At 43.4% G+C, this 72089-nt stretch overlaps 1 long non-coding RNA gene across 1 annotated transcript; it reads left to right on the forward strand.

Moving 5' to 3' along the window:
- The first annotated feature begins 25976 nt into the window (after positions 1 to 25976).
- On the forward strand, positions 25977 to 47491 carry LOC121642949. The gene is made up of 3 exons (XR_006011015.1): positions 25977 to 26070; positions 46567 to 46570; positions 47481 to 47491. It is a non-coding gene; the product is annotated as an uncharacterized LOC121642949 (long non-coding RNA).
- The last annotated feature ends 24598 nt before the right edge of the window (positions 47492 to 72089 follow it).

Genomic DNA, 72089 nt, shown 5'->3' on the forward strand with positions numbered 1-72089 from the left:
ACACAGCCCAGGATCGTGACACTTAACACACTTGCACACGTGCACGACCAGAAAATCACGCCCACAAACACGCATATGTCCGGACACGCGTATCAAGACGTACGTGTGTTTGCGTGCGAGCGAATCTGGGCATGCGAACGTTTGCACGCAAACATGCGTATGTCCAGACATGCATGCATGCAAACATGCGCACACAAACACGTGCGCATCCGGACACGTCTGGACATACACGCAAATTTGCATGTCTGGACATGCATACAAACACTGTTGGAGGGAGTCTTGTTAAAAAACACCTAACTTTAGACATGTTCTGCACCTCAGGGCCTGTTACGACCCAAGGTAGGGGTATGATTGGGCGTAACAAAAGATGACGCTGGGGACAGATGGTAAAGGTAAAATAAAACCATTTTATTAAAACCTGTGAACGATGAGTGAAAACCTGTAACAAAAAAATACACAAAATGAATGAGTGTTGGGGTTAGCGGACCTGCTGAAAGAAATATACCAGAACCTATACCAAAAAACACCGAGTGAAAACTAAAAGACTGTACAGAACTCGGTGAAGCTAAAACCGAACAAAAGAGCAGCAGATCCATAAACTAAAGTGACGGAAGTCACAACCAAAACCAAACACTAATCTAGCCCAACACTGTAACTAAACACAAAGCACCTACTGTGGCAGAACAACTAACAGTGTAGCCAAAGTTTAAACAAAACTTGGTGTAAAACGGTGAATCCAACTTAAACCAAACCATGACTAAGTCCAGGGTGCAAACCACAGGGGAGCTGGGGAAGCTATAGCTCCCCTTAATGAAACATGAGCTCCCCTAGAAACAGGATTTATGAAATGTTGGGGGAGCTATATAATACTGACAATAAAATGTATGCTGATTGCTCACGAATTCACTGTAGCCTAAAGTATGACTATGGATGCTGTAATTATTGTGACCACTGAAGCGTGGCGGCGCTCCAAGTTAAACTTCCTGTAGATCTTTGTTAAATACAAAATAAAAGAAGTAAATGCGTAAAAGGTAAGGTAAGACCTGCTTTAACTATTTACAATATGGGAAACTATCATTGCTCATTATATTGTGTATGGCAAGCATCGCTGTGTACGTGTGTGATATGTGGGGAATATTAACTATGTAAGTTGATCTTCGCAAAAAGAGTGGTAAAAAAATTTTTTGCAAAGGACATTTGCACCTGTTATGTATTATTGTTGCATAAGAGTTGTTAACCATTATGTATTGGTACGCCTATGTTCTGTGGGGCAAGCTGTAATATCAGCTGGCATCATGTTCTTACTTGCCGAAAAAAGATAGGAAATGCAAAAAAGCGGCTCCCCCTAAGCCCACGGTATGGTTCGCACTCTGACTAAGTCCTCCCACAGGACAACACAAAATGGTTGGCAACCAAACAGATCACCCATACGAAGCACAGCGAGCACCCAGTGGCTTTGCTACCTAAAAATTCCACCACAACTCGGAATGAGGCCACCTGCTCTAACCAGCCACATTCCTATAACACACACACATAGTAACTAAGCGAGGGGAAGCAGCCTGTGCCAATCCAGCTCCCCCTCTGACTGGCTTCGGCTGCAGCCTTTTCAGCCTCAGCCTCTAACAAGCTGCAGCCTGACTGGTCCATACTGAAGCCAATCAGAGGGGCGGGGACGGAGGTGTGCCGGCTCCTGCCACTCCAGACAGAGCCTCCAGATCAGGCAATCAGCGGCAAAATGAGCCGCAGCTGCCAGCAATAAGCAGTGGCCGTAACAGGGCCAACAAGAGGAAGTGATGAAAATGTCCTTCCTGTGAGACTGATTTATAAAACATTAAATCCCCCTCATTTTCTGAATCTTTTATTTGTTTACTTGGCTTTAAAACATTATTTCTAATTCAGACTGTTTTCCTCTACAGGACGTCTGAATTGAATTTTACCAGCAGCAGATGGAACTGCATCTCCTGCATTCTTACTGATTTCATTCTGTATATCTCAAATGAATCTCCTCGTTACAGCTGTTAAAATGACTGATGCTGACATTTGTAATGAAGCAGGGTATTTCGCTGCTTTTTATCCTTCCTCCTGTTTAACCTCTTCAATACCACTGGGTTGCCGGCACCATTTATTCCACACTGTCACTGTGGAACGTGGAAGTGAAGGTGCTGCTTCTGCTGATAGCATCATCTGGTTTACATACTTTCTGCTAGCAGAGCAGATGTTGGTAAACCTAAAAACATGATTTGTCTTTGTTTTCCAATTTGATTCTTCTTATTTGACTTTATTCATTGTGCAATTAGATCTTAAAGTTTCAGACATGCTGCATATTAGAGGAGTCAGCTTTGTAATCAGTCACCAGCAGGCAGTAACAGGCCAGGTGGGCCCTGGAGATCTGATGAACTTCTACTTTTTTTATAAGATGATAAATTTTTGTCTAATAATTCAATATTTAGCTTGTATTAAATATGGACTACCATGATTGATCCAGCTGATATCAGCTGTGACCCAATAGATTTGTACATGTTGCTCTTAGGTTCTGTGATATCCCTTTATAATGTCTCGTTCCATCTCTGTATGCAGACGATCTACCAATCTATCTGCTGGTTGCCCAGAACTCCCCAGACACAGTCCATCCAATTATGTCTGCATGACATTTCAGTTTTTCTAACTCGTTAAAACACTAAACCCCGTTCTTTGAACTGGAGCTCATCCAGAATTCTACATCCAGTCTAAGATGAACCATGTAGGAACATCAGTGACTCACCTGCACAGGTACACCTGGTCTGATACTGGTTCACTTTGTCCAACTTACTTCACCTCTGTAGAACACAAAGGAAACATCTGCAGCAGAGAAAAACCTCACAGTTTGAAATACTGCCAGTAAACATGAAATAGTGACTTATTGCACTTTGTAAGGATGAGTTGGATGATGAGGAGGAAGAGGAGGAGGAACACTTTTTTATTTATTTATTTATTTAAAAGAGACAATGCATGTTAATTAAAATAAAAGTGTAAATTTGCCAGAGTTAGCCATTGTCTACTTTCCTTCTGTCGTCCGTAGATCAAGGACACAGTTTTACAGTTTACAACAATAATGACAGAGAGTTAAAAACAAATCCATCATCCACACAATCCAACACTTGAGACATAAGACAAGCAAAAGAAGTCATTGTTGTTTACATGTCTGGTTCCTCACTAGCCAACATTTGAGTTTTGTTTTGAATAAATTGAATGTGGTCCAGTTTCTATTGTCAGCTGGGATGCTGTTCCAGATTTCAGTCCCTGTAATTGGGAGCATCTGTTGACTGGACGCTGAGTGTCTATGAGTTTCCACACAGTCGCCTCTGAGAGAGGCTCTGCTTATTTACCGCTTATACTGGATTTGAACATGCAAGTTTAAATATTTTAAATTTTAAAATATTGTATTTCTGAAGTATTAGAGAATTAAAATTAATCAAATATTTTTAAAGTTTCATTGTAAAAAGATTATTTTTGTTTTAAAATATCCCTGTTTGTCAGTGACCAGTTACTAAAACAATATTCAATTAGTAGAAAAATCATACACTGAAGAAACATTTTAGCAGCATTTAATCATGATCTAACTTTTCTCAAATTACTGAGATCAAAATGTACCATTTTACTCATTTTTTAACATGATTTTTAAAAGATGTCGAGTCCAATGTAACACAAAGAACATCAATCTACAATCTGTAGCTCCTCTCTTTTTAAAAATACATGTGTAAATAAATGGATCAGATTATCAAGAGGAGCCTTACCCATAGGCCTCCCCTTGGCAGAGCAAATTTGTTCAGCATGATACAGCAACCAGATTATCATTTTGCTGCTATGATGCTGGACAGGACAAGTTAAAAAAAAAAAAATACATGTGGGCTTGACTTTGCTGTTGGGCGCTTTGAAAATATCATGCAGACAGTTTTCTTTGAATTTACTAAAAGGCATAACTAACAGAGCCACTCATCAAGTCAGGTCAGTTTTGTTAATCTTCCACATCAGAATTTGCCTTAGTAAAAATGACGGCATCATCTACAAAAAGCTGGGAATTGATGTTGGCAAATATTTGGCAAGTTGTTAATATATTATGAGAATTATTTGGGTCTAAGTATGGAGCCCTGAGGAACTCCAACCTGGCACTCTAAAAAAGGAGATTTGATACCACTGATGGTCACACAATGGGTTCTGTTTGAAACGTAGTATTTCATCCAGAAAATTGTTTGTTCTGAAAAAAAAAAAGAATTTGGTTAGCCTGGCCAATAGGATTTGAGGGTCCACTGTATCAAATGCCTTCTTATATCAAGACAGCCCCAACAACATGAAAACAATTCTAATCCTGTTTTACTTTTTCTAAAAAGAAGTTTATTAATGAGACCAGAACCTGTGGTCTGCTCTATGGTCTCATTACTCACCCAGTCTGCGGGAGCTGGTTGATTCTGGCATGTTCCTGTCTTCAATTCCATTCATTCACTTTTTACTTCTACCCCTTTTACTCATTGTCTTCCTCTCCCTTTTTCTTTCTTCTTCTTGTTTTTCCTGTCTTTTTCTCGCAGTCTTTGTATTTTGCTCTTTTGTCCTTTTCTTTTTTTCCTCTTACCCTTTTACTCATTTCTTTCCCTTGTGTTTTCTCTTCTTATCTTTTTTCTTGTAGTTTTTGTATTTCTCATTTTTTCCTCGTCTTTTATTCTTCTGTCCATTTTACTCACATTCCTCTCCATTTTTCTTGTTGTCTTCCTCTCCTTTTTTCCTTTTGTCCCCTTTTCTCATAGTTTTTATATTTTCTCCATTACCCTCAAAATGATGATTTACTGCTAATATTAGTGATAAACTGAAATCATCTTACTGTCTTGCAAGGGGGGTCATTCTGCTGGTATTTTAGCGAAAGAATTTTAATCAAAATCATAATTAATGTGGGCAAATGAGTAATAACTGAATTAACAATAGGTGTATGAGGAGTTTATGAGTTTTGGGGAACTTGGGGCCCCCAGGCAACCACCTAGTTTTGGTGTATGGTAAGTCCACCCCTGGATGACACACCACTAATTGTTATGGGTGTCACGGTCAGGTTAGGACCCAAGGAAGAGAGCATACGAGAAGCTTCAGTGAGTGATTTATTATGAATCAATGATGTTTGGTAACTAATTCCAGTAAGGAGCAGGGCGAGGAGCAGGCTGGCAGGCGAGGCGAGGAGAGGGCAGACAGGATCTCACGGGTGAGGTAAATCTCCAGAACAGGGAGCTTGGGAGAGAACGGTAACAGGTTAGAACGCTGATAAGACAACTCAGATTTTAGACGTGTGCACGGCTGGTTACCACAAGAAGTAGTACGATCCAGCGAAGACCAGGGATCATCCAGGAGTCTTTATACAGCTGACTGATGACTCAGATTCTCCTCAGCTGTGCTGCCTTAATCCGCGAATCCGCCTCTCATCCTTACAAGGAAAAGAGGCGGAGGAAGCCCTATTGTGTGTAGGCTCATGACAGTTGTAGACATGAACATTCATGTTGGCAAACCACAGCGACTGACTTTCTGGCTCTCATCTACTCTTTCAATCTCAAACTGTTTAATCTCCTCCAACACACAAAGCTGGCAATACTCTTGACATGGTACTGACCAGAGACTGCTCCACAGCAGACCTGTCCGTCACCCCGCTACACCTCTCAGACCACTTCCTGGTTAAATTCTCCGTCTTCCTTCCTCATGTAACTAAAGCGGCTCCAAAAGTGGCGTCCTACCGCAGAAACTTGAGATCCCTCAGACCTACACAGCTGGGTGGTGAGGTTTATCATCAGACAGCTTTCCCTCTGCCTTCAAGCAAGCTCTGTTTACCCACTGCTGAAGAAACCCACACTTAACCCAGCCCAGGTTGGAAACTACCGGCCAGTCTCACTGCTTTCATTCATGTCTAAACTACTAGAGCGTGCTGTTACGACCCCTTCTGCGTTGTGGCTGTGTTTTGTTAATTACGTTTGTGTGCAGGTGCAGCTGGGGATTCGGCGGAGCATATAAAAGACCCGCCTACGATCGGCCTCGCTCTCTTCTTTCATTGCTCCGCTCCCAGGCCGCTGCACCTCATTGTTGTGTTTGGTTTAGTTCTCCATCATACAACATTGCATTCCTTATATTTATACCCACAACCAAGCATGCACTGACATTACTGATATTGCAGACAGTCACACTTCATGGTAATATTATTTTGTCTTAATTTTGGTTTAATAAATAATTATAATTGGACTGGTCAGAGACCATCAACGCCATCCACAAGAAAGGACAGAGCCGGCTGTACTTTCTAAGGAGGCTGAGGTCCTTCAACATCTGCAAGAAACTGCTGCTGATGTTCTACGAGACTGTGGTGGCCAGTGTCCTTTTCTATGCTGTGGTGTGTTGGGGAGGCAGCATAAAGAAAAGGGACGCAGCACGGCTGGACAGAGTGATCCGAAGGGCAGGATCTGTGGTGGGCACAGAGCTGGACTCTTTGGTCTCAGTGGCAGAAAAGAGGACCTTGGACAAGATCCTGACCATCCTGGACTCCTCCTCTCACCCTCTGCACAGAACTCTGAGCAGGCAGAGGAGTGTGTTCAGCCCCAGACTACTGTCCCTGACCTGCTCCACCAACAGACTCAAAAACTCTTTCGTACCCCGGGCCATCCGGCTGTACAACATCTCGCTGAGGGCGCAGGGGTCACAACCACTACCATAGTCTGAATAGTTTTTATGGACATGTGCCTTTTTCTCATTTGGAAGCACACTTGCTCTTATCCCATTCTGTAAACACTGTCTCAGCAGTTTTTGCACATCCTGCACTTTTTCACTCATGCACCTTGTTTGGCTACCACCGTCAAAATATGTACATACTTGATCACCTGTACAGTATATATGTACATAGACCATAATAATGGTCTTCTTTATCTACCGTTGCCTCTATTTAATTTTAAATTAGTCTAGGTATGCTTAAGTACTAACCCCTAATGTCAAGTACTAACCTTTGATATATGTATATGCTACTGGATGCTTGAATTTCCCTCGGGATCAATAAAGTATCTATCTATCTATCTATCTATCTATCTATCTATCTATCTATCTAATTGGTTTTCTGGGTTGTTCAGCGTTGATTTGTTATAACCGTGAGCTGGGTTGTAACAAATGGGGGCTCGTCCTTGTTTTTCCGGGTTTTTGTGACCTCGTTTGGTGCGCCGTGGTTGTTCTTTGTTTGGTGTTTGGTGCGAGCGGCTGTCATTTTTGGCGGAGGGAAGAGCACCGCGGTGACGTCGCTGGTTTGTTAGGAGTGCTGGCTGGGAGTGGAGTTTTAGTTGGCCAAGGTGAGTTAGTTGTTTGCTTTTTGCGGCTTAGCCGGTCGTTTGTAGGCTCGGTGCCCCGGTTAAGTGTAGAGACGTTGCTCCTTTGGGCTTCGTCTGTTTTTTTTTGTTGTTTAGTGTCGCGGAGACGCGGCTAGTGTTCGCTGTGCAAGCAGTGATCTTGGGATCTGTATGAATTGCCTCGTGTTCCCGCTGGTTTTTGGTGGGTAATTTGCGCCTTTTGCCGATGTTTTCGGAGAGTGATCCGGACTCGTTTTTTTTTATTTTCGAGCGTCTGGCCGAGGCGCGTAAGTGGGATAGTTCTGCGTGCACGCTGTTATTGCAGTGTGTCCTTCTGGGCCACGCTCAGGAGGGGTTTTCTGCGTTGTCTGCGGCGGATAGCCAGGATTATGTTAAGGTCAAGGCGGCTGTTTGGAGGGCCTATGAGTTGGTGCCTGAGGCATACCGACAGCGGTTTTGGACATGCAGGAAGGGTTCTGAGCAGAGTTACCTGGAGTTCGCTCGGGATTTGAGGTTACTTTTTACACGATGGTGCTCAGCTGCTAACGTCAAGGATTTTGGCCAGCTTTGTGAATTGGTCCTGGTGGAGCAGCTAAAGAACTCGGTGCCGGACGTGGTGGCTCTTTACATCTGTGAACAAAAGGCCGAGATGGTGGCTGTGGCCGCGGCGCTGGCAGATGATTATGTTTCGACGCATAGGTCTCAGCTTGTGTTTGGCGATGGACTCCCAGGCAGTGGGCGTGGTGAGCGCTGGGCCGCGCCTGTGTGTCGTTGGGATGGGCCGCCTGGCTGGCGTGACGGGGCGGACGTGTGCCACTACTGCCGTGTGAGGGGCCACTGGAAGGGGGATTGTCCTGTGTTGTCCTCTAAGGGGAACACCTCGAATCACAATGTTGAACCGGCCGCGTTTGCAGCTCCGGATGCTTGTTCTGTTGCCGCTGCTGGAGTGTGCTCTTCATTTCCTTTGCATGTCCACGACGCGCTAGCTTCGTATGCCCCTTTTATTCGAAGTGGGTTTGTGTCCTTGCCAGGGGGCACAATGACTCCTATTAAGATTCTGAGAGACACGGGGCGTATGATTCGTATGTCGTATGTTCGGTTCTACCGTTCTCTTCCCGTTTGGCTACAGGTGATTATGTTTTGAGTCGAGGTATGGGCTTGACGACGTTGCCTACTCCGTTGTATAGAATGGTTTTGGACTGTGAGCTGGTGCAGGGGGAAGTGTCTGTGGGCGTGCGGCCTGCGTTGCCCGTAGATGGAATTCATTTCATTTTGGGGAATGGCCTGGCACGCGGCCGTGTTTGGTCTGATGCTCCCTTCTTGCTGCGTGCAGCTGGTTCGCTTGTTGGGGACAATGGTGCCTGTGAGGCAGCCTCCCCTGTGGTTGCGCTGCGTCCGTCTGTTCAGGAGGGTGGGTTGTCTCCGCCTCCTGGGGTGTTTCCAGCGTGTGCCATTACGCGTGCTTCTTTGGATGCAGTCGCTGTGAAGGAGGACGTTGTTTTGTCTGTGGCGGATTTTCCTCTTATGGTGCCTGAGGAGGAGTTGGTCCGGGAACAGCGTGCTGATCCATCTTTGACAGCGGCTTTTGGTCTTACTGTCCCTGGGGCGGAAATAGCAAACGTGGCAAGTGGATACTTTGTGCAGGATGCTTTGTTGTTTCGGAAGTGGACGTTTGTGCGTGATGTTCTGTTTCAGCTTGTGGTTCCGTCTAAATTTCGTACTGTTGTCCTTGGAGTTGCTCATGACGACTCTGGTCATTTTGGTGTACGGAAAACATATTTGAGTCTCCACAAGCATTTTTTCTGGCCGGGGGCAAAAAAAGATGTGTCTGCATTTATTAAAACGTGCCATGTCTGTCAGCTCACCGGGAAACCCATTCAGACCATTACATCAGAGCCGTTCTATCCTCTTCCAGTGGGTGGTGAGCCTTTTGAACATCTGCTCATGGGCTGTGTGAGCCCGCTACCGAGTTCTAAGTCTGGCTGTAGGGACCGGCTGAAGGGGTCTCAAGCGAGACTGAAGAAGGTTTATGACCGTAGAGCTGAGCGCCGTGAGTTTAGTCCAGGTGACCAGGTGCTTGCCTTTACACCGGTGGTTGGTTCCCCTGTTCAGGCACGATTTTCTGGTCCTTACATCGTAACTGAGAAGCTTTCCGATTTGGCTTATTTGATAGCGGTTCCAGGCAGGGAAAATCCTGCTTGACTCTGCCATGTGAATTTTATGAAACCTTATTATGGGCATCCTCCGGTTGGTGATGGGGGGGTTCTCGGGTTATGTGCATCCCGCCTTGGCCGTTTCCCTCGCTGTTGCGCCGGAGGACGGTGTTCCGGAGCCGGATGACGTTTTTTTTTTTTTTCATTTACGAGATTCGGAGTCTTTGAGCGTCCGATCTCGACATCGGCACATTCCGGGGTGTGACAATGTTAGGGCTGATGCATTTTCGAGAGCTCCTGTGGTTAAGTCTGTGGGTTCCCTGGTGTATGGTGGTTGCCCTGTTTCTCACCTTCTCTTCTCCTTTAGGTGGAGGTGCTGGTAAGGGTGAATTTGGTTGGGTGTTTGTACACGTTTGTTTTTTGTTTTGGTGTTTTGTTGATTTTTGTTTCGGAGGTTCATGGGGAGTTTCATCCCCATGAACCCCGTTTTTATGGAGGGGGGTGTTAGGACCCCTTCTGCGTTGTGGCTGTGTTTTGTTAATTATGTTTGTGTGCAGGTGCAGCTGGGGATTCGGCGGGGCGTATAAAAGACCCGCCTACGATCGGCCTCGCTCTCTTCTTTCATTGCTCCGCTCCCAGGCCGCTGCACCTCGTTGTTGTGTTTGGTTTAGTTCTACATCATACAACACTGCATTCCTTATATTTATACACACAACCAAGCATGCCCTGAATTTACTGATATTGCCGACAGTCACACTTCATGGTAATATTATTTTGTCTTAATTTTGGTTTAATAAATAATTATAATTGGTTTTCTGGGTTGTTCAGCGTTGATTTGTTATAACCGTGAGCCGGGTTGTAACAGTGCCGTCTTCAGTCAGGTCTCACAGTTCCTCCAAGACAACAACCTGTTAGATCCATATCAGTCTGGCTATAGGCATGGCTGCTCTACTGAAACTGCTCTCCTGTCAGTTATTGATTCCCTACGGGTTGCCAGATCCGCTGGTCAATCCTCAGTCCTTATACTGCTGGACCTGTCTGCTGCCTTTGACACAGTCAACCATCATATACTGTTCTCCACACTCTTGGAGCTTGGCATCTCAGGATCTGTCCTTTCGTGGTTTATGTCCTACCTCATAGGAAGATCCTTCAGAGTATCTTGGTGAGGGGGCGTGTCTAGATCACATGGGCTGACAACAGGGGTGCCTCAGGGCTCGGTGCTTGGCCCTCTTCTCTTTTCACTGTACACCTCCTCACTCGGTGCATCATTAGCTCTCATGGTTTCACCTTCCACTGCTATGCAGTTGACACTCAGCTTTTTCTTTCTTTCCCACCTGACGACACAACCGTCTCAATGTGAATATCAGCATGTTGCTGATATCTCCGCATGGATGAAGGATCGCCACCTTCAGCTAAATCTGTCCAAGACCAAGCTTATTGTTTTTTCCAGCCAATCCTTCCTTACCGCCACAGATAAGCATGCAGCTTGACTCTATCACGCTTGTGTCTACGTCTTCTACCAGGAATCTTGATGTCATGGTAGACAACCAGCTGACCTTTAAGGACCATGTTGCCTCGGTTACTCGGTCTTGCCGATTTGCTCTCTACAACATCAGGAGGATCAGACCCTACCTGACTGAACACACGACCCAGCTCCTGGTCCAGGCTCTGGTCATTTCACGCATTGACTACTGCAACTCCTTACTGGCTGGCCTGCCTGCATGCTCAGTTAAACCTCTGCAGATGATCCAGAATGCAGCAGCACGTCTGGTCTTCAACCAGCCCAAAAGAGCTCATGTCACTCCCCTGCTAATCGCTCTCCACTGGCTTCCAGTTGCAGCGCATCAGATTCAAAGCTCTGCTTCCGGCTTACAAAACAATAACCCAAACGGCTCCGGTCTACCTCCACTCCTTAATCCAGAGCTACACTCCCTCTCCACAGTTACGCTCTGCCAGTGAAAGACGCCTAGTGCTCCCACCACAAGGTGGCGCCACATCAATAGCTAGACTCTTCTCCTCTGTTGTTCCCCGGTGGTGGAACGATCTACCAAACTCCGTCCAATCCGCAGAGTCCTCATCCACTTTTAAAAGCAAGCTAAAGACTCAGTTGTTTAAGGAGCATTTCCACACTTATCTTAACTCTTCTACTCAGAATGAGGTAGAAAGATTTGTCCAGCTCTTTGGCTCGAACAAGTACTGAATAAGCTGCTTCACTTATGCCCAAGATGATGATGTGGGATGAAATCGTGATCTTGTATTTGAACAAAGGACCGTTGTAGTGAAGGGAAGGGGAAAAAAGCCCTGCCTCTAGCACTACACGACAGCACCTGGACTCCCAGCAGTCTGAGTACCACTTAATTATAATATCCCATCTTGTCTGAATTCTTGGTTGTGTTGTCACTTTGGAGAAAAGCGCCTGCCAAAGACTGTATAATAGAATAGAACAGAATGTTCCTTTCTTAAAGTTACTATTGAACCACTGTCTGATGTCCATTGTCCAATCATATCAGTCTATATTAGTACTTCATCGAAGCTAGCCAATGACCGAGCAGCAAATGTCACTTTAAGAACATCAACACACAACTTGTAAATATCTGGAGAGGTAAATAATCTCAGCTCTGAAAAATCACACAGGAACTGATTCTAATTATCATAATTTAGTTCTAGAATAAATTCATAGTTGAATAATCACCGAGCATTACATTTAGGAATATATAGACTACAATAAAAGCCTAATTTGTGGCTTGGAGGAAATGATTTGTGAGTGGGGGGCCTACATATAGCACTTTAATGTGTTTTACGCTACAGTAACAGCTTTTATTCCAAATAGACATTACTCAGTCCACACAAACTTTACTCAGGTAGAGGATGTGCCATGATTCTCTGTAGAGTCCTTTTCCGCACCTTACAGGCTCTGCAAACTGTTTACAAAATATAGAAATGACTTGATGGTGAAATCAACCGATAATCGCATCATAATATGATCAGCTGGATATTTTCTGTCGTTCTAACAGCCTGCATTTGCAAGCAGTTCCAACAGGATGAGGAATAATCCTGTTTGTGCTCCATTCATCCAGGTCACAAGTTACCAGTAATGAAGGTTTAACAGGTCACATATAAATTTTGCTTTCTTTGAACCACACCAGCATTCATGCCATGGATGTAAAATCCAGATTTCTGTTAAATTTCCATGACTGTTGACTGAATGTAGCAGATACAATCACACCAGATTTACAAAGTTCAGCTGAGACCATTCAGTTCCTTCAGCTTTTTAACATTGCTTAGTGTTAAAGTCAGATGGGGTTGCTGAGGATAATAAGCCTCCACCTCAGCACACCCACACAAACCCATCCAATCATCAGCAGAACATTTCATTCAGTGCTGTTCTGCGTCTTTTGCAGTTCTCATTTTCCACTTTTATACTCTGACATTTGCTGAATATTTTTAGACCCTGCTGATTTCTTCATTTGGTTTTCGGGTTCATTCTCTCTGATGGTGAACATCATATTAAATAAATTATAAAAGCTCTCATGAAAAGTGAAGAAGTGGACTTTGTAATACACACTTCTCACACCTGGTGGAAAACGGTTGTTCCCAGTTTTACTGATAAGCAGCAAATAGAGAATTTCTGTTTGTCCAGACAGACGCTTTAATCCATCTGTCCTGCCTGAAGCTGCACCGGAGAGGACGGACACAACCACCTGCTGCAGATACTGAAGAAGCTGGATGCTGCAGCCTGGATGCTTTACCTCCTGCCTTCCAACTAATCAATACACACCTTTTCATAATAAGCATCATGTTGTGGAAGTTCGACAGACAGAACATACATGTATACATGATGTACACATAAGTACATACTTAAACATGGCGCTGTGCGAGCAGCTGCGTGCTACGGCGGCTCTGCCTTCTCTATTCCTTTTTTTAGTGTTTTATATGGTTTTTAGACGTGGTTTTCTTTTTTCCTTTACAGTAGTCAGTACCAGGTGCAATTCTGCACATGGGAAACCTACTTTTATTGTTTTTCTATTTGGATTTCTGCTTCTTTTGGCACTTTTCCAAACTTCGGCGGGGGACACCTTTGGTTTCAGCCACGGCTCCATTGTTTACACCAGGGACCAGCTGTTAGCTCTGAGCGGCACTGCTCTTCTCTACGCGGAGAAGCCGGAGATTCCCGCGGAGATACGGAGAAAAAGAAGAGGCTGCAGAGCAGGAAGAAAGCTCCAGGAGAGGAAACGGAGGTACAGGCCATATTTACCCTCCGTGATTATGGGAAACGTTCGCTCCCTCTCTAACAAGACCGAGGAGCTCACGGCGCTGACCCGGCTACAGCGGGAGTTCAGGGAATGTAGCCTCATGTGTCTAACGGAGACGTGGCTGAATGGACTTATTCCGGACTCTGTGGTTTCCCTGGATGGATTTAAACTTTCGCGCGCGGACAGGAGTGCGGCGGAGAGTGGTAAGAGGAAAGGCGGGGGACTCGCGGTGTATGTCAACGAGAGATGGTGCAACCCGGCGCACGTCTGTGTAAAGGAACAGCTCTGCACCAGGGACATTGAGTTACTCGCTGTGGGTATGCGGCCGTATTACCTCCCGAGGGAGTTTTCACACGTTATACTGTTTAATGTGTACATCCCTCCCTCGGCTGATGCAGCAGCTGCTTGTGAGCTGCTCCACAGCGCAGTGACTCGGATGCAGACTCGCCACCCGCAGTCCCTCCTGCTGATCAGCGGGGATTTCAATCACACCTCGCTCTCTGCCACTCTCCCTACTTTCGTCCAGTACGTGAAGTGCCACACCAGGGAGAACAAGACGCTGGACTTACTGTATGCTAATGTGAAGGACGCATACACCTCCGCCCCCCTCCCCCCGCTTGGACGCTCTGATCACAACCTTGTACATCTGCTCCCTGAATACACACCCAGGGTGAGAAGACAGCTGGCACAGAAGAAGTCTGTGAAAGTGTGGACCGATGAGGCCAATGAGAGACTGAGAGACTGTTTCCAATCCACAGACTGGGAGACACTCTGCAGCTCTCATGGAGAGGACATTGATGGCCTGACCCACTGCATCACGGACTACATCAGCTTCTGTGTGGAGAACACTGTGCCAACCCGGAGGGTGCGGTGTTTCTCCAACAACAAACCCTGGGTGACCCCTGAGCTTAAAGTCCTGCTGAACCAGAAAAAGAGGGCTTTCATTTCAGGGGACAGAGAGGAGCAGAGGAGAGTTCAGCATGAACTCCAGTACAAGATCAGGCGAGCCAAGGACAGCTACAGGAAGAAGCTGGAGGAGCAGCTGGAGCAGAAGAACACACGGGACGTGTGGAGAGGGCTGAAGGAGATCTCTGGATTTGGACAGAGTGGTGCCAGAGGGACAGCTGATGGAGACCAGCGCTGGGCCAATGATTTAAATCTGTTTTTTAACAGATTTGATTCAAACCCCACTCTCCCTGCCCCCCCCCTCCCCCCTCTTCACACATCCCCAGTCCAGCGTCTACCATCACCTTCCCCCGACCACCTTCATCTTCACCTCCACTTTCACCTACCCCCCATCTCCACTCCACACCAATGGACTCGACCACCAGCCCCCCACTGCCCTCCACCTCCCCCCTCTCCTTTACATCGGCCCAGGTGAGGAGAGAACTGAGGCGGCTGAAGAACAGGAAAGCTGCAGGACCCGACGGCATCAGCCCCAGGCTGCTCAGGACCTGTGCAGACCAGCTCTGTGAGGTGCTCAGGTACATCTTTAACCTGAGCCTCAGCCTGGAGAAGGCCCCTGTCCTGTGGAAGACCTCCTGTGTGGTTCCGGTTCCTAAGATATCACACGCGAAGGAACCGAACCATTACAGACCCATCGCCTTGACCTCCCACCTGATGAAGACCATGGAGAGGCTCATCCTCGGTCACCTCCGCTCCGTGGTGTGCACCGCGATGGACCCGCTGCAGTTTGCCTACAGGCCAAACATCGGGGTGGATGATGCTGTCATCTACCTACTGCACAGGGCGCTGGCTCACCTGGAGACCGCTGGGAGCGTCGTGAGAGTCATGTTTTTTGACTTCTCCAGTGCGTTTAACACCATCCAGCCGGTGCTGCTGCGGGGGAAGCTGGAAGGAGCTGGTGTGGATGGAAAGCTAGCCGCGTGGACCATCGACTACCTCACCAACCGGCCACAGTACGTGCGTCTGCAGAACTGTGTGTCTGAGGTGGTAGTCTGCAGCACGGGGGCCCCTCAGGGAACAGTGCTCTCACCGTTCCTCTTCACCCTTTACACCTCGGACTTCACCTATAACACCAGCAGCTGTCATCTCCAGAAGTTCTCTGACGACTCAGCCATTGTGGGCTGTGTGTCTGAGGGGAACGAGCTGGAGTACCGGTCAGTCATCAGGGACTTTGTGGACTGGTGTGAGCGCAACCACCTGTGCTTAAACACCAGTAAGACCATGGAGATGGTGATTGACTTCCGGAGAAGGACACTACCCCACACACCGGTGAACATCCAGGGGAAGGAGATTGACCGGGTGGACAGTTTCAAGTACCTGGGTGTTCACCTCAACAATAAACTGGACTGGTCACACCACACAGACGCCCTGTACAAGAAGGGCCAGAGTCGCCTCCACCTCCTGAGGAGACTGAGGTCCTTTGGAGTATGCAGGCCTCTGCTAAGGACATTTTATGACTCTGTGGTAGCCTCTGCTGTCCTCTACGCCGTTGTCTGCTGGGGAGCGAGCAGCACCGACCGGGACAGGAAGAGACTGAACAAGCTGGTCAGGAGGGCCAGCTCTGTCCTGGGCTGCGGGCTGGACTCTGTGGAAGAGGTGGGTGAGAGGAGGATGTTGGCCAAGCTCACATCCATCATGGACAACACCTCTCACCCACTGCACCAGACTGTGGGGGGGCTGAGCAGCTCCTTCAGCAGCAGACTGAGACACCCTCAGTGTAGGAGGGAGCGCTACCGCAGGTCCTTCATTCCCACTGCTGTCAGACTGTACAACTTGTCTGTATAGTCATAATACTGTGCAATATTTATTTATATTTTACTGTGCAATACCCCCCCATTATCAATGTCATCATATTCTTCATATCCCACCATCACCATGTAAATATGTATATAGTCTGTGAGGTTGTTGTTATATTTTATTTTATGTATGGATGTAGTGTGTGTATATATATATATATATATATATATATATATATATATATATATATATATATATATATATATATATATATATATAAAATAACGGTACATATTTTTGCTTTTCTTAGACTTGTAAATAATTTCTATTGCACTTTCTTGCTGTGATGCATGTTCACCTTATTTTGCCTCTCTGTACTTTATTCTATAACAAGAGCTGCTGTAACAAGTGAATTTCTCCACTGTGAGATAATAAAGTCTAATCTAATCTAATCTAATCTAAAGAGAAAATGCATCATGTGTTCAGAATAAATACCTCATCAGCTGCTTTAAGCTTTGTGTGCATCATGGAATCATCAGTAGAAGGTGGAGGAGGAATCCGTCACTGGAGGGTTGCTGGTGACGAATTTATGGTTCAGAAGAATTATGAGGACATAGTCACACAGAATTAGCATGTGAGAGTTTATATGTAGAAAGGTGGTGAGATTTTTACAGGTGTGTTTTCCTGCCATCCTGTCCAGTACACCCAGAGACCCTCCATCACAGATCTCTGCTGGCTTCAGTTCTGCCCGTCCAGCCGCTCACTCTGTTAATGGAAGACCTGCAGCATTTTGAAGCTGCATTGCTTTGCCTCTGCTGTTCAGTAACAGCTGGTCCTGCACAGCAGCCAGAAGAGAGTCTGCCCTTTTTCTATTTCTGGAAAAAACAAGGAGGGTGGAGACAGATGCTTAACACACAGCAACTATGATAAAATACTTTGAATTGTAATATAGTGACACTCAACAAGATGCATGTACAATGCAATTTTTTTTTTTTTTTTTTTTTTTTACCAGGTCCACCAGGGTGGCGGAGGGTGGTGGCAGCTGGCCGGTTCATGCTGGGCCAATATTTTCTATCTGCTGGGTCCATGCTGTTCAGATCCTTCTATCATGTGTAGGCAGAGGTGAGGACCCAAATGCAGATAGCCAAGGCAGGAGCCAGAACAGTGCTGGTAACAAAGGTTTATTTCCTCTACTCATGAACAGAAGACCACACATCACAGGAATAAACCATAAAGATCTGGCAGGGAAGAACTGAAACAATCGGGTATTTGTACACAGAGGAACTAATTGAGAACAGGTGAAGTCAATCAAAATCAAACCAGGTGAGCTAATGAGCCAGGGACAGAAAACACAGCACATGACAGAAATTAAAGACTGAAACAAAACCAGAAACCCAAAAGCAAAATCATAACTAAAGACACAAACCAGAACTAATCACTGAAATTAAGAAAATACCAAACACAAGAAAAGAACCTAAACCTGTGATTCATGACAAGATCTGATAGAGTCCATGTTGTGCATGTGTTCCAGAGACTAATAATGTTCCCACTGTATCTGCTTTTTTCCCCATTCATTTATTCAGTAGACAACAAGCCAAATGCCAGGCGCAGTCATCTCCTAATAAGCTGACACTAACAGGGATTTTCAGGGGGAAATAATTGTCTGCTCAAGTGCTTTTTCATAAGTTCTACGTCTAATTTGGCAACTCATGAAGTGTGTCATGAAAAGGATCACAGCTCTCGCCTCCAGTCTGCTCTTCACCCAGAAAAGCCTTTCTTCTTTTGCACTTCCTGCCTTTCTTTGCTTCTCCTTGTCTTTCCTACCCCGAATCTCATGTTTCAAAACTCACCTTCAATCACAGCTTTTACCTCAAACCACCCCCTTCCACGCTCTTCCAAACACTCTTCCTCCTTCGCTGATGTGCCTTTCCACGGCAACTAAAGTCTTTCTTCTTTGACTTTGTTCTGACATGATTTTAGTGCTTCGGTTTGGTGACAGTCGACAGCGTAACGAGCCCTGTATGGTGAGGAACTGGCACCGGTGAGTCGTGCTTTCTCTAAACTGTGAATGATACATAATCATACAGGCACATCAGGAAGAAAGAAAAAAAGCACAATATTTTCACTTGATCATCCTTCACAATCCGCTGTCGCTGTGGCAGGATGCAGGCTGGGAAGTTTAGAGAGGTCAGACGATGCAAATCTGAGGAAATGAAACGGAGGCAGAAGGAGATGGAGGGGAGGTGATGGGAAAAAGTGGAGGGCAGAGTGGCGGGATGATAACATCAGGAGAAAATTTATAACAAATCGGTTTATTTGTGCTTTGTCGGCAGTGAAAAACACCCAAAAAGATTAAATCAGAAATCACAGTGTAGACGCCGTGAAAACACGAGCTCGGGGAGCTGAATGCATTAGCAGCGTTGAGACAGGATGAAAAGAGATGCCAGAGTAAGCTGACACACGTGATGCCAACGGCGGTGTAATATTGCCACCCATGTGGAGCATTCCCACACTGAGCAGCACTGACTGGAGGATGTGGGTGCACGGCGGGTGCATGCTGAACAGGACTGATTAGACTTTTTTAAAAACATGTCTGATGACTCATTGATTGTATGAAACAGCAGGGTAAAGCATACATGCAACAGAACGAAACAAGTACAGAACTTTTAATTATTGCAGATTGACTCTTTACTGACAACATGTATGTTGTGGTGTATTATGGGGTAAATGTGGAGTTGTGTGAAGCATCATGAGCAGTCAGTGTGTTGCCTGCAGGACACAGAAGTCAGATCATTCTGAAAATCAAGACAAAGAAAAGCTGAGAGCTATTCAGGGTCGCACAACAAAAACTAGAACTTACAACATGTTGCAGCAATTCCAGCCAGCACATGTAGGAAAATGAAATATTGCATCAGTTTGGCTTTAGACAGATTATTTTAGCAGTATATTTATTTGTAAAATTGGAGAGTGACTGTGTTGCATCATGCCATGCTGAAAGTAATCTGCTGCGTATCAGCTCCGAGTCATGAGTCTTCCTGTTGCCAAATACCAACACAAGGAGTAGAAACAAGAACAAATCCAGGAGTACCACGAGCAGCTTTAACACTTTTATACAAGTGTAACTCAACAATTACCCAGAGGGTTTATTTTTATTTATTATTTGGTTTTATTTGTATTTTGATTTTACTTGTGTGTGGGACTTTGTTCAGCTGTGGTTGTTTAAAGTGCATTATAAATAAAGTTTGTATAGTATGTTAAAGGGTGCAACTAAACAACATGCTGTGGTTTAGCAGCTGCAGAGGACAGAAGAAACCTCCAGGGGGTGGTGAGAAGGGCAGGGAGAGTGATTGGGACCATTTTGCCCCCCCCCCCCCCAAGGACATCTATGCCGACGGACTGGAGTCAGAAACTGTCCCTGCAATTTCTGACCATCTGCTGGAATCATATACACTTCTTACCTTGTACTCATTCATTCATTTTTTCTATACCACTTATTCCAATTCAGGATCGCTGGGACAGCTGCAGTCCACCTCAGCAGTTTGCAGGTCTGAGGCAGGGTACATCTGGACAGGTCGCCACTCCATCCCAGAACCTCTGTTCTAACAGAGATGCCAAAGTAACAATGTAAAACAGAGTCTAGAAAATTAAATAAACCCTCACCAATCCCCACGCTCCCTGGCTTGTCATCATAGTTAATCCTCAGTCACCAGTCTTTGCAAGGGACCTGGTGAGGTCATTGGCACCACTGTTAGTCGCTGTATGATTTGGTTGTGGCATATTATGGGGCAGGTTTTGTGGAACTGTACCTCTTTGCAGTGTAGGTCTACTGTCATCTGGTGGTGAGAAGTGGTACTGATTTGTTTCTTATTTGAGGTAAGAAGAGATAAAAGCTGGCGAAGGTTTTACTTGTTTCAGCTCATGGATGATGTCATCATGCTGGGTAAACATGTCTGTCTGTCTGTAAGTGGGCTCAGAGTAGCTGTGTGTCTATATGAGTGGCTGGCAACTGGTGGCCCGCGGGCCAAGATTTGCACACCACCAATAATATTTGGACTGCCAGATATCATTAATAAAAAAAAAAAAAAAAAAAGAAAAAACGAAAAACAGAAGAGTTATGTGTCAGTATGCTAAGACATGGCGCTGTTAACAGCACTGTAAAAAGAGCAGCGTGGCCCGTTTAAGAGCTGGAGAGGAGAAGCTGGAGTCAGAGAGGTAGGAAGAGAGAGAGAGGGGGGGTTCTGTCGCGCTGACAAACTTCCTATTTAGTGGTGAATGTTTTGCTACCAGCTAGCAATGGTGAAACCGAGGCCTCATGAATCATCGAGCCAACTTTGACCCAAATGCTTGAAAATGGCTTAGTGTTCTGAATCATTTGACCAAACCAAAGAGCTCCATCTGCTGGCTGTGGGAGTCTGATGCATCAGAAGGACAGCGTTGACACCTCACATCTGTCTCAACTGTCTCCCTGCTGATGGTGATCAGAAACCAGCTTGGTGTCTAAGGTCCTGCAGGCTGAGGTTTTTCCTCTGCAGCTGCAGACCAAGACGTTTCCTCGGATGCTTCTGGTTGAAGTTTATGATTAACTTTAGAGTCTGCTCTTTGTAAGACTATTTAAAAAATATCTATATAAAGATATGGGAATTAAGCTTACCTGTGATGTTGAGGGCACCGCCTGCTCCGTCCTTCTCTCATACTCCGAGCTCCTTAAGCAGTTACTCTGGCAACAGCATCTTGCGCAGACGTTTGTTTCCCCAAATCTCTAAAAGCTAAATGTGATTCAATATAAGCTCATTCTGATGAGATGCTTTTCCTAAATTTGTTTTCAAAATGCAATGTCGCACAATCGCTACAGAATCTCCTCTCAAAAACCTGCGATCTCCTCTGCGTTTGGAATCTGAGAGATTGACAAGCCCGGTTCCTTCAATCCTGCTTGCTGCTCGATACGCGCTGATGAGGCCTCGTTTGGTCACGTAACTTTTGGCATGCTGAATCAATGCTCAGAGACAATGCTCACAACACTTCCGTGTCACATGCTCGACACGAGATCGAGCAGATCGGCTCGAGCATAACATCCCTACTACCAGCTTTAGCAATAAACACCGCATAGTTCTGCTAGTTCCAGCAAAGTCCTGTGTTTCACCACTGCTGGGTAAAGTGAAACAAACTAACCCTGAAGCTAGCTGCTGCTAGCTGCTGGGTGGGGTGTAGGTAACTAAGTTTAAAGCAAGCTGCGGCTAGCTGCTGGGTAGAGTGAAGGGAGCTAAGTTTAAAGGCTAGCTGCTGCTAGCTGCTGGGTAGAGTAAAAGGAACTAACCCTGAAGCTAGATGTTGCTAGCTGCTGGGTAAAGTGAAGGGAGCTATGTTTGAAGCTAGCTGCTGCTCACTGCTGGGTAAAGGGAAAATAGCTAATCCTGAAGCTAGCTGCTGGGTGGAGTGAAAGGAGCTAAGTTTAAAGCCAGTTGCAGCTAGCTGCTGGGTAGAGTGAAAGGAGCTAACCCTGAGCTAGATGTTGCTAGCTGCTGGGTAAAGTGAAGGGAGCTAAGTTTAAAGCTAGCTGCTGGGTAGTGTAGCAGATTCCAGCGTCTTCAAAATAAAGATTGGAACTTTTGTTTAATTGTGACTGAATTAAACATCTTTGAGGATTTTTCTCTCCTTACAGACTAACGGTCTCACTCCCAAAGTGGGGGTCTGACTCAAATTTATGACTTGGTTTCCAGCTCCACAGGTCAACAAAGGTCGACTCTCTCCAACATGGACTGGGGAGGACTTCATTTAAGTTATTTACGATACCTGGGAAATTTCTGAACTTTAATCTTCTGCAACATAAATTTGCTTTTTAGTTAACAACAGAGGATCCCAGATGCAACTCTTCATCCAAAATGTCCACTTTGAAACTGTCTCTTTCCTAAACATGTGTTTGCTTCAACTGATAAAGAAAACCCCCTTTTTCAGGCAGTCTTAACTGGAAACAGAACACCTGGACACACCAAGAAACGTTTATCTTTATCAAGAATGCACGATCAATTTAGTTCCTTTTTGGACGGATTAACTCCGTAGTTCATTCCTTTTTCCAGCTAATACTTCGCTTTTCTTTAGCTATGTTTTTTATTATCTTTTGGACTTTTAATATAGATCCTAAATAGATCCTACAGAGTTTCTTTTTTTGGACTGACCTAAAGCTGGACACTTTTCATCTTTCGCCATATCACCGCAAGTCATTCACTGTCCATCATCGATACCACCAGCCAAGCCGCGGGAGAGTCCGCATCGCAGAGCTGCCTGATCCAAACCTTTGGACCACCATGTGACGCATCTTCTGGCCTTCTGGAAGTCGCTCGGGATCCAAACCACCTGCGCCAACTTCCTCACTTGCCATCAGAGTCACCACAACGGTCGTAAGTCGGCTCGATCCAAACAGAACCGGACGACTCCTGCTCAGATCAGTTCTCTGCTTTTCTGCTCAAGAATGGTTGGTTGTCTGACAGTGATCTTGGTAGTTCTACCTCTTAGTTAAACTTCCAGCTTTTAACAGAAGAGATTCAGTTTTCCCTTTTTCCTTTTAGGATTTAGAGAGCTTTTTCAGTCCTGAACCTTAGTTTAATTAACACTGCAGGTTAATTAACTTTTGTTCATTTCTTGCATACATTTCATTCATTCTGACACCTTGAATTAAGATTTTGGTTTGAACTCCATATTCTGCATTTTACAATGTTTGATTCATTTTTCCATGCAAAGTCCTTTGTAAATATTTCCTTTTCATTTATGCATTATTAGTTTAGTAATAAATATTTCATATTTATCCTTAACTGGTCTGGTTATTGTCAACTTCTCCTTTGAACCATGTTATGGGTCCCTTCGACGTAAGAATTCACGTTAGTAGCGTCCTGAGACTGATTGATTGATAACTGATTGATTTCTAGCTTGAATTAATTAATTTATTAAATTAATTAATTTAGTTCTCTAATGGTGTCCACACAGCCATTAGGTTAGGATAAAGCTATCTGTGTGGTGGTGCCCCATGAGGAAATTAATAAATAATTCCAAGAAATTATTAAAATTAATAATTTTATTAAACATCTTTAATGTTTAATGACGCTAAACGCTACAGTAGAGGGAAAGGAGCTAACCCTGAGCTAGCTGCTGGGTAAAGTGAAGGGAGCTAAGTTTAAAGCTAGCTGCTGCTAGCTGCTGGGTAAAGTGAAGGAAGCTAAGTTTGAAGCTAGTTGCTGCTAGCTGCTGGGTAAAGTGAAGGGTTCCTCATCTCAGCCACTTCATTCGTCTCCATGGAGACAGAGACGGCATCGCTTATACTCTCAGACAGGGATCGTTGGCCTGCCAGCTTCAGGCTTCAGAGTTCCACCTCCAGTGAACAGATCACGTGAATGTAAACAATGTGAAAAAATGTCAATGAAGCTTTTTTTCTTATGTTATGCTTAGATCTTACTTGAAGATCTGAGGGGTTACTGTGCTTTTCCAAGACATGAATGTACAGCAGCACGTCCAAAGCAAATTAAAGTGAGTAGAACTGAGGGGACTGAATGAGTTTGGGAGTGTCTAAACTCTGCAGAAGTAACTAGAAGAACAACCTGAAAATCCAACTCATGCTCATTAATGAAGTCTCACAAATATCCATAATTTATCTTGTAAACTGTTTGCCAGACTTTAAAATGACTTCATAGAACAAAGAAGTGTGTTGGTGTGTGTGCAGCTTTATATTCTCAGGTAATTGTTCTCTCTGACCAATCAGTGCTCTGCCCTGTTCATCGTATAATGACAATTTGGTTTGTAGTATCAGCTCACCATGCTGGGAACCTCATCTAAGGTAGGATAAAAAAGTTATGGATAATATTGGCCCCCCATATCATCGAGTATGGTACCATATAATGAAAAAGCATCATCTATCCACCCAATTTGTATTCCTGCTTCCTCTAATTTAGGGTCATGGAGCCTATCCCAGCTGCAATCAGGTGAGGGGTAGAGTACACCCTGGACAGGTCTCCAGTCCATCACAGGGATGGAAAAACAATGTTATTCTCCAAAATGTGGTAAAGAGTCAGAGCGCTGCACACCCCCTCGCCTTGCTGATGTCTGAACAAATGAAACAGCTCAGAGACAACAGCATCCAACTGTGGCCCAGAACATGCAGTACAGTCTGAATCTGTGCAAGAAAACCCAGCCCAGCGGTGCAGAGGAGGGTGGCACAAGATGGAAAAAAGAGAAATAACCTCTACGTTGCTTTTGGGTTTTTCTGTAATGTCTCACGGAGGTGAGGGGTCCCAATGTTTTACTTAACATGGCCACAGTGTTATAGAAATGAAGATTACAAAAGAAAAGACTTTGGAGTGTGTCTCAAACCGCGCACTTACATGAGTGCACTGGAAGGTAGTGCGTAGTGCGCACTAAGCACTACCTTCTGTAGTGCACACTATTGTGGGTAAGTCCTGATCCAAATTGAGCACTAACGTTTTGCACTTACCGGTAGTGACGTACCAGCTTAGCAGCGCCGCTCGGTTACTATACCTTTTTTTTTTCTTCCAAAATCCAAAATCACGTCAACATACGTGTTTGCATGTCATACTTTTATGCTAAAACAGTTTTTAAATAAGCAACGATATCTTAACTGAATTAAAGTACGTTACATTATACATTTGTTTTTATTGGTGTTTACACTGATACCGTTCACGTCTGCAACAGGAAACCGATTATACTAGAAATCATCATTTAAAATATGAAATGCAGTAATGAAGACGCTAAAACAGGGATGCAGAAAACATTTTATTTAAAATTTTAATTAAATCATTTCTCTCTTGCCGCCTCCTCTTCTCCACAGCAGCGTCCTAGCCCGCAGGTGGTAAATGCCTCAGTGCCACTGCTGGCTCTGTAGTTTGATGCCACAGTGACCTACGGTGAACACAGAATGGAAGTTTATATAAAAGCAAACATTATTATGTACTTTATGGGTACTTTGTACATCACTTTAGATAAGCGTCTGCAATCAGCTACGGCTTCGTCAGCGGTACCATCGAAACGGGCCGGTTCTCTAACCAGCGGTGTTTCCTAATCAGTTTTCAGATCAAGGACCATTTCGTTTACGCCAGAGACCCCGCAGTGCTTAATTTGGAGGTTCAGCAATCATGAATAAACATACGGAACCTATAGCATTAATCATTTCTAACACTTATAGCCCATCTAGATCCGCGAAATCGGCTATAAAACTGTTAACATTTACGTTGCTAACTCTACTGCAGCCTCCAACAAGTGATCAGATCCATAACTGTCATCAGGGATAGAAGAGATAAGATGCATGCTGCAGTTTATATTAGAATTATGATCAAATATCTTCATACTTACAACAGTTGAAAATACCCTCCGCCTGCATCGGTACCGCTGAGTCGGTGGCTGCAAGCTCTGAAAAACTGGTTGAAAGTCCCTCCCCTTCCGCTACGTCAGCAAGATGGCGTCCGTTTAGTGCGTGTAGTGTCCATCGTTTCACACTAGATTTTTGGCCGAGTTTAGGGCAGCATCCGGGTACTTTCAGTGCACTGAGTTTTTACTGAAATTTCTGTGTCAGCGCACTAAGCACTTAAATGTAGTGTTCGAAGTATAGAAGTGCGCGATTTGGGACACACCCTTGGTGTCACATGCAGGCACCGGCTTGCTAGTGTTAGCTAGTAGCTGTTAGCTTTCTGTGCTGACCACCCACATTTGCAACCTACCAGTCAGAGTGAGGAGGAGGCTCCTTAATGGATGGGTCACCAATTCTTCCAGAAACAACTTAAATGGCCAGAGGTCGGCAGGTCTACATGTTGTAGATGCTGTCACAGTGAATAAGGTGTTGCATAAGTACAGAACATTTACCAGTTGCAGGGATGGCAGAGGGTTATTAAATGCAGAGTTTTATAACTTCCACCTAGCTCTTTCTAATATGTACTTTGTCTCTCGTATCCAGGCTCATTTTTCCATGATGGCCTTGTTTTCTTTGACATTTCTTCTTCCCTTCTTCTCCCTCCACCAGTCAGTGTGACTAGTTTCTTGTCACCAGGTCTCCATAGCCATTGATTGTCTCAGACCAGCAGCTATGTTCTGCCTGGTGTGATCTGGAAAAAATTAGTCTGAAGACTTTTCGTTTTCATGTTGAAATCTGCAACAATATAATGTAGCGCGACATTAATATACGGCTATTTTCTATTTTCTTGTGTTGCGTCGCCCCCATGTGCACGTCTGCGTGAAGGAGCACAACATTTCATATGCACGAATGTCGCCTGTGGCTTGGCTGGAGGAGGGCAGCGATTTCCGCCTCATCGCATAAGGTCGATAAAAAATGATGGAGAAGGAGCAACATCACCTCCCGTGTGTCCAGTCCATAACTGGTGAGGTGTTTGTGACTTGCGCTGAATAAAACTAAAGCAGAAGGGGCTGTGGGAGGAGTCTGCAGCTGTGGGAGGAGTCTGCAGCAGAGCAATTAAAATTCAGTTAATCGCCCAGCCGTACTCTCAGCCTTATTCTTCTCTGGCTTCAGCAGGAAACTGTTCTTTCTTAGTTTTTCTTTTCTCCTCTCTGACCTGGTTGTGTTGCATCCTGCTGGAAGGCCTGTTGTTGTTCACATTAGCTTAGCTTTGTGTGTCTACAAACACACACACAACGGCAGCCAGAGATCTTCCAGAAAGCTTTTCAATTCAATCAATCAAACAACTGACTCCGCACATGTAAAGACATGACATGTCAGTCGCACGCTGATGGGATGACTCTGTCTGGCTTTACTGGGCTGTCCAAGTGAGGGAGCAGGTAGAATAAACATGCTTTGTTATGAGTACAAGATAAATGTGTGCCAGCTGAAGCTGCACAATAATCAATCTCTAAGTGCTGCAGTGCCACAAAACAAGGAGTAAACTACTGGAAAACACCAAATATTTGCTTTTTTACTACTTATTTTATCTCCTGAGTTCACAAGAGGGTCTGAGTTTATACACACCTCAATGATGCAGCCTAGTGACAGGTGACGTAACCCGGGGTCATTATGTAGCCAGTGACTCGGCAGCGTCTAGTACAAGGGCTGTGATGTGTGGTTTGGCGAAGGATGAGGTGGAGACACCTGTTGCCTTGCAACGGGCTGGTGGGTTTATTCTGTATAAAATAAAATGTGAACAGGACAGCACCTCCAGCGGCCCCACCATGCACACCTTCAGCAGAGAAAAGAACAGAAAAACCAGAGACCACATGAGAGAGACCAGGCTCATGCTCCACCTAGCCGAACATTAACTAATGAGCATGTGTCACTAAAAGCTCTGTACTGCATCCAAACTAACAAACAGGAAGAATATTCAGTGAAACCATAAAACCAGGCTGACTGGAAGAGGTTTTTCTCATTATATTGGGTGGAGCACTTCCCAGACTTATCTCTCCTCAGCGGAGCTGCTAGTAAACTGAGGAGCAGAGTGTGAACAGGAACTGTTATCACAAAAGGAAACCAGGATCACATTAAGAAAATAAAAGTTCCCCAATAAAATAAGTGCTTTAAAAAGAAAGTACAAAAATAATACAGAATAAAGTATACACAGACATATCAGGTGGATTTTTGGTGAAATATAAAGTATATTAACACACTTGTTACGGTTATACATCATGCACCCTCTCCCAGGTGACCCAGCCTGGGATGATCAGTCCCAGACTCGGGTCTTGGTAGCGTAGGGTCAATCAGAAAATCTGAACTGAATCCAAACATACACTTAGTTAAAAATGGCATGTAAACCAGTGTTGATGTTTTATTGTTCTGTTTCACAGTTCTTTGAAAAGAAATTAAATCTTTTGGCTGTTTTTTTTTTTTTTTGTTTTTTTTTTTAATCACCTACAGGTGTAGCATGTATACATTAGGTGTGTCCCAATTCAGGGTCTGCACACTTCGAAGTGCGCAGACTACGTAGGCTACAGAGTGTCCTCCGTAGTCTACACACTTCGAAGTCTGCTTAACGTTCGTGAAATGGGACAGCCTACCTAGTCTACAAGAATTTCCCATAGCAACAACACAGGACGTTGAATCACTTAAACCTCTTAAATTACTCGTAGGAAACGTCAGTAGATGCTGAACACGGAGCGGCAACACAGACAGTATAAAAAAAAAAGAAAAAGAAAAACAAGGTTTGAGGCTTTGTTGTTTTCCAGCCGGTACACACTTCATTAACCCCTTAAAAGTCATTGAATATCAAATATTACCGAATTTTAATGTCACCAATTAACAAACATGCTTTAAATGTACTTGATTTTGTAACGTTTATACTAAAGTGTAGTTAAAAAAAAGTACTTTTTTTTTAAATAAAACTTTATTTAAACTTAATAAGACTCTTCTGAGGTTGCTGATTCGCCACCGTCCTGTGCGCAATGAATTGTGGGACAAAAGAGGCCGTGAAGGATGCATCACCAGCAGCCTTCGTTTGAGGCCAAACGAAGTGCGGATTCGAAAGGTGGATTCGGAGCGTCCTTCAAATTCTGTGAATTGGGACAGTACTTCGCGCACCGCGATGACGTATGTGGCCGACGAATCTGCACTTCGAAGTGTGCAGACCCTGAATTGGGACACACCAATTGTGAAGTCATCTAGATGTGCATAGTTACAGTGCAACTCTAGGTAGAACTTCATTGTCTGAGGCCATGTTACCTATACTATGACAACTATTTAAATGATTTCTAAAACCTGCATAACTTTTAAATTCCAATGAACACCCTTCTTGAGCACAAAGAACAACAATTTTTTTTTTGCCAGGATATAGGATATACCCATGAAAAAACTTTGAATGTTGAATTAATACACTGGGTGCGTCATGCAAAGATCTACAAAGGTGACACCTGTACATTTTACAAGATGGTGGTTTTTAGCTTTCTCTTTTAGCTTTGATTTTTCTTCACGAACATCTGAACATTGAAAAAAGAAAGTTTAATAAATGAACTATGTGCACAGTGCAATAACCTACAGGTGCAGCATGTATACATTGTTTTAAAGACGTAGCTTATCAGCAAAGCTTTGGCCAGAAGGATAGAAAAAATAACCCCTCTAATAATACATCCTGACCAAACAGGCTTTATTAAAGGTAGACATTCCTCTACTAATACACAGATTAATTGACATCATAGATTATTCTACTCTACATAATCTGGAATCTACAGTTATTTTTTTAGACATAGAAATAGCATTTGACCAAGTAAACTGGAAATTTTTATTTGCAACATTAAACAAATTTGGGTTTGGGTCATCTTTCATAGATTGGATAAAAATATTATATAACAACCCAAATGCATGTGTGAAGACCAATCCATGCTAAAATATAGAACACAAGATAAGTCTTTATGCTGATGACGTATTACTTTTCCTCCAGAACTCACCAACATCTCTCCCCCTGACAATCACACTTATTAACACATTCGCATCAATATCTGACTACTCTATTAACTGGTCTAAGACTATAGTTCCTCCAGCTAGTCACTGGACTCACATATATCTAAATTTCTATGAAAAAACAAGCCATCACTAAAAAGCTGCCTAAAAACTTTACAACAGACTAAAGATAGAGGTGGATTGGAGCTACCCAACTTTAATCACTTTTTCTTAGCTAACAAGTTGCAGTATATCTCCAAATGGCTTAAACCTAGCAGTCTGGATAAACCATTGTTAGATGTAGATCAAGCAGTATGTGTTGATCTGGTTATCTCTGACCTGCCATTCATTAGCTCAACCATCAAAACACATCAGTGTTTTAAAAGCATCAATATCAGTTCCTCTTTAGTGGCTTGACAGGAATTTCTAAAAATAACCAAATCCTCACTTTTCCCATGTAAGTTTACACCCCTCTGGAACAACCCTGATATCCTGCAAAACAAAAAGCTGATTAACTTCACTAAATGGAAAAATAAAGGAATAAAACAGAACATAAAATAGAAAATAGAAACTTCCTGTCGTTTAATATTCTCACTTTACAATATGGAATCAGCAGCAAAAAAATTCTAGAATATCACCAGCTTAAAACTATTATATTTAAAAAATATACCATTAAAGGGTTAGGGGTGCTGATAAGGGCTTCTTGTTCAATTAAACTTACAGCTACCTATGAGGGTGGCAGAATTCATGAATCTCAATGCCCCAAAGCTATTATCAAAAACATATAGACTATTATCTAAACTAGAAGACTCAATCTCTCTTCCAACTTCAAAATGGGAGGGTGACTTATGCAGTAACTTTAATAAAGATAAATGATCACAAATATGTTTAAACACCTTTAAAATGACGAAGAATTCAAATATGCAACTAATACAATTCAAAATTCTGCATAGAACTCATTATACAGGACAAAGGATGTTCAGGATGGGTCTGTCACAATCAAACATCTGCCCACACTGCAATGAAAACACACCTGACAACTATCTCCATGCCTTGTGGTCCTGCACACCTGTCCACAGGTTCTGGCTTCAGGTATGTGTGGACATGTCAACATGGTTTAAATGTAATAGTCCTGCAATTCTGCATTATGTCTACTAGATGACTTGGGGGGCATTAATATGGCAATTAACTCTGCACACATGATACACACAGCATTATGCATTGCAAAGGAAACTATCCTTGTGAACTGGAAAAACAAAAATAATCTGTGTATTCAGCAGTTTAGGACTCTCTTAGTAGACCACATCAGTATTGAGACAATGTCTGCCTCCTTAAAGAACCATTTAGCTGAATCTCATTCCCTCTGGTCCCCTGTGCTTAGCTCCATCACTTAGTGTAGGTGGAGGACTGTGACCTCATTGTTTTGGGGGTTGGTAAATGGCCGGGAGTGACTGGTGGTTGCGGGTTCATTGTGGTTTCCCGTGGTGCGGGACCGGGCTGCTCTGCAGTGGAGGCAGCTCTGGGTCCAGCCCTGTTGGGGGCTGTGGGGACCAATGGTTGGGGTCGCCTCGTGGCAGGGGGTGAGGCCACTGGTGGTGCCTGGGTCGGTGGGCGTCAGCCCTGGGCTGGGTGGCCGGGCTATTCTGGGACGTGTTGGGTGGGGGTCCTGGGCTCTGGTAACTGGGGGTGGCCCCCCCTCCCTCTGAGGTGGTGGGGTCCGTATGTGCCGGGGGTCTGGGCCTGCCCGGATGTGCTGCCATGGTGTTGGTTGGTGCATCAGGGTAGGCCCCCAGACAGGTACGGGCACTGAGATTTTTTCGGGACGACAATCATTAAAGGGAGGAAGAGTGTAATAGGATGCAGGACATTGGAGTTTTTCAGTATGGTCAGGTAACCCCATATTAAATGACTCATATTGCTGTGTGCTACACAGTGATGGACATTACTAATTATTACTGTGTGCTATGATTGCATGTTATGGGACTGTTGGACTGTTACCTGTATCGTGAACTGAAACAAAGCCACACACTGCAGATAGACACACCTGAACACAATCATATCTATGATTACAAATACAGATTGTTCCTTCCCGCTCGCAATATATTAAGATACCAGATACCTGTTGGGAGACGCAGACGGGTCACTCCTGCCTCCCTCCTCTTGCTGCGGTTGCCATCTCCCCGGGTCACGACTGGACTGCCACCCTCCCCTGGCTTGGTGACGCTGATCTCCTGGACTCCACTGTATCAACGCTCACTATCCATCACGGGAAGGAAAGTCATCACTTCTCACCCGGAGTGTGTGCGTGAGTCTCCTCACATGAGCAGATTGTGTGTTGATGTAATTCCTTTTTGTGTGTTGCGGGATCCGGCCCGGGCAGCAGCAGAACAGCAGAGGCGGCGCAGTTGAATTGATGGGCTCCCATTGTGCCACTGAAGGAAAGTCACCAAACTTACAGGCCAGGCTGGCTTGAGTTTGCTGCAGGAGGCACTGGACATTCATTTTCTTGTTTCAGCTGACAGCAGCAGCAGCATGGAAATCCTGGCACGGATCCAGTACCAGATCAGACGGTGGAGAATCGAGTCCTGCTAGAGAGCCTTCCGGCTGTTATGGGGTACCAAGGAAGGCCTGGAGTGTCACACTGGATTGGACTGACTGATGCCACAAGCTTGGCTACAGAAAGGACCAGCTTGGGGCTTGGACAGTACTAGGTCGGATTTTTAGTTCGAGTGTTTGATGATTTATGTTTTAAGGTTAAAAAAATATGTTTATTTCCTTTAACATTGGTCTGTGCATCTAGCGGCTAGTTAGCTTTAGCTCCTGAGTAGCTGGAGATAAGGCTTCTGCTGTTTGTAGGCCATGCTGACGTGATTCTGACAAGATTTTAAGGATCTTAAAAAATAAAAAGTATCCAACCAAATCTACCACAAAATACAGTCCCAGTGATAAACGAGGATCCAGGAGCCGTTGCTCATAAATTTCTGGAGTAACGAGTATTGGCAGAAAGATGCGAGCAGAGGGGAGAGCGAAGCAGCAAAGTCTCAGCAGGGAACAGGAAAATGTTTGTTCCCACCACTGTGTTTACCCAGTCTTCTGCCATATTTTCAGCCTTTTCTCTGAAGGGGAGGGGAGATCAAAACCACAGGGATTCCAATAGATTTTTTTTGTTTGTTTTCTTACCTGCAAACCCACAAATAAATTGAGACTGAAGCTGGATCAGATCCAGTGAGGAGTCTTCTGATAGTATGGCGAGCTGGTGTGGTGCCGGGTGTCTGCTTGATGAGCAAGGCGGACAGCATCATGTAGCGAGCAGATGAATGAGGCAGAATGAGAAGCAAGAGGATGTAAGAGAGGCTGGACCACAGGGGGGAGTGTGAAATGGCCTGAGTCATGAGCTGAACCACCCCTAACTTTCTTATCCTCTGGCTTGTGGTTAATTCAAATTAACCAAGGTTTTTGAGGGTTAATGTAATTTTAATTTAATTTTAAGGGAGCATAAAGTTTCTGAGATGTACACGACATCTGCTTCAAGGCATTAAATCCTCCATTATTCAGATGCAGCCAGCTCCAGCCCTCCCTGCTGGATGGTGCATCCAGCGATGAGGCCAGAACAGCATGGACACGGCGCAACAAGACAGGAGCTATAGCCCACATAGTGTCGGTAGAATATACCAAATTACTTCAGCTTTAGTACTCCATCTAGTTCTGGAAAGATACTTTAAAATGCAAATAGCTGTTATAGAAATGCTAATTGTTAGAGAAGTGTTTTGAAGAGTCACATCTATTGTTAAAAAAGCTGCTTTTTAAATATCTGCTTTACTGCTTCAGTCTCTGTTGAGGCTGAGAGTCTCATAGATGTGCCAGAAATGTCCTGAAAACAAATGCCTAGACTGATTAGGCCTGACTAGTTTAGGTTTAGTGTCTCATTTAAATGGTTGCAAGCAATGAGATTATTGTGATCTGAATATACAGATTCATCTGTCGGTGTCGCTGCAAGGCTGAAAATTAATTCTAGGGTTATGAACTCTAAATGTTGCACTATCAGTATTCAGTAAATTAATGTATGGAATGCCCCAGAACGCCCCATGAATCATGGCTCTTACATCCTTGGTTCATAGACTCCAGCAAAGGCAGTCTCCACTCTGAGATTATTAGCAGTAATGTTTACGGAAGTTGCTCAGAAATCAGAGCTCTTACCCCAGATACAGAGCTTAGTCAGTGGAAGATGAGCTGCTTTATTCCCTGAGGTTTATGTCTCCAGAAACACCAAATGTTGTTTTAAATAATTCAGATAAGACTTGGACATATAAAATCTATTCATGAGCTGTGAACTCTGGTACAAACTGTCCCTTTTAGCTTATTCATGTTTTTTTATTTATTTCCTTGGTCTGACTGCAGAGTTTACACTCCCTGCACGGTGTGTGTGTGCTGGGTAAAACCCTCACTAAACCAAACTATTGCTTCAGTTCAGATTAACATGCACATCTTATTCATTTTGACATGTACAGGAATTGCAGAAACACTGATCATCCATGACATTATGGCCACCAGCCAGAGCCAATGCAGGTGGATGCCTAGAGTGGCTCTCGCTGGAGGGACAAAAACAGAATAAAGCAAAAACGAAAAAAAGAAAAAAGGGGGGGGGGCAGAATGGGGTCTCTGCTTGTTCCCAGTCTGGAAAATAAAAGGTGATAAACATAAAGATGACAGTAAATTACCCCCCACAGTCCTCACACACACACACACACACACACACACACACACACATCACATTTCCTGTGAATATAGACGTGTTCTATATCTTTTAGATCTTTATTGTTACTGTTTTTTTTCCCCTATTTGTTTATCTTCAAACACCCTGCTCATGCTTTTAATTTACAGGTAATTTTATTTTACTGTTGTTAATTCATGTATGTTTTTCCTCCATGAGCCGCCACCTTATCGTGTTGGAGGAGTTTGTGCGTCCTGACGATCCTAGCAGCTATGTTGTCGGGGGCGCATGCCCCTGGTAGGGTCACCCATGGCAAACAGGGGTCTAGGGGAGGGACCAGATGAAACGCGGCTCAGATGACCCTTATGATGATGAAAAAACAAGGACCAAGGTTTCCCTTGCCCGGATGTGGGTCACCGGGGCCCCCCTCTGGAGCCAGGCCTGGAGGTGGGGCACGGAGGCGAGCGCCTGGTGGCGGGGCCTTTGCCCATGGGGCCCGGTCGGGCTCAGCCCGAAAGGGAGACATGGGCCTCTCCTCCCGTGGGCTCACCCCCTGCAGGAGGGGCCATAGGGGTCAGGTGCATTGTGAGCTGGGTGGCTGCCAGAGGCGGGGACCCTGGCGGTCTGATCCTCGGCTGCAAAAGCTAGCTCTAGGGACGTGGAATGTCACCTCTCTGGTGGGGAAGGAGCCTGAGCTGGTGCGCGAGGTTGAGCGGTTCCGGCTAGATATAGTTGGACTCACCTCGACGCATGGCTTGGGCTCTGGAACCACTGCCCTCGAGAGGGGCTGGACCCTCTTCCATTCTGGAGTTGCTCCCGGTGAGAGGCGCTGAGCAGGTGTGGGCATGCTCATTGCCCGCTAACTTGGCACCTGTACGTTGGGGTTTACCCCAGTGGACGAAAGGGTAGCCTCCCTCCGCTTTCGGGGGGGACGGGTCCTGACTGTTGTTTGTGCTTATGCACCAAATACCAGTTCAGAGTACCCACCCTTTTTGGAGTCCTTGGGGGGGGGGTGTTGGAGAGCACTCCTTCTGGGGACTCCCTCGTTCTGCTGGGGGACTTCAATGCTCATGTGGGCAATGACAGCGAGACCTGGAGGGGCGTGATTGGGAGGAACGGCTCCCCTGATCTGAATTCGAGTGGTGTTTGTTGACTTCTGTGCTCGTCATGTACTGTCCATAATGAACACCTTGTTCAGACATAAGTGTCGACATGTGCACTTGGCACCAGGACACTCTAGGCCACAGTTCGATTATAGATTTTGTAGTCATGTCGTCGGACTTGCGGCCGCATGTCCTGGACACTTGGGTGAAGTCTGGGGTAGCTGGTGCTGGCTCGCCTATCTCTGGGGCTGAGGTCACTGAGGTGGTTAAAAAGCTCCTCAGTGGCAAGGCCCCGGGGGTGGATGAGATCCGCCCACATTTCCTTATGGCTCTGGATGCTGTAGGGCTGTCTTGGTTGACACGCCTCTGCAGCATCGCGTGGACATTGGGGACAGTCCCCCTGGACTGGCAGACTGGCGTGGTGGTCCCCCTCTTCAAAAAGGGGGACCAGACAGTGTGCTCCAACTACAGGGGGATCACACTCCTCAGCCTCCCTGGTAAGGTCTATTCAGGGGTGCTGGAGAGGAGGGTCCGTCAGATAGTCGAACCTCGGATTGAGGAGGAGCAGTGTGGTTTCCGTCCCAGTCGTGGAACAGTGGACCAGCTCTACACCCTCTTTGCCGTCTTTGAGGGGGCATAGGAGTTTGCCCAACCAATCTACATGTGTTTTGTGGATTTGGAGAAGGCATTCGACCGTGTTCCCCGGGGACTCCTGTGGGGGTACTCCAGGAGTATGGAGTGCCGGACTTGCTTGTAAGAGCTGTCCGGTCCCTATACGACTGGTGTCAGAGCTTGGTCTGCATTGCCGGCAGTAAATCAGAATCGTTTCCAGTGCGGGTTGGACTCCGCCAAGGCTGTCCTCTGTCACAGATTCTGTTCATAACTTTTATGGACAGAATTTCTAGGCGCAGCCGGTTCAGTGGCCTCAGGATTGGGTCTCTGCTCTTTGCGGATGACGTGGTTCTGTTGGCTTCATCGGGCCGTGATCTTCAGCTCTCACTGGTGCGATTCGCAGCCGAGTGTGAAGCGGCTGGGATGAGAATCAGCACCTCCAAGTCCGAGACCATGGTCCTCAGCCGGAAAAGGGTGGAGTGCTCTCTCCGGGTCTGCTATAGGGTCCTGCCCCAAGTGGAGGAGTTCACGTATCTCGGGGTCTTGTTCACGAGTGAGGGAAGGATGGAGCGGGAGATTGATAGGGGGATCGGTGCTCCGTCTGCAGTGATGCGGACTCTGCATCGGTCTGTCGTGGTGAAGAAGCAGCTGAGCCAAAAGGCAAAGCTCTCGATTTACCGGTCGATCTACGTTCCTACCCTCACCTATGGCCACGAGCTGTGGGTAATGACCGAAAGAATGAGATCGCGAATACAAGCGGCCGAAAAGAGTTTCCTCCGCAGGGTGGCCGGGCTCTCCCTTAGAGATAGGGTGAGAAGCTTGGTGATCCGGGAGGGGCTCAGAGTAGAGCCGCTGCTCCTCCACATCGGGAGGAGACAGATGAGGTGGCTCGGGCATCTGGTTAGGATGCCTCCTGGACGCCCCCCTGGTGAGGTGTTCCGGGCACGTCCCGCCGGAAAGAGGCCCCGGGGCAGACCCAGGACACGCTGGACGGACTACATCTCTCAGCTGGCCTGGAAACGCCTTGGGATCCCTCCGGATGAGCTGGTGAATGTGGCCGGGGAGAGGGAAGTCTGGGTTTCCCTGCTTAGGCAGCTGCCCCTGCGACCCGACTCCGGATAAGTGGAAGAAAATGGATGGATGGATAGATAATTCATGTATGTTTTTTTTTTATTTGGTATTTTCTCTTTATTATTATTATTATTATTGTTATTATTGTTATTTCTTTTTCTTTTTTTATTACTCCTATAACCTGACAATTGTGTGATGGGTGAGCAAGTTGTTCTTAAGTTGTTTTTCTTTTTGTTTGTTTACTTTTTTGTATGGTTTTATGGTTGCTTGTTTGTATATGTTTTCTTGGTCATGTCCCTGTTTGTTGTGTGTGGTGTTTCTTTGTTTTATGATCCTCCTTGAAAACGACATGATGCATCTCAGGAGGTTTTCCATTAAATAAATTTCAAATTTCAAAATTTATCTATTCATGTGTGCCTGTTTTATTTCTATTTTCTTATTTATGTGCTAAGCTGAGAGATTCCTCAGAATTTCGTTCTGCTGCATAATAACAATTCAGATGTTGAATCTTGAACTGTATGTTGGGGAACGCCTGCTGAAACAACCTCCGGGGAAATGACATCACCGTGATGGTAGCATACGTCTCTACACACATGTATTTATGATGTGCAGCGTACATTTGGAAAATCATCCTGCCCTTCTACATTAGGGACACCCCTCTGGTCCTGGAGGGCTGGTATCCTGCAGCAACACCTCGTTTAAATGACCGGATGGTTAACAGACTGGTGCAGAACCTGACAACAAGCAGGCGGAGCTCTGTTTTATTTGAATCGGGTGTTGCAGTAGAGGAACATGCACATAGGTATTTTTGCATATTATTTGAGTGGCCATTGTGCTATTGCAGCTGTTAGAAATGCCAAATTACCAAAAACTAAACCTCATATCCTGGTCAAAAGAGATCTTAAGCACTTTAATTAGCAAGCTTTTCTCCATGATTTATCATATTCTCACAGGTCTCTCTTTTCAATGACGTGGAGATGGCATGGAATTACTTTCATTATGAGCTTTTAAAACTAATAAATAGGCATGATCCTCTGTGCAAATTCAAAGTGAAAGGGCTTAATAATCCCTGGTTTTCTCCTGTGTTACAAGGAAAGGAGGTGTCAACATTAAAGACAGGAAATGAAATTTTAAAAGTAAAAGTTTATTTTTAGGTTTATTAACAAAATAAGGACTAAAAGTAAAACAACACAATCTGAAAGCAAAAAACAAAGAAACTCAAATCCAAACAATCCCAACAAAAGTGCTATACTATTAGTAATCATGCCTAAGGCCAAAGGCCATTCACAAAACCAAATTACAACGAACAAAGACCCTCTACCCCCTCCAGTGCTGACCTGCCATGGGGTGCAACAAGGCTTTTGTTGTTGGGCGTCTTCTATTTCCTCTCTACCTTTTGCCACTGGGAACTATTTTTAACACGGGATTTCATTTAATTTATATGCTGATGACTATCAGGTCTACTTCCCTCTCAAGCAGTCAGATAGTCACTCTATTCAACCCCTTCTTGACTGTCTCAGTGATATTAAGTACGGTGGCCGGGAAGTGCAAAACAAATTTACATCTAGTGAAACACTTTTACATATTTGTGATACAAATTTACATTGACGCGAAACACTTTTACAAGTTTACGGAAACACTTTTACAAAGATATGACCCGGAAGTGATATCATGAGAGGGTACGTTCAGAGCGCCAACGGGAAACCACTGTATTGGCAGTAATCATCAGGAGTCGAGCAGACATGTATTGTCCGTTCTGTGGCAGTTCTTTGAAGAGGATGACCCCTTTTTGTGAGTTTTGTGGACGGTCCCTTCATGTCCTGAATGACGTTGACGACGAGACAGCTGGACCGAGCAATCGGGGTGCATGTGCTAAGCCACGTAAGTACTGCATTTTCCATGACCCTGGGTTTGTATGTGGATTAAGTTATGTGTTGTCGTTTTATAAATGTGAAATTAATCAAAGACCTGTAAAGTGCATATCATCTTAGAAAAATGCGCTCAGGGTCGGACTAGTAAACAAAGTCAGGACGTTATTTGTGCTCTAACTCTGGCCATCCCTGAGCATATTCTGCTCACACTCGTGCAAGTTCACGTACATATATATGGATAAAGTGTCAACAAAGCTCATTATTCTACACTAGCAATTACATAAAATTAAGAACCAATTGTCCATTCTTTTCTCATTTCTACCCTCATGAACAGGTTTATAACAGTTAACAATCAAAACAGGTCTCCTTTATTAATGATGGTTTTATGTTACGATGAACATGATCGCCAGCAAATCATTTAGATGCCAGCTGAGTGTAGTTCATATATTACACCAACATCAGTATTCACTACTAAAGTAAAAACATTAAGTGGTCAACAGAAGCTTCACCTGATGTTATTTATGTAACATTAAAAAATGTAAAAAGTCAATTCATCTTAGATAAGTGACTGTCCAAATTTAGGAGGGGTTTCCAAACCTTATCATGCAACAACCTACATGTGGAGATATGTTTGGTCCAGCAGGACACACCACATTTTCCATGCAGTAAAATAAGCCATGTCATTATAGTGTAAACAGAAACACACACGCACACACACACAATATGAAGTTGTTAACTAAAACCAGTCCCATTTAATAAGAGAGTTATGACACTCCTTGAACTTGCTGACAAGCAGTCATGTGGTTCATGTATCCCTCAAAAGGCCTCAAAAACACCAAACAGCAAAAACTAACACGATCACAGACTGAAACCTGCGTTTGTAACTATAAGAGACTAATGATGGAATTAAGCTTTGTTCAAATCCTGCATATTTACATTATAAATGTATATTAATATACACTGTGCCTTTTTAAAAAAATTAACTCAAAATCAAATGTAGAAACAAACGTTCCTGATCCTCTGCTAAGGCTGCAGGTCAGTGGAGAAATAGGATTTACATGCTTTGGATTCTGTAAGGATTTTGTTCTAATTTTCACAATCAATACCTAAAATGTTGCACAACATATTTGAACATGTTTCAGGGCACTGTGCAGTATACACCAAACTTGGACAAGATGATGGCGAAACTGGACCAGACTGAAGCTGGAGAACTGGAGGTCAACTGGTGGTGGTAGCAGTAACAGAGGAGCTGTGGAACCAAACACTTCACAGCATTTTCCTACGGACCGATCTGTCAGCTGTTTACTAAGCCTTTTGTTGTTGTTGTTGCTCATGTGGAATATATATGGAAAAATATTGCATGTTTACTGGCGAGTTATCAGTCTGAAGTTCTCTTAGATAAAATATGTCCACAGCCACAGAAACAACTTATTTTATTCTTCCTCTTTTTACAGAAAGTTTCTAGAACTGTCAGCATGATGAGGATCACAAGGAGGAGGAGACCAGAATGCCTGTACACCCTGAGGTGGTTGGATATGTACACATCAAAAACACTATTTTAAGCAGCTCAGTAAAACTATGCTTGGTAGAGAAAACTGTTACTTGGTAAAATGTTTTCTGTCTGTTGTGCAATGAGCAGTATGTATCTAAGTGTGTGTGTATAAGTATATAGCTTACAGGTAGTACAGAATCAATACAGTACAGAATGCAAGTATGACGGCTACGTCCCACAATGCACCACATAGGATGACGTGTTTTCCCAAGTTCTCTTAATTGTTTGATCAACACCATATTGTCCTTTTTGTCTTTTGTTGACAGCAGTGAAATTAATGTTCATACAAAGAAATTGTTTTTCTGAAGTGGTTTAAACAATGATGGACTAAAGATGGAAATCAACTTTGCTAAAGTCATAATTACATAATAAATACATATTAATATGCAACGTCCCATTAAAAAAAAGAAAATCTCAGTAGAAACAAGCGTTGTTCCCAATCCTTGTTCCCTTCAGTGACTTAGAAACATGGGATTCATATCCTTTGGTTTCTGTAATGACGTTCAATTGTTTACAATCAAAAACTGACATGTTGGAAAACACACTTGTAAATGTTTCAGGGTGTGTGCCGTGCACACCTGAAAGTTGACAAGGTGATGGAGAAACTGGTTGAACTGACTGAAGCTGTGGAGAACAGATTGGCTGCAGGAGCAGTAACATCAGCGACTCTGCAGCAGATTCCTACAACCCATCTGTAAGTTACTCACTAAGCCTTTATTGTTGTTTTCATAGATGTGAGTAAAACAGATCTAACATGCATCTTCATACACTGTTACTACTGCTAAAACCTGGAACCCGGGACCCCCCCACCCGGAGGCTTTAAACATTCAGAGCCACTGTGATAAATATCCACACATTGTCCCTATTTTAGAAAAAATGGTAAGGCTGTATGTTAAACTTTATGGAACCGCTGCCTTAGTTAAAATATGTCTGCAAACACAGGCACAAACAAATAAAACAGCTGTACAAGCCGCTGTAATGAGGTGTTTCAAAAGTTTGTCTAAATATTTTTCTCACATGATCTAAATTTTATCTGTTTGTGATATCGGCTGTTTTAGCGTGAGGTAAAAAGGATCCACAGGAGTCTGGAGCATGGGCACAAATACAGAGGAAATGAGAGGCAAGACATCTAAAACCATTTAATTGTCTGTACATTGATTACAAAATTACGTTGATTACGTATTTTCTATGCAGCATCACCTTCAGTAGTTATATATTCATCAGATCACAGACTAATTATGCTTTAGTCCATCTTAAATTGACTCAGGTACAAAATAATGGCACTTTGATTTTACATAGTCACCAACAAATGTTCAGAGCAGATTTTGTATTTGTCATGTTTCATGTTGCTTTGTTGTGTTTTCTGTGATGTAATCTGCAGGTTCACGTCTGAGCACAACTTCGGTTACAGATGAAGAGGAACATGACACCTCTTTGATCAGAGGTAAGTTATGACTCTAAAATTGGTTTAAGTTTACTTCTAAAAATAATGCTTATCTCTCCAAAGAAAGACAATTTGTTGAAAAGATCTTTCACATATTAATGTGTCACTTTCTGTGTTCGTAGGAGCAACAGATACTTTGAGAACATCAGGAGGGAATCTAAGTGGTCAGAAGAGGATCGGAGGGCCAAAGCTCTCAACAATCGAAGACATAGAGTGAGTTGAATCACTTATAGATTTATTTATTTTTAAGTTCCTTTAGAATGCATCAGATTTCTGATTTGCTTTTGTATCACATTACAATGTTGTAGTCAGCAGTTTTATCTCTGGATACAACAACTGAAATGTGTGTATGAACTGTGCATAAAGATGAAGTTTCTGGCAGTAAAAATGTTTTATTATGTTAATTTTTTAATGTATACATTTAAAGTGTTCTCATTGACCTATAAATGTCATTCTCCATTGAGAGTAATATCTAATGTTTTCTGTTAAAGCTTTTAAATTCACGCCGATCTGCTGCTCGCTCATTTTAACCAATGAGGAGTACAAATACCTGGAACGGGCACCTGCATGCATGATGAGCGACGAGGAGACGGACACTGAAGACAAAGACGTGTGGAAAGCGTATCCACCTGAATGGACGGCAACAAGACTCACGGACATGTTAGAAAGGTCTTAGCACCACCTCGTTCTCCTACAAAAGATGTCCTCCAGGATGGTGCACCGGAGAGCGCCCAGTGGTGTATATATCTAGCGGCAGCTGCTGAGAGGGATCAGATCCATTTATTTGAAATAAAACTATGTGCTTTAATTAGGAAAAAAAGAAAAACATTGGTCTATTTTTCATGTCTGACATGTTTTCATTCAGCTATGCAGTTATGTAGATGCACCTGATTTATTAGACTACTTCATTCTGTTCTGTTCCCACTGTTCAGTTAATAATGCTGATATTTTTTATACAGTTTAATCTGACATGTCATTTTATAAATGCTTGTTGAAATAGTAATGTGTAATTTGGTCAAATGATTTGTACAACATGATGATGGTACACAAACCAAGATTAAAGACTGTCACATTATAACTATGATTGTGATGTTTGAAACTGACTGGGTGATTTTAATGCCTGCTAAGATCTTAAAAGATAAGAACTAGGTTAGTACTTTTACATGAAAGGTTACATGCCAAACCATATAATTAATGAAGAGAACCATTAAATCAGACATATTGCATGAATGAAAAATCCGAGAATATCCCGCGGGCATCCGTCACGGATGTTCAATGTATTTCCCGTGATCTGTGATCATGATCTGCCAATGATGCGGTCAGTATCCGAGGAGATCTAAAATTGGATCTGCGAGGGATGCGGCGGGAATTTCCCCATATCTTGTGCATATTTGTGACAGTTATGGACAGATAGCGGCATCGGATCGCTCCGTATCTTGTACTTTTCATCCAGTGTTCATTTTTTCCATGACGGTGAGTTTTGTAGCGGAAACCATGAACACATTCAGCTTCATAACAGCATAAAGAACATACCTGGGAGGTTGAACAGCCTAAGTTAGCATCACAAGCTAGCGACTCCAACAGGCCAGTTACCGGTTAGCTCATCATACTTTACTTCCTGGGTCATTTTAAGGAACAGGGCCATTTGAGTCCACAACATTTGATGAGAGTTAAAATCAATGAAAATGTGTCCAACTGTATTTCCAAAGTTTCAAACTGTTAAGATGTTCTTGATCACATACGACGAGACAATGCTACCATTTTTAAGTAGCAACTTTTATTTTTTCCGGGATGAAATAGATCCTTGATACTATGAACTATATTTATTATAATAATAAATATTATTTTTATTTTAAAAAATTACAATTTGAGTGTGGCACTTTGTTTGACTTTTTTTTTTTTTTTTTTTTACTAAATAATATACTCTTATTTTACATTTTACAGGAAGTTCCCACACTATTTTATATTGTTTATTTGATATTTTCATAGGTTGGATGGGGTCAAGCTTAATGTTACCACCCTGACATGCAAAATTGATCAGGAAAACTTTATTTTTTAAGAAAAAACACTATTAATGGAAATAAAAAGATCTTTTAGTTAGAAATCAGATCTGCTGAGTCAGCTAGCTTACCACTGGCAGCCATTTTATGCTGACATTTACCACCCTGACATTTTTATTGTGAAGGGTAGTATGTATGAAGCATACACACCTGTGATGATGTTTTTAACTTTAATTATGTTTTAAAATATTAATATCTAATAAAGCACACTTTACTGGTAGGAAAACACATGATTTTTAGAAATTATTTAATGTGTTATTGGTCATTGTGTGCATATTGTCTGTGACGGGGTGGAACAAGAATGACTCCTGGGTCTGAATAAATAGAGGTATTATTAATATTACAGGTAATATTTAAAATATTTTATACCAGAGTTTTTGGGTTTTTTTTAGGTTTACCCTATATTTTATACTGTGGATTTCTTAAAATAATTTTGCCCTTGATGAAATTTTTAAATTAAAAAGTGGAAATGGCCCGTTTCATAGAATGACTGACCTGCACTTTGTAATCTGCAGAACAGGATTTTCTTCACTTTGTTGGTGTTCAGTGTTTCTTGGTTGTCTTTAAGTTATCTGGCACATCTCACCAAGATCTTGTATTGATGATGGAGAGTCCGACCACTGAGCAAAGCCTTCTCCAGCACATCCCAAAGATCCTCCATGGAGTTCAGGTCTGGACTCTGTGGCGGCCGATCCATGTGTGAACATGATGTCTCCTGTTTCCTGAACCACTTTTTCACAGTCTGAGCCCCATGAATCCTGCACTGAGTCATCAGGGAAGATGGAATAACCAGCTCATTCAGGGTATTCAGGTATCAGCCGAATCTAGACCTGAACCTAGACCTGATCCTAGACAGGCTTGTACAACAGCACTAGGCATGATGCTGCATCCCTTCATCCTCCTCTCTTCTTATCCTGATGCTCCATCACTCTGGACCTGGGTAGACCTGGACTCATCAGACCACATGACCTTCTTCCATGGCTCCAGAGTCCAGTCTTTATGCTCCCTAGCAGACTGAAGCCTTTTTCTCCAGTTAGCCTCACTGGTTAGTTGCATCGGTTGGAGTTAAATAACTAGTTGCAGCTGGAAGACAATCACCCTGCAGGAATCATCCAACAGGGGGCTCCGACCTGTTAGCTGAGTTACATCCAGGTTGTTCTGTGTTTTTTAGGACAGGCAGTGGAATATTTAATATAAACTCCTGACATGTTTCCATGCACATCTCTTAATTAGCTTTACTCAGACTCTGTTACAGAAAACAGAAGAAAAATATAATGCAGTGTTTTTTACTCTAACTACACACTAGCTAGTGCACAGCGCTAACATGTTTCTACATAAATAAATGAATAAAAATCAGTGGCTGGAAAAAACCCTGAATATGTCATCTGCGTTTTTATATAACGACAGGACGTGAAAAGGACATGAAAAGCCACCTTTCTCATGACAATCCTGTGTTTGCTTGACACCACCATACATCCAACTTCTGAACCAGGAAATTAGGAAATGCTGCACACTCTTAGCTTTGTGACAAACATGAAGAAGTCTTTCATGTTTGTAGTTCTTCTGGTACAAAGAGCAGAACAGGGTAGTTAGTATGATCAATGTTAGCTCCAAACCACCCACACAAACCACAGAATCAGACCATGAAAGCAAAGAAGACATCACAGCACTTTCGCTGCCACATATAGAGACAATATTCTGCAAGAATAATGTGGAGTTTAATGAAATCCACCTGCTAGACAACAGAGGAAAATGTTAATATTGTTCCAGACTCTCATCTCTTCATGCCTTATCGACTATCTCCTCATTATCCTGTCTATATTTGCTAAGGTAGCAATCATCGTCCTCATACTTGACCTTTTCACATTGTCCCAATCAGCACTAGAATAGCTTGACATTTTTCTTCTCTTATTTCTCCCTGCTTTTCTGCTTGTTTGCTTAATTTTATCCTCTCCTTTCTCCCAGTATTTTTCTCTATCAGTTCTTTCGTTCTGTATGAGGATAAAAAGACATCCAGGGAAAAGGAGGAATGTTGGTCCGTTGCCAGGATGGTCGACTCTCCAGTAAATTATGAAGGTAGAGCTGAGAGTGAAGATGTTGCCAAATGAACTTTTGATGATGAGAGTAATTTTGTTGATGGTGTCATAACTGGGAGCTCTAAAGGAAACCTGACCTGGTCCTGTGTTGAACAAATGATCAGCGATAAGCTTTCAGCCAAAGCGACTGTGTACAGGACGGGCCCTTAAATTAAAGTTAAAGATTTCATTCTGACATTTTAACTCTCTCCACTCACCCTTTACTAATATTATTTATCAAACTGTAAGTTGTAATGTTAAAAGAAGCTAAGTGGCCAGCATTCAAGCCACATGCTGGTGATTCTTAGAAACAGTAACAGCTTTGCTAACGAGTGTCGGCATGCCACAGAAGACTTTCTGCAGCAGCCCACATAGCGCTCCAGGTGACCTGGAAAAGCCTGGTACTTCCTCTGGATATGAGGGACATTCTGCCACGGGTTTTCGCCATCGCCACTCACCGGAACTCCCAGTGTTTCTTCACAGCCAGATCCGTCATTACACGCTGCCACGAAAAAATCATTTTGAACTTGGGGTGCTGACCTGGTACACGGTTAACAGAAGCGCTACATTTTATCTTTTACAAGTCTTACGCCATCATGTACCTGCTGCATCTGGATGGACGTATCACTTCTCTGAGAGTGACTTTCTTTGGTTTCCCTGGTGCTTTTACCGGGCACCAAGCCACTGCTGCTGGGGGAGAGGTTCTGGGGGATGGGGGTCCATGACTCCATGCTCTCCTGGATTACTGACTACTTGACAGGCCACAGTTTGTCCATCTGGGCAGCGTCTTGGTTGACGTGGTGGTCCTCAGGGGACTGTGCTGGCTGCTCTTTACCTTATACACCAGTGATTTTCAGTCCAGCACTGAGTCCTGCTGCCTTCAAAAAGTCTCTGATGACTCAGCTGGTGTTGGGTGTCTAGGAGAGGGAGGGAGGAGGAGGACAGAGCGCTGGTGGGCGGGTTTGTAGGGTGGACTGGCAGGAACCACCTGAATCTGAATGTCACCAAGACCAGAGAGATGGTGATAGACCTCCAGAGAAAGAGGACTACTCTACCTCCACTGAAGATCATGGAACAGGAGGTGGAGATTGTTGAGACCTGTAAGTACAGTGCCTTGCGAAAGTATTCGGCCCCCTTGACCCTTGCAACCTTTCGCCACATTTCAGGTGTCAAACATAAAGATATAAACTTTAAATTTTTAGTCAAGAATCAACAACAAGTGGGACACAATCGTGAAGTGGAACGAAATTTATTGGATAATTTAAACTTTTATAACAAATAAAAAACTGAAAAGTGGGGCGTGCAATATTATTCAGCCCCCTTGCATTAATACTTTGTAGCGCCACCTTTTGCTCCAATTACAGCTGCAAGTCGCTTGGGGTATGTTTCTATCAGTTTTGCACATCGAGAGACTGAATTTCTTGCCCATTCTTCCTTGCAAAACAGCTCGAGCTCAGTGAGGTTGGATGGAGAGGGTTTGTGAACAGCAGTCTTCAGCTCTATCCACAGATTCTCGATTGGATTCAGGTCTGGACTTTGACTTGGCCATTCTAACACCTGGATACGTTTCTTTGTGAACCATTCCATTGTAGATTTGGCTTTATGTTTTGGATCATTGTCCTGTTGGAAGATAAATCTCCGTCCCAGTCTCAGGTCTTGTGCAGACTCCAACAGGTTTTCTTCCAGAATGGTCCTGTATTTGGCTCCATCCATCTTCCCGTCAATTTTAACCAACCACCCTGTCCCTGCTGAAGAAAAGCAGGCCCAAACCATGATGCTGCCACCACCATGTTTGACAGTGGGGATGGTATGTTCAGGGTGATGAGCTGTGTTGCTTTTACGCCAAACATATCGTTTTGCATTGTGGCCAAAAAGTTCGATTTTGGTTTCATCTGACCAGAGCACCTTCTTCCACATGTTTGGTGCGTCTCCCAGGTGGCTTGTGGCAAACTTTAAACGAGACTTTTTATGGATATCTTTGAGAAATGGCTTTCTTCTTGCCACTCTTCCATAAAGGCCAGATTTGTGCAGTGTACGACTGATTGTTGTCCTATGGACAGACTCTCCCACCTCAGCTGTAGATCTCTGCAGTTCCTCCAGAGTGATCATGGGCCTCTTGGCTGCATCTCTGATCAGTTTTCTCCTTGTTTGAGACGAAAGTTTGGAGGGACGGCCGGGTCTTGGTAGATTTGCAGTGGTCTGATACTCCTTCCATTTCAATATGATTGCTTGCACAGTGCTCCTTGAGATGTTTAAAGCTTGGGAAATCTTTTTGTATCCAAATCCGGCTTTAAACTTCCCCACAACAGTATCTCGGACCTGCCTGGTGTGTTCCTTGGTCTTCATGATGCTCTCTGCGCTTTAAACAGAACCCTGAGACTATCACAGAGCAGGTGCATTTATACAGAGACTTGATTACACACAGGTGGATTCTATTTATCATCATCAGTCATTTAGGACAACATTGGATCATTCAGAGATCCTCACTGAACTTCTGGAGTGAGTTTGCTGCACTGAAAGTAAAGGGGCCGAATAATATTGCACGCCCCACTTTTCAGTTTTTTATTTGTTATAAAAGTTTAAATTATCCAATAAATTTCGTTCCACTTCACGATTGTGTCCCACTTGTTGTTGATTCTTGACTAAAAATTTAAAGTTTATATCTTTATGTTTGAAGCCTGAAATGTGGCGATAGGTTGCAAGGTTCAAGGGGGCCGAATACTTTCGCAAGGCACTGTACCTGGGAGGGACCTTGGACCACAGACTGGACTGGAGATCCAACACAGATGCTGTGTACCAGAAGGGGATGAGCAGGCTCTACTTCTGGAGATGTTCAGATCCTTCAGAAGCCTCATTTCCACCAACGGGTGCAGGCCGGGTAGGGTGCAGATATGGTCTGTAAACTAATCTTGTTGTGTTCCCACAGCCAACTGTAACCTTACCTGAGAGGTGGAGCTTCAACTGCATAGGGATAGATGCCTCAGCTACGTAACAGCATGACGCCACTGCAGCGTGACACCTTCCTCCAAGTATAACCAAAACACGACTCAGAAACAAAGAAGGAGAAGGCGACCATGCAACAGTTTTCTTCTTCATGTGTCGCTGTTTATTACGAGAAGAAGATGGGCCTTGTTCAAGAGGCTTCAGGCTGCAAAGAAAATCACAGCAAAAGATGATACTTGGTGCTGTGATGAAAGCACAAATTTATTGGCCAGACAAAGATGACGACTCGTCAGGGTAAGCAAACATTTTACTTTGTGTGTCAAAAGCATTAAAAGTCTTTTGAGTGCTACTCATGCTACATGTCAAGGCACTTACAAATGAACGACCCTCCAGTTTGAACATGTTAACATTGTGAATCTTATCTAAATGTTTAAATAATAATGGCTGCAGCAGCAACATCCTCCATGTGATTTCTGCATGATAAGGGTTAGAACATAAACCATGCCCTTGCATTTATTCAAGTACACAAGGAATTGGGAGCATGTCTTGTTTTTGTCTACAGTTTTATGGATAACCTTTCAAGAGACCATTACATCTCTTGTGGGTGGTCTAAGCTAAGGGGAACTGGCTTCAGCTTGAGCGGCTGTTTTCCGCTTGGTCCTAGTGCTAGATGCGTCTCTTTACTATAGCTCTGATGCAGGTTCTAAATTGTTAACATTATTTTGGTGATTTATTCATCTTTTTTCTTTCTATGAAGTCTGCTGATTAGTAAAAGCTCAGTGTAGTGACCTTCAGATGTAAAGTTCCACAGCAATTTCTTGTTGTAAGAATAAAGTCTGAAAATCTTCCCTTGTCACATCTTGTGAAATAAAAAGACAATTACTCAGTGTAGAAAGTGAAATATAGGGCATTACTGTTAAACTATCTAAAAGAGAACCCATAGCATGGCTCACGTGAAATTTCAACTAATTCTGAATGCATCAACATGAACCACCTCAGCCACATAACCTTTATGTAGCTGACACCAAGTGTAGGAATCACCGACATAGAATCAGGTTGCATGAGAAAAACGTTTTAGTAAAATTAAAAACAGGTTACACAAACAACACCGCAAATTGGGAAATTCTGGAAAAAAATCTGTCATGATTCTGCTGCTTGTGTTTCCTTTAGCTTAGCTTTAGGTGGGGTAGAGAAGGTTTCAGGAAGCTTTGGACAGAGTCCGGTCTGCTCATGCTTCCACAGCTGTTTTCCATCTAACCTTATCAAGCCTTCCTTTATGAGGACTGCAGGAGCAGCCAGACCTCACCAGGTAGTCTCACTGTTTCCATGGTAAATCGGGCCTCCATCAGTGTTACTTGGACTTCCAGTCGAGTATCTGACCCTGCCTTGCCTCTTTTTAGGGATGGTGAAACCAAGGCCTCATGAATCATCGAGTCAACTTTTACCCAAATGCTTGAAAATGGCTTAGTGTTCTGAATCATTTGACCAGGTCAAAGAGCTCCATCTGCTGGCTGTGGGCGTCTGGTGCTTCAGAAAGAAAGCATTGACATGACCTCCTTACTGCACGTTGGTCATCCCTGTCTCATCTATAAAAAATTGTTCAATAAAGAATACGTTTTCTATCATGAGTGAATATTTTCTGTTGTTTATATAAATGATAAAGAGGGGTTATTAGGTAAGATTAGTTAAGGTAACAGAATTGTGGTGTAACTTCAATATACAAATTTGTAATGACAGTAGTAGTCTACTCACAGCGGGAACATATGTGGGAAGGGTGCTTGTGCAACAGGGATAGTGATTGTGTTTTATACAGTTGAAGTAAAATTGTTTACTGTTTTATTTGTCTTATTTATAATAGATATTGCAAATGCGTGTTGTCGTCTACCTCATGAGTTTCTTTTGCATAGCTGATAGTTGTTGAATGTGGGACAACAGTTTAATTTACACTGCACATTTATGTACATAGATTTTTACTCAGTTTTTTAATGTTATCTTTATCTTATTAGTTTTTTAATTATTTTTTATTTTATAAAGTTTTATGGCATTTGGTGTGGACGGCAAAGTAAGATTTTCATTGTTCAGGGAAACTTGTTTCCTTACTGTACAAATGACAATAAACATTTTGAATCTTGACTTGTATTAGGAGAAAAAAACTTTGGCAACTTTGTGATGTGTCATAGATTTTTATTTAAAAACATATTTTCTCAATAATGTCAGGCTTCAGTCTGCTTCTCTTCTGGCACACTGCCTCTCCAGCTTTGGAGAGGTTGCACCTGAAAGAAACACAAGAACAAAATTGTAATTAACCAACTTTAAAATCATTAAAAGTCTGATGCTGATGGTGATCAGAAACCAGCTTGGTGTCTAAGGTCCTGCAGGTGGTGGTTTTTCCTCTGCAGCTGAAGACCGAGATGTTTCCTGTGATGTACCGGGATGAAGTTTATGATTAACTTTAAAAACTGTTTTTTGCAAGGCTATTAAAAACAACTATATAAAGAAAGGGAAATAACGCCTATCTGTGATGTTGAAGGCACTGTTCGCTCTGTCCTTCTCTCACACTCCGAGCTCCTTCAGCAGTTACCATGGCAAAGGCGTCTCGCACACGTTTGTTTCCCAAAATCTCTAAAAGCTAAATTTGATCCAATATAAATTAATGCTGATGTGATGCTTTCCCTAATTTTGTTGTCAAAATGTAATGTCACACAATCACTAGCAGAATCTCCTCTGAAAATCTCCTCAGTGTTTGGAATCTCTCATTCAGAGATTGACAAGCCCGGTCCCTTCAAAGATCCCACATGCTGCTCGATACGCACTGATGACGTAACGAGGCCTCGGTTGGCATATCATGTGACACGTGATCAAGCAGATCAGCTGAAGCACAACATCCCACCTCTTTCTCCTTCCCAGTGTTGTCTTGCTGCTCCAGGACTTCAGTTCACCTCAGCCTCCAGTCTTTCTCCGGCGGCCATTCTCTTGCTACCCTCATCTACCTGCTTCCTCCTCTAGCTCAGGAATTACAGCAGCTACCTTCCCTTCTTCTAAGGATTTTCACCAGGATTCAGTAGGCCACCCAGTAAGACTGGATAATTGGGTTAGGGTTAGGTTTTTTTTTTTTAAACCCTGTCCTCTCCAGCATCCTAACATACAGAATGGTGGTCTGTGTGCCATATTTTGATGACAGATTTGCTCTACCAAGGGAGACATGTTATATACATGGCTGCCCTTGATATTTTTATTATTTTTATTGTAATCTTATTTTCTTTAGTCTTTATATGTCAGTGCCAAACCTGACAGGGAGATAGAAGAAGAGTGAATAAAAAAAAAACAAAAAAAGAAAAAAAGGAGAAAAGGATTGGATTAAAATGTGTAAATAACAGTTGTCTCGGCTGCCTTAAACACACCACACACACAAAAAAAAAAACAATATAAACTACCACAGCACCAAGCCCAGAACGGCCAAAGCAGACAGAGCAGTGGCCCACTCAGCCCAGAGCAGAGGGGCCCCCAGACCAGAGCCCCCCGGCGCCCTCCGTGCAGCCCGCAGGCCTGCAGGCCACCCATTCTCCCCAGCAGAGCCCCGCCCAGGAACCCGACAGGGCCCGACCGCCCCAGGCAAAACCACCGCCGGCCATGCCAACCCAACTCAGGAGTGTTGGTAGATCCTGCTGTCCCCTTTTCTTCCTGCCTGGCAAGTGTTACTCGAGTCACTAACATGCTTTAAGTAAATCAGTATCCATATTTTTAAAACAATGAGATTTGTTACCTCTGCCCAGCAGTCTCTTTATTTATTTTATTTTTTATTTAACCTTTATTTAACCAGGTAAAAATGTTTGAGTCTCAATAGAAAATGCTTTCTTATAAAACCACGAGCGCAACAATGCATCAAACGTCGCTGCCCTTCTAAACATACAGTGTCTGAATTATAATAGTTTCCTAAAACAAATGAATAATCTTAGAGGGAAACTTAACTCAGAATGAATGTCTTGCGCATTGGTAGACGCCGAGGTGCTAGGGAACCTGAAGCCGGTGGTGGAGGTTCTGCTGAAGATGATGATGGGGTGCCGGCGTTGAAGATCTTGCTTGTGAAGAGGAGCTCAGGGAAATTGGGTCGATGGCGGATGTCTCACCAACGAACGCGTTTTGGGTGCAGGAATCTTCTGTAAAGTTAGACGAAACGTGTGTTAGTTTCAAACAGTAAAGAACCAAATAAACATGAATACACCGGATGACCAGGGAGATGGGTTAGCAGCGGCTTAGGTGGTAGAGCAGTTCGTCCACTAATTGGAAGCTTGGCGGTTTGATTCTCACTCCCCCAGTCATCTGTTGTTGTCTCCTTGAGCAAGACACATCACCCTCCTTGCCTCCAGTGTCGGCATCGCTGGTGTATGAATGTGGATGGAGGTTTGGTGGTGGTTGGATTGACTGCCACATTTCCATCAATCTGCCCACATGTAGCTTCCATCACTAGGTACGAGAGGAGTGGCTGAATAATGGATACAATCTCAAAGCACTTTGGGTGCCTAGAAAAGTGCTATATAAATCTAAACTATAATTATTATTATTATATAGGACAACTGCACACCCTCTACACAACACTGAGGAAACAGTGTGTTCCATCAGTCTTCTTCGGGTTTGCTTGAACGCAGAAAAGTATAAGAGATCATTACAGCCAGTAGTCATCATCCTCTGGATTACATCATTCATCATCATCATAATTGTTTCCTTAATAAAACAAAAACCCTGTCACAACGCTGAAATGACTTTTTCGGATTAATCAAGTATTTTGTTGACACCATCACACTGGTAACATTAAGTAATTGACTTAGGAGTTCTCATATTTGCAATTAACTTTATTTTCCATCACTAAATCTTTTAAGAACAGAAAAAAGGCAAAAGCTTTAACAAAAATGATGAGCAAATGAAACTGAATATTTCAAAATTAGGAGTGAAAAACAAACAAAGAATGAATAAACAAAATGGAGGTTTACACCTAAAGAAGTCTGCCACTGGCCATTATGAACCCAGTTTGTAGTTGGGTCAGTCCTTCATCATCCAGGATGCTTATCAGGATCTGAAAAACATTTAAATGATCCAATCATACTTTGTGATGCTCTAAAGAATTCACTTTGTTTGTTTTTTCTTACAAGTTTCAAATGAATAAAATATTGACCAAACTCAACAAATAATTTAATAATTTACTCCCATTTTCCAAGCCAGCAAAACTGACCATATTACCTCTGGGAGCATGACATCAAACACAAAGTCTAGAAGCTTGATCTCCCCTTTCCTTATCCTGGCTCCTAGACCCGTGGCCTCCTCAATCACCCTCAGAAGCTCAAAGATCTGTTGGAAAAAAGTGCAAATCAAAAAATCCATCTTTAAATACGTTATAAATGTGAACACACATACATACACGTGTCTGATAACATTTTCATGCCCGCTGGTCACTTAAATTCAGCGTCCTCAGCTTTAGGTGCTATTTTAGCTGTAGAGAGATGGATTCTGCCACAGATACAGTCTGTTTAAATGCATCTTTCCATTAATCAGATCATCACGCAGTGTCTGAAAGAAAAAAGTAATGGGTAAAAACATGATTTTCATGCAGGACAATGCTCCATCACACGCATCCAAGTACTCCACTGCATGGCTGGCCAGAAAAGGTCTAAAAGAAGAAAAAATAATGACATGGCCTCCTTGTTCACCTGATCTTAACCCCATAGAGAACCTGTGGTCCCTCATCAAATGTGAGATCTACAGGGAGGGAAAACAGTACACCTCTCTGAACAGTGTCTGGGAGGCTGTGGTTGCTGCTGCACGCAATGTTGATCGTGAACAGATCAAGACACTGACAGAATCTATGGATGGCAGGCTTTTGAGTGTCCTCGCAAAGAAAGGTGGTTATATTGGTCACTGATTTGTTTTTTGGTTTTTTTGGTTTTTGAATGCCAGAAATGTATATTTGTAAATTTTGAGTTGTTATATTGGTTTCCCTGGTGAAAATAAATAAGTGAAATGGGTATATATTTGGTTTTTGTTAAGTTGCCTAATAATTATGCACAGTAATAGTCACCTGCACACACAGATATCCTCCTAAAATACTAAAACTAAAAAAGCCCCACTTCAACTTCCAAAAATATTCAGCTTTGATATTTATGAGTCTTTTGTGTTCATTGCGAACATAGTTGTTGTTCTATAATAAATTTAATCCTCCAAAATACAACTTGCCTAATAATTCGGCACAGCCTGTAGTCTTGATATGTCGGTGCCAAACTTGACAGGGAGATAGAGGAAGAGATAAAAAGAGAAAAGGACAGAATTGAAATGTGGAAATAAAAGTTGTCTAAGCTCCTAAATCACATCAGTATTCACAAAAACAATATAAACTATTGGTTTGCGATGCAGGCCACATGGAAGGCAGGCACCCATCCCTTCCAGCAGAGCCCCACCCAGGAACCTGATGGAACCCGTCCGCCCCAGGCAAAACCATTGCGGGCCATGCCAACCCAACACCAAGGCTAGGCACCCCGGGGACAAGAACATGTCCGCAGGTCCCTCCCCCCTCCCGACCAACCCTCCCATCCACCAGCTCCACCCCCCTTTTTACTGCCCCCAAAACCCCTCTCTGCCCCAACTCTAACCCACTCACTCACCCAAAACCCTCCATTGAACTCTCCCTGCCATCCCTGTCATCGGGTAGAATTGACAACATCGTATTCCAGAACTCAGACTTTCAAAAAAATGTTCACATATGTTGAACATGTTAGGGAATGATGAAAATATGAAACAGAATTGCTCAATACGTACCTGTGAAACAAACACTAACCAGCTTACTGGACTCTGCTGCTGGAACAGTCCACAGAAACTTGCACTGATGTTTGTGGCAACATAAGTGATGGACTAACCTTCAAGTGTAATGAGTTTTTTGCTGATAATTCAGGATTCTTGAAGTGTTATGACCCCATTTTTGTCCAGGGGAAAAGGGTCAATAACAAACCGGACCAGACTTTGTCAAAATGGTATAAATAAAGATATTTATTAGAACAATAAAATAAATAAAATTTCTATAAACAAAAATACAAATACCGGGTTCAATAAACAAAGAATATATTCCTATAAACAAAAATATACCATGTCTGGCTACAAATAACAAAAAGTGTCCTTTTTCAAGTTTATCCTCCTATTGAGGGTACCAATAACTCTAACAATGGAAAACAAACACAAAACTTCCTATAAGCCAAAATTTGCATACAAGTACCAAACATAAACTGAAACAGAGAGAGTCTTTTCTTTAAACCACAATTTCTGCCAACCGAAAGCTCTTACAATTTCTACAACCACTTCTAAACCCACACAGGGAAACAACACAAAAGAGTCTAATCCAAAGCCGGCGAACTGTGTGCCCACAGTGCATAGTCGCCATGAATGACGGTGAAGCTGGGCTTTTATGGAGAGGTAGTCCACGAGGCACCGCCCCTCCAGGAAGTCTCAGCACCACATGCGACCAATCCTGGTGGGAGAGAGTTGAGGAGAAGAGTGGCTCCTGATGGCAGTCGTCAGGCCGCAACAAGACACAGCTGAATCCAATACTGGTACCAGGCTGACAGGCCAGGGGCCGTAACATGAAGTTTATTTACAGAGTGAGACATTGTCTTCTTTTCCTATCTCTGCTGAGAGTTGCACGTGCCAACCAGGAAACAAAACGGCGGCAGAGGACGTCAAAAGTCTGAAATAACTTCATGTTAAATTTATAAAATAAATGAAGTACATGCTAGATTTGTAAAGCAACCTTGTGTACCACGGAAGTACGTCTGCAACGCTTGAACATTTAAAGAGGAGTACCGTCGGACTTACTTAACAACCTCATGCAAGATTTCAAAGCTGAAAGTGAAATAAGATCCATTTAATAATCATGAGATACAACATCCGATTGGTCGACTAGTCGTTTTAATAGTCGGTGACTAATCGACTGTCAGAATAGTCATTAGTTGCAGCCCTACTGGGCGGTGAGCGTGAAGCAATTGCAGTACAGGTTAGAGAACGTGAAGAGATCTATGACTCCGAACATAAGAAAGTGAAGGAGTCACTCTGGGTCTGACACAGTTGAAATTCCTCCTGAGCAGAGAACAGTGATCCAGGGTACTTATGAAGTGGATCTAAAATTTCTGCCTCTTGGAAAGACCCCAGAGAGCCAGCAAGACAAGAAGAAAACTGAAAATGCTGTCCCAGCAAACCGAAGCAAATCCAGAGAAGGTCAAAGAACTGATGTGGAAGACTTTCTACTCACAGCGGAAAGACATCAAGAATGGCCTTGGCAGAGGTTCGGAAGGTAAGCGTCCCAGGACGAGCCACCACCACGCCTCTTCTCCGGCTACCGGATGAAAGGTGCCAAGAAAACTACAGACCGTGGTTCTTCTGTTAGGACTGAGCTCAGTCGATACATCCAGGTCCAGGAAGGTGGAGTAGACTGTTTAGACTTCTAGAAAAAGTATGCAAATGTCTTCAAGGCTTTATAGTGTGGCTAAGAGGGTACTTGCTGGTACTGCCACCAGTGCACCAGTGGAGAGGGTTTTCAGTCATGGAGGCATTATAATGCGCTCTCACCGAGGCAGGCTTACACTGTCAAGCTTCAGCTTTTGGAAATCTAATGAGTCGGTTGTATCAACATTTCCTGTTACTTAGGGCGCTGAAGGACAGTAGAAGTTTGACATATGTTCTGGTCGATCCGGTGCACTTAGAGACAATCAGTGTTGTACAGTTATTGATATTATATATATATATATATTATTGATTTTTTTTTTTTTTAAATGGCGCTGCAGGAAACGGCTGCCTTACCAGTGTAACTCATCAGGCGGGCGGGCTCTATGGTTGGAATGAAGCTGGACTCCCTGGTGACAGTGGCAGAGAGGAGAACACTAAAAAACTACTGGCTGTTGTGAATGATGCCAGTCACCCTCTGCACACTGTCATCAGTGCACAGAGAAGCCTGACCAGTAACAAGCTGCTCCTCCCCAAGAGTAGCACCAACCGGCTCAGAGACTCCTTTGTCCCCCGAGCCATCAAACTGTACAACTCTGCATTAGGCAGGAGGGGGAGAAGGAGGGGGGAGAGGGAGGTGTGCAGTCCGCCTGATACAACACATGCACAATAACCCATACAAACAGTTGCAATAACTTATATGTGCAATAGTGAACTGGGAATCTGTATCACCTCTACTGTGTGCAATGCTTGTTTATATTGTTTTATTTAACTTATCTTATTGTTATTATTGTTATATTTATTGCATTCTATTTGCCTCCATTTTGCTTTGTACCTGTATATATTGTGTCTTGTGCTTGTCCTGCTTTACTGTTGGTGTTGTATTGCTACTGGTACCCAAATTTCCCTGAGGGCTCTCTGAAGGGATTAATAAAGTATTTCTATTCTATTCTATTCTATTCTATTCTATTCTATATTAATGTTTTATGTACATTTTTTATTTTAGTTACTGTTATTAGGGGAATTGAAATTCGCTTAGATTTATCTTTCCATGAGACGGTAAGAACAGGCCGTAAGGTCAAACCTGTTATCGTTTCATCTCGCTCCACAGTCTGGGGACCACACAATTCTTCCTTGGAAAAAAGCCTGCTTCGCCTCCAGCTTAACTCCGAAAGTTTGGAGCTGATTATCCTGCACAAGTCCTGTGACCACCGCCAGAAATCGGCACTAGCTACTGTTCAGCCTAACAACATTTTACTTGATTGGATTTTACTGGGATTGGGTGATAAGAAGTGTGTTTTTAATTGCTGTTACTTTGTTGTGAAGGTTTGTCTTACTGTAAAACAGTGCTTTATAAATAAAATTGATTTAGTTGATCTGATTTTGATTTGATACAATACATAAGGCTGATATAGCAATCATACCAATGTTTTATTCCTACAGTCAAAACTGCTGAAGTTAAAGGACTTTGTGGCATTTCATCCTGTTTAATTTAAGGGGTTAACTTCAAATCTTTGTTTACACAACAAGGAGAAGCTTTTCTGTTTCAGTTTGTGGAATTAAACTGTAGAAAAGTTTAAATGTGGAGTTAAAAGATGCATAACCTTGAAACAGTTAAAAAATGTACAAAGAAATGGTTTAAGCAAGTACAGAGGGTCATTGAGGGTCATCAGCTGCCGATGTTGTATTTTGTATCTTGTTTACATGTTTACTCTTTAACTTTTAATTAACAGGTTCCATAATTTATTTATCAAATAATGTAAATTATAAATTGGAATTTGTAGGTTTTGTGCTGTCCAGTTTCTTAAATGTCAATATCACTCTTAAAACCTGACAATAGAATGCATGTTTTAATGTTTTATTTCAGCATTAATTGTTAAAAAGGATTATTAAAACATGATAAAACTGTTTTCAAATCTATTTGAAACTAGAATATACATGAAATTATTCACATCATGTGTCAACGCTGTTACCGACTAATGAAACCCAACAAATCAGCAGTAGTTTACTCCAAAGTCACATGACTCACACTGGAGAGCACGTCCTTTATGGTGCAAACTCAAAGTGGTGAATTTCAGCTCCTCCTTGTCGATATTTATTCAATGATTGTTTACACATGAGCGGGTTAACTGTTGGTCAGCTGTATCAGCAGTTTCTTCTGAACTTACTTTAGATGTTTTAATGACAAAAATGTGCAGAAAGCACAAAAAAATATAAGTTGCCCCTGGTCATGTGGTGACAGCTTCAGCATCTGTAGGAAGCACAAAGATGGAAACATGGAGGAAACATCAGCTGTGTCACCCGTCAGGTGTAACACACTTGACATTTTAACAGGGTTGTTTTCAGTGTAGTTGGTTTAAACACATTAGCTTGATTGAACTGATATGACATAAATGATAAATGGTAAATGGCCTGTACTTATATAGCTCTTTTATCCAAAGTGCTTTACATCTACGCCACATTGACCCATTCACACACACATTTACACACTGATGGCGGAAGCCACCATGCAAGGTGCTCAGCCATGACCCATCAGGAGCAATAAGGAGTTCGGTGTCTTGCTTAGGTACACCTCGACATGAGCTCTCCAGGCCGGGCTCAAACCGGCAACCCTTGGGCTGCAGGACAACCACTCTACCCACTGAGCCATGTCGCCCCTAAATTGCATGATGAAACCATAAACCATGACACATATTAGGAAATAACTGATCTGAAACTTAATTATTGCTACTACATAGAAATTACATGATGAATCTTTGTAGATGTAATTAGACTACATAAATTATGTATAAACTGAATGCATCATTACACTCTAGACAACTAGACTTTGCTACACAATTAATGGGAATTTCTTAGATATATTCCATTTGATTTTATTAATTGTCTCTCTTTGGCTCCAAAAACAATAACCTCATGTTTTTGTTTAACTGAAGAAAGTTCAGACACATCCAGTCATTAATCTCCTCAATACATTTACAAAGAGCCTGTATGAGGCCTCGGTCTCCTGGTGACATTGTAATATATACCTGTGTGTCATCTGTGTAGCTATGGTAACTAATTTTGTTTTTCCTCATGACCTGTGCCAGTGGGAGCATGTAGATGTTAAACAAAATAGGCCCCAGGATGGAACCTTGGGGAACTCCACATGTAATTCTTGTCTGCTCAGATGTAAAATTACCTATTGACACAAAGTATTTTCTATTCTCTAAATAAGATTTAAACCAGTGCAGCACAAGAGAGGCCCACCCAGTTCTCCACATACTCTCGACATACAAGTAAATGTACAAGTATTGGACCCTGACTATGAAGGAAATATGAGATAAACAAGTACTGGGCAAGTTGGGAATGAAAATATTTCAGTATTAATGGTCCATGATGATTTCTTCCTTATATATTCTTACATTAATAATTGTTCAGTAACTTGGAAGTAGAAGAAAGAAAGAATAAAATGAGAGGAGAGAGGACGAAAGGAAGAAGGGGAGGAAAGACAAATCGATGAGAGGAAGAGGGACAGATGAAAGGAAGAAAGGGATGAATGGATGGGGTTGTAAAGAAATGTTGCAAAGTTAAAAAGAACGTTTTATTTGAAAAAATTAGAAGTTGTCCTTGCAAAGATGCGTCAACTGCTACACGGTTTTTGTGCTATAATGACTAAACGCTAAACTAATATAAAAGATGAGGGACTTTGCTGCGCCTTCCATAAAAATGTTGAGTAACGTAAAAATTCAGTTCAATATTGATTTGTTTAAACAATACAGTCATCCTTAAAGATAAGATCCCCCAGAATAGACTTTTTCAGTTCTAATTTTCAAAGCAGTTAAACAACAACGAACCTTGGATGAGCAGACCAAGAAGCTGCAAACAGCGGCTTCATCAACTGTGTGGCACTTCATTCGCGTCTTCGTCCATTAACGGTAGAAAAACAATAAACCGGTGTTTAATTTTGATTTGAATATTTAAATAAAACCATTCGAGCCTAAGCTTGCCAGAAATGGATTTAGAATAATCCAGGGGTAAGCTATGGAAACAAATAGAATTATAAACCGAAAAGCACACTGATTTTTTTTCCCCTTTTTGTTGATCTGAAATGTTCCGCTAATTCTAGACTCACTCTTCTACTCTACTCTACTCTACTCTACTCTACTCGTTCCCGAGCATGGAGCTGAATTACGGGGCTGATCGTGTTTGCATGTGGTGGACTGCTTTCTTTTTGTTTTGTTTTGCTTTGTTTATTTTACTAACATGTTTGAAATAAACTAAACTACAAGTCAAATTTATTAAGTTCTTTTGTGTTTAGGTGTTCGGAGGTGTGAACATACAAGTGGGTTGCCCAAAGAGGACAACACAGGTTCGATGCTAGTCTGGGACCACTCCTTCCTCAAGGCCTTCTAATAGGAGAAGCAAATACTTTTAATACTAAATGATTGATATGTCTTAAAGAAAAAAGAAATCTCTATTTTAGTTTTTGTGACAAAACTGTTGGTAAACAGAAATATGGGATATATGGGATGGTCTGTATTACAGCAAAAACAGAGTAATTAATGTTTGTTATTGTGTAACTGAATCAGTTTCCCTTAAGATTCCATTACTCTAAGATGTCACCATGGCAACATGTCAGTTTAATAGATTGGGTTGCACTTAATTACTTATGGTGCACAGAAGTGTCATTAAAAAATATGCCAGAGATGACCTTCTCAGCCCTATTATCTGTGCCTTAAAATCAATAGTTAAGTTGAGGAAATAAGGGCTTTGCCGCCATCATTACTTGTCGGTGAGGACCTGCAGCTGGACATGAGTTGAACTAAAGTCTCTGTAAATTGCTTTGGGATTATTAAAAGGTTCTTGTGGTGGGGCCTACAGAGAATAACATGTTTGATTAGCAGAAGAAGAAAGCAGGTAAGTGGGGGAAGAAGAAGAAATGAGTGAAAGAAAGATCGATAGCTTATCTCAGGATCTGCAGATAACAGCACCTCCTTCCTTAATCCACCAAGACACCTAATTAAAGGACCTCAAAATAGTCGTGACCACACCTGTCCTTATTATAAAGTAAGGTTATTAATCTAGATTCTGCATCTAAAGACTTGGAGAGCAGGATATATGAGTTCCTTGCAGGCTTCCCAACTGGTGCAGAGCTTTTTTCATCATTCATTCATTTTCTGTCCTGCTTATTCTAATTCATGGTCGTGGGGAAGCTAGAGCCTATCCCAGCAATTAGCAGGCAAGAGGCAGGTACACCTGGATAGGTCGCTTGTCCATACTCCTTTTCCACTAAAGATGAATCTTCCATCCAACCTGTTCAGTTTTCCACAGATCAAGTCAGTGCTGTGTCATTACGTCATCGAAAACGCAAATGAATATGCCCCCTTGAGAAGGAAGGAGGAAGCGCTCATGCTCCTCAGGCTAAGATTAACATGGAATTTACTGTCCTGCTCTTGTTCTTTCAAACTTGCCTAGACTCCCACAGATGGACATCTGTTCATGGCTGTCTGTGTCTACCTTTAAGGAAAGAGGTAATTATTCAAAGTTATGTTACACTGTCTTTAGCCATTAGCTACAAGACGTAGCCCTAATTAGCGCTGACTATACTTATATCGATTCTAATGCAGAGGCTGTCTGTTGTCTGGACACATCCACGGTTTAGATTCTGGTGGTATTCCATTGTTCTGGATTTTAAAAAATGTGTCTGTGGAGTCCTCCCTGTACATCTGTGGTCATTCTAAAGACGACACATTACTAAATGTGAATGCTGGTCTAGCATCAGGAACTACTGCTGGTAAACACAGTTAGAGTTTAAGGGACTGATGTCGGGTCGGCTTTAATGGAGTATTTTAACCGTGAGGGGCAATAACTGCCTGGCGTATCATTTCTTGTTTACCATAAACTGTATTTGATCAATAAAAAAATCCTACATTGCAAAGCAGTTTACTCTGGATTTTGGTTTTTATTGAAGTTAGAGTCAAGTGAGTAATTAAGTTTGGTTTTAATTGAGTACCAAATGCTGTGTAATAACACACACACACCTTGTTTTTTTATGTACAGAACAACACAACTGACACATTTGTTTGGATACTGTTCGCAAAAGTTTGTGGGTTAGCATGGCTAACAGATTCAAACATGATCAATAATGTGTCTATCTAGAAAGCCCCTACATTTATCGGATTCAGTGGCGTTCCGGGTTTCCAACGTGGATCATGGATGAACACAGCTGTGGTAGAGTCCACAGCCCCGGTTAATTGGTTTCAGAAAGGTTTTGCAGCCTTTTTAAGTCATTTACTCGCTGGTCGGTGGTTCTCTCATAGCCTGCTGCAGTGTCTCCTTCCGCAGATATCCGAAAGCAGCTTTCTGTCTGACCCCTAACCCGCCCCCAACCACTGACGCAACCTATATGAAGCGGTTCTGAGATCTGACCCAGCAAAGAGTTGGAGCCTTGGTTGGGCAGGCTCTGGCTCCGAATCACCACTGGAACCAGCTTGGTCGAAAAACCCATCACAGGGCCAACACAGAGACAAACAACCATTTACTCATGCCCCTAGGGCGGGGACTTAGATACCAGTTAACCTAACATCATGTCTTTGGACAGTGGGAGGAAGCCGGAGAACCCAGAGCGAACCTACGCGTAGACGGGAGAACATGCAAACTCCACACAGAAAGGCCATGCCCCCCCAGGTTCAAACCTCCCCCCAGCAGAGGCTTGCACCAGCAATCTTCTTGCTGCTAGCCACACCATTAATTCTGTAACGATGCAAAGAAAAAAGCATTCATTTTAATAGCAATTTATAAATTTTATTTACAATATTCAGGGACTATTCATCTCCATTTTGTTCCAGTACAATCTAGATTTTAATGGATACGTTCAGGAAGCGTGTGCAGTAGGCGAACACAAAGCATCCAGACTGCTGGAGTGAAATTAGATGAAGTTAAAAAGAAGATAAAAATAGTGTTTGAATATTCAGTATTTTGGCCATCTTTGTCCTGAAACTTTAAATTAAGACCAAATCAAAAGTCACAGAGTTGGTAAGGTCCCCCCTGTGAAGTATGAAGTCTCAGAGTCTGCAGGAGATCCAAGGAAGATTCAGGAGCTTCAAGACCTTCTTCCTCCCAAAACAAGTCCGGGACAAAGTTCCAGAGATATTTTTTAAGAGCTTTTACCTATCTTTGCAGCACAATTAATTTCATCACTTTAAAGAAGCTCTGCAGAGCTGTGAGATTTCCTCAGTGGCGCCCCCTATCACCACACCATCCAGCATCAACTCCATCCTACCTGTACTCTGAGATCTCTCCAGCCACTAAAAGACAGTCTTATCCTGACTCTTGTCTCTGGCTCTGTATCTTTTTTTATTTTATTTAACCTTTATTTAACCAGGTAAAAAAAATGTTTGAGAACTAGTTCTCATTTACAAACATGACCTGGCCAAGAGGCCCCAGCAGGAATAAATAACATACATACATATAAACAGACAACTGTGCATACACAGGACCACAATGCAACAATACAATACAAAAAAAAAAAAAAAAAAAAAAAACGCAGAGTGAGTACAAATATATAAAAATGAAAGGGGGAAGAACACAGTATATAAGACGGATTTATGTGAGAGAAAAAGTAGTGGAGAAATGTTTGTATATAAGGGAGAATCAGCATCGTCAGCAGGAACAAGTATCTACAATAATCTGTAGAAGTCTCTGTCTAAACAGAGAAACAGATATCAGAGCTGGAAGTTTGAGAGTGTTCTGCAGTGTATTCCAGTCATTTGCAGCGGCAAAGTGGAAGGCGTTACGGCCGAAAACAGTGGCGGTTTTGGGAATGATGAGCTTAATAAATTCGGTTGACCTGGTGTGATAAGTGCTGCGAGCGAGGTGGAGAAGAGATGAGAGATAGAAAGGTGTCTTGTGTAAGATTGACTTGTAAATAAAAAGAAACCAATGATGGAGTCGCCGAGTGTGAAGGGACGGCCAGCCCACCAATTTATAGAGATCACAGTGGTGGGTGTGGAAAGGGGCGTTTGTGGCAAAGCGTATGGCTGAATGGTAGAGAGTGTCTAGTTTTTTAAGGGCTGAGCTTGGTGCCATTTTATAAATGATGTCGCCATAGTCAAAAATTGGGAGTAAGGTCAATTTGACTAAAATGCATTTGGTTGCGTGAGTGAAAGAGGCTTTATTACGGAAAAGAAACGCTAGTCTGGCTTTTATTTTGGCTTGGAGATTATTTATGTGGGTGACGAATGACAGAGATGAATCCAGCCAGATGCCCAGGTACTTATAGGAGTTGACATAATCCAAAGCCGTGCCGTCTAGGCAGGTGAGTATTGGTAGGGTGTCAGCGCCAGTTTTCCGACTAAAAAGGATGCACTTTGTTTTACTGGAGTTGAGGCGAAGGTGAAGGTTGTGGAAGGACTGCTCTACTGAAGTGAGGCTGAGTTGATGAACAGCTGCAGCAGCTTGTGGGGAGGGGCCGACTGAATACAGAATGGTGTCATCGGCGTACAGGTGGATCCGAGAGCTGCCAGCAGCTTTATCTATGTCATTGATGTAAATGGAGAAAAGGGTGGGGCCCAAAATAGACCCTTGAGGCACACCTTTGGAGATAATGAGTGGTTCTGACATGATATTTTCTGCTTTCACTAACTGGGCACGGTCAGAAAGGAAGCTGGAGAACCAGTCACAGCAGGAGATGGACAGACCAATACTGGAGAGCCTTTGTAGAAGGATCTTATGGTCAACTGAATCAAATGCCTTGGCAAGGTCAATAAAGGTGGCTAAGCAGACCTGCTTGGAGTCTAGTGCTGTGATGACATCATCCAGGACCTTCGCAGTGGCTGTTATACATCCATGGCCAAGCCGAAAGCCAGACTGCAGGTCAGAAAGAATGTGGTTTGAGTCAAGGAAGCAGTTTAGTTGTTTGAGCACTAGCTTCTCCAAGACCTTGGCTAAACACGGAAGTATGGAGATGGGTCGGTAGCAGTTTGGATCCGTGCCGCAGCCACCTTTGAAGAGTGGAGAAACCATGGCTGATTTACAGTCGGAGGGGAGGATGGAGTACTGTAAGGACCTATTAAACAGACTTGAGACAGGTGCTGCAATAATGTGAGCAGCTGCTTTCAGGAACATGGGATGAAGACCATCAAGGCCAGCAGATTTGTTTGGATCCAGCTTAGTGAGCTCATCCTGCACTTCTAAGATGGAGAAAGGTGAGAAGGAAAAAGGTGTGTTGTTCAATGGAGAAGGCTGAGAATCTAATGAGGCTGAGTCGACCTCACTTGCTGAAGCCAAATCTGGACCTGAGACAGGGGAAACTTGGGTCGCATTGACGAAGTGATGGTTGAGAAGTGAGGCCATGCGAGGCTTAGGGTTAGGGTTAGGGATGAAAGAAAAATCCCTTCTCCCGAAGGGGAAGGAGTGTGCACGGTCCATCCCCCCAGGGACCCTTTCCCCCAAATGGTTGCGGTTACGGCGTCGGCCGTACCGCACTTCTGTCCAGCCCTCCATGGCTGACAGGATTGTAAATATAAATAAAATAAGTTGTCTTGATTTGTTTTTTTATTTGTTTTTTCTAAAAAAATTGAATGAGTTTTAAAATAATAATCGAGCTTAAACAACAAAGGTAGGTGTGCCAAAAAACCAACTAAAATGAAAAAGCGACGACGTTTCGACTTGAATGTGTCTTCCTCAGGTCGAAAATAAAGAAAAAACAAAGAAAAGGCACACAAATAACTATTAAGGCTGGCTACAGGCTAAAGGCTCTGTGATGCAGCAGCAACGTCTGAGTGATGTGCTCACCACGAGAGCTGAGCACAGAATGAGCTCTCTCGCTGCTGCTGCTGCTTTTATCCCCTCTGCTGTAGTTCGTGTTCTCGGTTGTTTTTAACATTATGCTCCTCTAAAATGAATTAAGCCCCTACCCACTGGTTTTTAACAATTTTTAACAGCATTTTTCAGTTTTTATAGTCCAATTAGCTATTTTAAATGTAAAATTATGAATGTAAAATTAAGAATTTTTAACCCTTTTTATTCCGAATATTTTTTTTTTTAATATATAATTTAGGTATGAAGTGAAATGAAGATATTGGGGTAAAACAAATAAAATTATTGGGGTTAATGCCATAAAGGTTTGGATTAGGTCAAAGGTGAAGAGTAGGGCTAAGGGATTTGTGAGGTTAGGGTTAGGGTTAGGGTCAGGGCGTACAGGTGGCGCCTGTCCCCATGAGGAGACCGGCGGGGCACGGTCCATCCCGCGGACAGCCCCCCGTCCCGGACGCGGTGCTGTCTGTTGACGACGGCCGGCATCCCGGCCGCGTCGAACTTCAGTCCACGGAATGGTGGACGTCATGCTGCTCTGGATGAGCTAGTTTTATGTTTTTTTAAATATAATACCAAATTTTCTCTGAGAGACAGTTTGTGTGTGTGTGTGAAGTCAGGTCCCTTGTAAACTGTAGTGTCGAGAAAGTCAATAGAAGTGTCACTTATATTATGTTTTAGTCTAATGGAGGGGTGTACAGGTGGCGCCTGTCCCCATGAGGAGACCGGCGGGGCACGGTCCATCCCGCGGACAGCCCCCCGTCCCGGACGCGGTGCTGTCTGTTGACGACGGCCGGCATCCCGGCCGCGTCGAACTTCAGTCCACGGAATGGTGGACGTCATGCTGCTCTGGATGAGCTAGTTTTATGTTTTTTTAAATATAATACCAAATAATAAGGTTAAGATAAAAGAAAATCCGAAAAAAAACGAGAAACAAATTCAAATAAACGTCAAAGAAAATCCGTAAAAAAGATGAAAAAGCAGGAAAAAACGTGCCTTCCGCGACGTTTCGACCCAGTTGGGTCTTCTTCAGGCAAATAGGCACGAAAAAAAACAAGTTAGACGAGTCTCCAATGGATCAGTCTGGATCTGTGGGCTCTCTCAGCGAGAATGAGAGGAGGAGAGAAGCGTGCTGCAGCAGTGCACTGTTAGGCCCGCCCCTTTGTTCCCTTGCTCCCGAACTTTCGAACTCCCAATAATTTTTAATCCCACCCTAAAAACAGCCAAATAGGAATGATAATTAAATGAAAATTAAATAAAAGGAGCTGGAAGAATATTTTTTAACATGTCCCAATCATGAAAATAAATGAAATGTATTTTTTTATATATTTTTTTATTTTTTGTATTTTTTTTATATTTATTTTTTTATTTTTATTGTAAATTAAATAAGAAGAGCTGGAAGAATATTTTTAAAAGGTCCCAATCATGAGAATAAATTAAATATATTTTTTTATATTTTTATTTTTTATTTTTAATGTGTTTTTGTATGAATGTATTTGTGTAGCTAAATGAATTTATAAATTTTTAATACTTATTGTAAATGAAATAAAAAGAGCTGGAAGAATATTTTTTTAAAAAGGTCCCAATCATGAGAATAAATTCAATGTATTTTTTAATATTTTTATGTGTTTTTGTATGCATGTATTTATGTAGCTAAATGAATTTGTAATTGTAAAATAAAAATTCAAAGTTCTGTGGGGTTGAGGTTATCGTGAGGGTTGGGTAATGGTTAGGGTTAGAAATGGGTTGGGTTATGGTTAGGGATAAGGTGGAAAACAAATAGGGGTCAGAGGTTAGGGTTAGGGGTTAGGGGTCAGGGTTAGGGGTTAGGGTTAGGGGTTAGGGTTAGGGTTAGGGTTAGGGTTAGGTTAAGTGGATGACTGCCACCAATGATACCCCCCTTGTGCTGTTCTTTGGAGGCCCACATCTACGGACCGGAAGGACTTGGAGAGTTGGAACCTGAATGATACCCCCCGTTTGTGGGCATGGGCTTTCCGTGTGTGCACTCAGACTTGGTGTGGGAGGTCCGGTTCTGGAGATACACCCCCGATTTTGGGGGGGACCCCGCTTGTATCTGGGGAACGGGAGGTGGTAGAGACACGGGAGAAGGACCGATGCGTTCAGCGCGGTCGCCACATGTAGACGTGTCATGGTGGCGCTTGACCTGACCAGCCCTGGCGGCCCGTCAGCCCTGCAGGTGAGATCCGGTTATGAGGATGCACATGTGCAGCGGGTCACCGGATCTCACCTGGCTGCTCTTCAGGCCTGCAGGTGAGATCCGGTTATGAGGATGCACATGTGCAGCGGATCACCGTATCTCACCTGGCTGCTTTTCAGCCCTGCAGGCGTAATCCGGTTATGAGGATATACTCTAATCATTGATTTAATGTATTATTTATTTATACCCGACTAGATGAGGATGTCATCCTGGGGTAGAAATAAAGGGGCCCGAGGAGGTTAGGCTTAGGGCAGGAAGCCGTGCTCAGGTGACAAGCTGGGTGAAGAGCAGCAAAAGGGCTCCTGTGAGGTTAGGGTTAGAGCAACAGGCCTTGGTCAGGCTGTAACCTGTATGAGAACAACAAAGATGGTCCAGCGAGGTTAGGATTAGGCACGGACCCCTTGGTTAGGGTTAGGTTAAGTGGATGACTGCCACCAATGATACCCTGGTTCCATGGTTCCATGACTGGAGAAGGCTGGTTCCATGGTTGGACTAAAGCGGTTCCATAGCTGAAGATTCCTGGTTCCATGACTGGAGATGCCTGGTTCCATGACTGGAGAAGGCTGGTTCCATGGCTGTAGATCCCTGGTTCCGTGACTGGAGAAGGCTGGTTCCATGGGTGGAAACGCCCGGTTTCAATGGCTGTAAATGGCTGGTTCCATGGTTATGAGGATGCACATGTGCAGCGGGTCACCGGATCTCACCTGGCTGCTCTTCAGGCCTGCAGGTGAGATCCGGTTATGAGGATGCACATGTGCAGCGGGTCACCGGATCTCACCTGGCTTCTCCATAGGGTTAAGTGGATGACTGCCACCAATGATACCCCCCTTGTGCTGTTCTTTGGAGGCCCACATCTACGGACCGGAAGGACTTGGAGAGTTGGAACCTGAATGATACCCCCCGTTTGTGGGCATGGGCTTTCCGTGTGTGCACTCAGACTTGGTGTGGGAGGTCCGGTTCTGGAGATACACCCCCGATTTTGGGGGGGACCCCGCTTGTATCTGGGGAACGGGAGGTGGTAGAGACACGGGAGAAGGACCGATGCGTTCAGCGCGGTCGCCACATGTAGACGTGTCATGGTGGCGCTTGACCTGACCAGCCCTGGCGGCCCGTCAGCCCTGCAGGTGAGATCCGGTTATGAGGATGCACATGTGCAGCGGGTCACCGGATCTCACCTGGCTGCTCTTCAGGCCTGCAGGTGAGATCCGGTTATGAGGATGCACATGTGCAGCGGATCACCGTATCTCACCTGGCTGCTTTTCAGCCCTGCAGGCGTAATCCGGTTATGAGGATATACTCTAATCATTGATTTAATGTTTTATTTATTTATACCCGACTAGATGAGGATGTCATCCTGGGGTAGAAATAAAGGGGCCCGAGGAGGTTAGGCTTAGGGCAGGAAGCCGTGCTCAGGTGACAAGCTGGGTGAAGAGCAGCAAAAGGGCTCCTGTGAGGTTAGGGTTAGAGCAACAGGCATTGGTCAGGCTGTAACCTGTATGAGAACAACAAAGATGGTCCAGCGAGGTTAGGATTAGGCACGGACCCCTTGGTTAGGTTAAGTGGATGACTGCCACCAATGATACCCCCCTTGTGCTGTTCTTTGGAGGCCCACATCTACGGACCGGAAGGACTTGGAGAGTTGGAACCTGAATGATACCCCCCGTTTGTGGGCATGGGCTTTCCGTGTGTGCACTCAGACTTGGTGTGGGAGGTCCGGTTCTGGAGATACACCCCCGATTTTGGGGGGGACCCCGCTTGTATCTGGGGAACGGGAGGTGGTAGAGACACGGGAGAAGGACCGATGCGTTCAGCGCGGTCGCCACATGTAGACGTGTCATGGTGGCGCTTGACCTGACCAGCCCTGGCGGCCCGTCAGCCCTGCAGGTGAGATCCGGTTATGAGGATGCACATGTGCAGCGGGTCACCGGATCTCACCTGGCTGCTCTTCAGGCCTGCAGGTGAGATCCGGTTATGAGGATGCACATGTGCAGCGGATCACCGTATCTCACCTGGCTGCTTTTCAGCCCTGCAGGCGTAATCCGGTTATGAGGATATACTCTAATCATTGATTTAATGTATTATTTATTTATACCCGACTAGATGAGGATGTCATCCTGGGGTAGAAATAAAGGGGCCCGAGGAGGTTAGGCTTAGGGCAGGAAGCCGTGCTCAGGTGACAAGCTGGGTGAAGAGCAGCAAAAGGGCTCCTGTGAGGTTAGGGTTAGAGCAACAGGCCTTGGTCAGGCTGTAACCTGTATGAGAACAACAAAGATGGTCCAGCGAGGTTAGGATTAGGCACGGACCCCTTGGTTAGGGTTAGGTTAAGTGGATGACTGCCACCAATGATACCCTGGTTCCATGG

This window comes from Melanotaenia boesemani, chromosome 7, assembly GCF_017639745.1.
Source record: "Melanotaenia boesemani isolate fMelBoe1 chromosome 7, fMelBoe1.pri, whole genome shotgun sequence".
NCBI lineage: Eukaryota > Metazoa > Chordata > Actinopteri > Atheriniformes > Melanotaeniidae > Melanotaenia > Melanotaenia boesemani.